Consider the following 72,089-nt stretch of genomic DNA (forward strand, 5'->3'; position numbering starts at 1 on the left):
AATCGTGAACGTCGAAAATCATAATGATCAACGGCTGAGGAAATGGATGTACACTTGTACATTGGACGCATACATGCTGGATTATACTAAAAAATCAATCTGCAACACTCTAAATATTTCAACAATTTTTTTTTCATTTTTAAAACCACAATAAACATAATTTCACATTTCCCAAAACTAAAGTACAAGTTGTTCAAAACACAGGACAACAAAATGTTTGACAATATCCTAAAATTCTCAAAATATAATCTCAAAATGGTGTGTACAATCAAGCCGACGCCTTACCGTGATCTTGAGAGGTACCTGAAACACATCACACACAAGACTGTAAGTACGAAGCTTAGTGAGTTCCTCAAAATACCACACACACATATAATTAGCCTCTCATGGCTATAACTTGGTAAAGACCCTCTGGTCATGTTTTTCAATGAAGACCCTCTGATCCTACAGCTCGGTTTGGACCCTCTGGTTTTAACTCAATAAATCAAAGAATAATACATAACATAAATCAAAAGACAAAATGCATGATATCACATAACTTAGTATAAGCACATTAGACCCTCTGGTCAATAACTCCATTAAGACCCTCTGGTCTCGCAATATTACCACTCATGTATGTATAGTGAAAAGACTCACATCGTAGGTAGAACAAGAAAGTATTTTACTCAACGGTAAGTCTAGACTCCACCTACATATATGTCACACCCCCAAACTAGAACAACAGAAACGTTCGGGGGCGGATGACGTCATGTACAGTATCATAACAATTGAGTAATAGTAAAGAAAGCAAACACAACCATCATAAATATAATTTAAAAAGTTACATTGTTGCATGTGTTATATGTTTCAAAATAAATTACAATATGATGACAAAATGAATTTTGAACCGGAAGAATAGGCTCTGGTACTAATGACTTAACTATTGATGGAAGGAACTCCACTCAAAGCTGGGGAAGGAAAGGAAGGGTCAATTTCGTAGATAAGAAGGGCGTCGTTAGCAGGATAAGGGCTAGACAGATATTTCATTAAGAAAGAGACAATTCACCGAGGAACTCTAACTAGATCTAGCCTTAGCGTCCCATCCTCAAAGCTGGTGGTTACCTATATTATTGATTCCCTGAGAATACAAGTAGTTTTGAAAGAGTGTCAACAATTAAGTTGGTGAGTTCATAAGAATTTGTATGAAAAAAAGTATGCATTTCCGTGTAAAGTAATCGTGTTTATTTTCCAGAAAATCCGATATTTTCCATAAAATGAGTGGTAGTTTTAAAAGCTCTAAAACTGAAATGTATAAGTATTTTTTTTCATATCTAAAATAATGTTCGTAGATTTATACGTATATAAAATCATTTAAGCGTTTGTTAGCTCCGTAAACCAAAATGTATTATTAATACTCCATGTGAGTTTTTATAACCATGCTAGCGACCCAGTCGGCCTGTAACGATGTTCTTCAGGCGTCAGAATGTTATGAAATCCGTCACCCCAGACCCGCCGATCTAACTGTAGCTAATAGTTTAGGTGCGGGATTGTCAGTCCCGTATAGTGTTGGATCTGTATGCCCAAGAATTATTATGGAGTGATATTGATAATAATATATGATCTTATAGTGTCACACCTTTATCAAGTTGGCACATTTTGTATATTTATTATTAATATGATTATTAATAAATAATATCAATTCTTGTATTTTAATTAGGGAATTATTATTGTTTTATGAAAATAATAATTATAAGAGAGTATTACTAGTTATTATTTCATATGGTATGAATTAATAAGTCATGCACAATATTTTGGACTACTTGGATTCTTTTGTCTTTTACATAAAGATAAAGTTTATATTTTATAAACTTGGAGTTTATAAAAAATAAAGAATCTTTACTTTTTAAAAGGTATGAACTAAAATATTAAAATATAGAGGTTGTTTTTCAACCTCCATGCTTTGTCTCCATGCTTCTAAATGCTAGCAATTACTATAGAGTATTTTAATGGTTAGGCCTTACTTTTCATGGGCTATATAAAAGATGTATGAGACTTGAATTTTTGCAAGAGTGAAACTCTTCTTTTTCCTTCTTTTTCTCTCCAAAACCGTGAATATGAAGACCTTTCTTCTTATGAAGTTTGGTGCTTTACTTTGGTGATCAGAAACCCTCTTGAGTTGGATCCTTTAGTGCTTATCAGATTTAAGCACTTAAAGGCTTAAGACACTTAAGAATATAAGAATGAACTAGCATTCCAAGTGCTTTACTCTTGATGGTGGATACTTGTAGAGAAGATCATATACTTTGATCTTTTGTTATCTTCATCAACACCCCAAAACCAAGTGGGTTCAAAGGCTTCAAAGGTTATCTCTAAAACATCCTATGGTTGGTTTTATTTCATTCTATGATCTATAAATGGATCCATGATGGTGTGGTTTTGTTATGAACTAAAAATAAATTTGTTATTTTTTAAAAGTCTTCCGTTGCCGTTTTTGTGAAAAACAAACTTTTATTTCATATCAAAACTCAACAGCGGTATCAGAGTCATCTTTTATATGTTAGAATGATTTTTTAGGTTTGATAATCTTTTGTTTTTTGGAAAACAAGCACAAATTTCTTTTGGTTAAGAAAAATCCATATTTGTCTTCTTTGACAACTTCTTGGTTAAAATTGTTCATATATAACCATTTTTCATGCATTTATGTTATATAAAAGTTGCCTTAGAAAAAACAAAGAGTTGTTTGTTATAATATTTGATATGTTGTTGTGTATAAACAAGTCATTTGGACCTTTGTGTTGTGTTTGGTTGATATTTACTAGACATGGCTTGGTTTATACACATTATAATGCATGTTTGTGATGTTTATTTTATGTTAAATGTATGTTATGTTTTATGTATGAAAATAGTTTTTACACGTCAAATAACATTTTTTCATAAGATAATATCACTTGGAGTTTGAGTAAAAAAATATTTAAAAGATAACATAAGATCTTTATAAATGAATATTTATAAGAACGTTTTACCGGTTACCGGTTAAAACTCAATTTTGTTGAAAATAGTTTTATTGTAAAACTTAAAAATACCCAACTTTAAAATGTTTGAAATGGTTTAAAAGATGTTTAAACTTTATATAAACTCCACGTCATTATAATAAATAAGGAGTTTTTATTAAAAAGACTAAAATCGGTTTATAGCGTTTATAACGGCAAATAATAAAACTAGTGATTATTTTTTACGTCGAAACTTAATATATGGTATTGGTGTTTTAAACATAACGCAACATGTTGATTTGATTTTTTATGCATGCTTAATGAGATTTAAAACATAAGTATCATTACCTAAGTTTTGGTTTATCAAAATATGACTTTTATCATAAGATACATAAAATTGAGCTTATAAAATAAAATGAGTTTATTCTATAAATTCATGAAGTCATAAGTTTTTGATTGTTAAAAGGAGATTTAAAATAGTGATTTTATAACTCATCCAAAACTCCAAGTCTTAAGCATAGAATAAAGTTTTATCAAGACTATTATCAGTTCTTAAAACCGATCTACGACTAAACTTCAAAATACCAAATTTTAGTTTATAATTAATCGCGGTTAATGGAAAATAAAATGAAGTTTTATTTGGCACCAAAAGAACCTCATAACAAGTGATATGAATTTTACAAAAATGTACATGAATTGTTGGATGCATGCAATATTAATGAGACCATGTTTTTATAAACTATAATTGTAAAACATATATAAATCATTATTTACAAAACTTCAAATCTATGCAATCCATTTAAAATTCATTTGGGATTTTTGTGCAGTTCATATGGATTTTTGGGTCACCATATTCATTTGGGTTGTCAAAAATAATCAAGGTGTTTTCGTATTTGCTTGTGGGAAAAAGGCCACCTAACCATTTGTGGAATAGAACTCATATGTTTTTTAAATGGATGATTTGATCAATTTCTAATGTGATAAAGGTTTCCTAAGCATAAGAGTTTTGAGGCATAGATGAGATAAACATGCCAAGCTAAACAATAGTTATTTAGGATCCCATAATCTGGGAGTTATATATCGTATGCAATTGGTAATCGCTACCTACCGAGTTTGATTAAGTTTATGGGATAAAGGTCGCGTAACCATTTATTTGTTTCATTACTTGGATCATAGACTTTAACAAATTAATTTTTTAAGAAACAATATAAGGTATTAGTTTTTAAAGACTAAATATTGAAAATACTAAATGAAACTTTGTTAAATTCTGTTGATAACTGTTAATAATTTTATGCCTTGCAAAATCTCTCTCTTGTTAAATTTCAAGAGACAATAACATTTGACCGTTATAATTTCTATAATCGGTATAATATCTTGAGGTTCTACCTTTAAGATAAATAGAAATTATATATACTGAAAGATCCCATACATGAATAACCTTTACAACCAGTTAGTCTGATCATGACACTTTGATAGAAGTATTATTGTGATGATGTTGATGTGTTTCACATCATACTGGAGTGATTAACCATGACTTGCTGAAAGTCTTGGATAATTATGAAACTTATCAGATGTCTCATCAAGTAAATCAAATATTCAATCAGAACACTAGAAATGGTTTCAAGTCTATTCAAGCATTGAATAAAAGGAAGTCTAAGAGATTGTGCACTCATATAGACTTATAGTTCAGTTAAGGGAAATTCAACATAAACCCATAAATCAAGAAAGGACCAAATGATTAGTGTTGTTTCTCTTGTGGAAGAAACTGGACACTAAAAGAGGAATTGCTCCTTTAATCTCATCGAGTTGAAGAAGTCTGACTTGGATAAGACTTCAGATATCTATATGATAGAACTATTTATTTTTCCATCATTCACTTAAGTATGTACTACTTCATGTGACACTAATAATTGATATTATGTGCTGATGATCGGAAGAAATAATCAACTGATTACAAACGAATGGTATTTCATGTTAAAGATATAACAAGTGTTGTTATAGTCTTTATTTAAACAATAGATGTATATTACCTATCCTTATAGAGACATGTAACACTTGTAATCTATGAATAAATTTAGATTTACTTATCGTTTAATGGATGTTCACATTCATGTTCTGAAACAATGTATTATGTGTTAAAGAATATTTTCTCATAATTTAATTTATGATGTAAATCTATAACCCTTCATTAAATTAATAGTTCTAATCATAACACCTATATAATGAAATGATATATGATTGGAACTTATCTATTTCATAATCATCATGACAATATAAATAAGAAATACATATACCAACTTCAAAAGGATGGAATTTTTGAAGGCAAATGAGCTTGATTCATTTGATATATGTGAATCCTATTTATATGGGAAGATGATTCACAAGTGTCTTTGTCTATTAGTAGTTAAAGAACAAAAGGCTTGACAAAGAGTTATACATAAGTGATGTATGTAATCTTTTTCAATCCATGAAAATATTTGGTGATAGATGTTTTGTGACAACCCAAAAATTTCCATTCGGTAAAACCATCCACTACAATTGAAGTCAAATCTATATCAACTAACTATCAAACTTTTGGAATAAGTTTGAGTGTTTTAAGGTTAGTGTTCCAAAGGATATCAGGAGAGAGGGTACACTAGGGTTTAATATGTTGCAATAAGTGCCCAAACCTTCAAGAATTTGGAATATTACAGTCCAAAAATGGTATTCGAACCAAAAACCCTCAAGGCTATATAAAGAAAATTTAGCCATTTTGGATTCATTTGTTACATTTCTAGCTAGAGAAAAGTCGATTTTCTCTCTCAAGGATCTTCACTCGATCACCCCCAACTGTGAGTACTTCAACCTAGAGTGTATATAAGTGTGTTATATGCCTTCATAACATGAAAATCAAGTCAAAACAACAAGATTTGGGAGTTTACCGCCCAAGAACAGCTTGGAGAGTAAACTCCTCTACAAGGGCCAAAGTGTGCCCAATGTCCCTGCAAGCCTTGGGACTAAACCTAGGGACTACCATTACTTGTTTTAGATCCCCAAAACATTAAAAATCAAGGATCAAAAGTGAGTTCACGGCCAAGGAAGTTCTTGGGCCGTGAACTCCATTTTAGGGTGCCAAAATGCCCTAAATGCCTTCCATAAGCCAAGAGACAAGCATAGCCCTTTACCATGATGTGTCTAGAACCCAAAAAAATTAAAATATCATTACCCACAAGTGTTTACGGCCGCAAACACATGAACAAATGGTCTATGGGCCGAAAACTCAAGTTAGGGGTGTTTTGATGCCACAAACACTTCCAAGGGCTTAGGCATGAATTTAGATTGCTTCTTTATGACCTTTAGGACCCTCATAAGAATATTTGGCCATGAGTTTACGGTAGTAAACTCATTTGGGCCGTGAACACCCAAAAGTGCCAAAAGAAGTGGTCTTTCTCATACTAGGTTAAAGCTAATGTCCCTAAATCACCCCTAGACTTCAAACTTTTACTAACCCATGAGTAACCATGAGTTTACGGCCGTAAACTCCCTTGGGCCGTGAACTCATGGTAGTAAACTCATTTAAGTGCCTTTATACCTTTCTATGTTAAATCACATGTGATTCCAACACTTGGTTAAGGTGTTTCCTCGTCCCGGAAGGTGTTTCCTTTCATATAGTTGTTGTAAACACTATATTTATGTCAATATGTATCCTTATATGTCATTTAGGACTTATTGTGTCTCGGGACTTCATTCGTGGAACTTCTCATCCTTACACGCATACCCGTTTGAATCACCCACATCAGGTGAGTTCATACCCCATAATGAATCTTTTAACTATTTTAATTGTTTTAAGGGGGGGAATACAAGTTGAACACAATGATAATTGTGTAAATGTTTGTTATAAACATCTTTCAAAATGTTACTTATGTTATTTATAAGTTGTTAAAACATTTCAAAACTCTTTTAAAGGTTATGTTACTTTATAGTTATACAAAACTCCATTTTTAAAGTATAAGCATAACTTTGTAGATAAATGAGTCTTTTTCAGTATCAGTCCGGTTAGAACATTTGTAAACTATTATAGGTATGGTTTAGAAGAATGCTATTCATTACTTCTAGTACAATGAAGCACACACACAGAACATAACAGAACAAACAGTGAAGAGAATCCAACAATACCAGAACAGAACATAACAAACAAGTAATTTTCTATATCATGATAACACGCAGACAGGATCCATATTTGATGTGAAATACACGGCTTGCATGAATTTGCCCGGGTCGCGTATGGTTCCCTCAATCTCCATACATGAGAGCGGGTTAGTAGGGGTTCTAGCTTTCACATTATGACCTTAATAAAACACATATGTTTTTAGGTTGCTAGTACCTCCGTATGTCATTATAAACGACATCAGGGTACTCATTTCTCCCATTACTTTCATAAAGTGTCAGTAACACTTGAAGGTTGATCTATTCTCTAATCGAGATGGGTTATAAACTAGGGAGAATGTACTTTTCAGTTGACAAAGGAACAGTAGAGTCTTGGTAGAAGACTACTTTCATAACAGTAGAGTCTTGGTAGAAGGCTGCTTACATAACACTAGAGTCTTGGTAGAAGACGACTTTCAAACAATCGAGTCTTGGTAGAAGGCTACTTTTAAAGGTTAGGACCATAATGCTAATCTTATGATTCCTTAATGTATACACTATAGGATACATATATGCTAATAGATTCCGATAGCTAATAGGATGTGTGTTCTCCGCCTCATTGCCTGTTCTCGTTGGATTAGGGTCTTGAACTGAGTTCCCACAATCTGTTATCTACCCGAATATATATATATATATATATATATATATATATATATTTATGCTTAGTATACATTAAGTCATCATAAGGGTACCAAGTATGGATCAGGTTATAACACAGAGTCAAAGCACAGTTTTTCTAGTACATAACTTACTTATCAAAGTTAGTGTTTCAGATAGACAAAAATAGAGATTTCCCAGAAAGGGCTTAATCCATTTTATTAAGCAGTACAGTTTTAAAAGGGCTTTAAGTGAGTTAACTCTATAATACCTTAGTTTATACACCATGTTTATATATATAACTAATATCCGACAGCTAGTTAAATGTGTGTTTTCCCCCGACATCCTGTTCTCGTTGGATTGTGGGCTTAGGGCAGATTCCCCAATTAACTATCTACCCGATATCAGATTATATATAGCAGTATAAACAAAGCTATTATAAAAGTAATCACCGTAGTCATTATTTTACTATAAGAAATATAGGTTTTCTTAAAAGAACTCTTCATTAGATATAAAGGAACCATTACAAATAACTCCATGAGTAACAAGTGAATACACCAAGGTTATACATGACAACGATCTAACAACGAATGGAATGTATGCTATCCGCCTTACTTACTGTTCCCTGTTGGGTTGTGAGTTTAGGGTAGATGCGCACAATCGATTGTTTTTTTACTCTAAGTATATATATATATATATATATATATATATATATATATATATATATATAACTTGTACCCACTTTGTATGCATAAAAAGGATTGTAGTGTCATTTTACTTAACTTCCATTAAAGAAGGAAATATAGGATTTCTAGAGGAACAGGCAGACTTTTCAAAACAAAACTTACAGCTTACATCACTTTTACATATACATTTTCAAACAACACTTTACAGTTTACTCACATCACTAAAATCTTATGAACTCACCAGCTTAATTGCTGATCATTTCTTTCAAATAACTTGTATTCTCAGGAGGCTATTAGATAGGTGCTCGTGCTGGGGATTTAGAAGATGGAGCATTATAGCTTCAAGTCTTGTTTTGTTATTTGTTTATGGCTTCTATGTTTTGTGAACACATACATTGTAAACACTTTCTTTCTAAATGAAATGGTTGTTCATTACTTGCTTACCATATACATATCTCGTGATACTTGACATGACGTCCTCCACCCCCGAACGTTTCCGCTGTTCCGATATTGGGGTGTGACATGTTTAATCAATTTCACTGACAACTTTTATTCGTTATTGTTGAAACTTTTTATTAGCTCAAATTGCTTTTATAGTGAATATTGAAATACAACTTAATGAGATCATCATTAAACTTTCGATGTGATAAAGCGAATGAGTTTTTTTTTAACCAAGTTTTCTTGGAACATCTTAGGAATTGTGGAATTGATTCACGACTCATTCCGAAAAAAACACTCACTTGTCAATAGTATGTTTCTTGTGGCACAGGATCACCTGGTCATTTGAATCTATCTTTTGATATTCGAGGTAGCCTTCAAATTCTCTAGTAGGATAGGGTCACCTAGCCACTAGCTGAATGTCGATAGTAAAAGTTTTTTGAAGAGGATAAAAATAGACCTTGCAGTCTATTATATGATGTTTTAAAGGAACTATTTATTTTATAAAATTTTGGAATTATGTTCACTGCAACAAATATATATTAAATATATATTTCCAACCAAACAAGTGGATTAATTATATTAGGCTAATGATGAAATGGTTTATCCTCATCTAAAAGGTGTGGTGTCATTCAGCTCATGTTGGACAATAAGCTTAACCACTCTAGTATCTACTAATTACATTTATGTAGACTATCCTAAATGATTGTTTAGGATGAAGTTTCTACTAATCCCACTAATTGTCATTCCTAAGATAGGTGATTAGAAAGTGATTTTTCTAAGTGGGACTTATATGGAACTTTAAGAGCTAAAAAACCATTAATTAAATGCATCATAGTTTGGAACTAGCAAGTTTTCAACTGTTGTTGAATATGGTCAAAGGTTGATCAGAAACTAATAGAACACATAGAGATGCATTCATGTACGATTATCAAGTATGGGCTTGATTAATCCTCGATATACTTTCACTATAAAGAGTAAGTGAGTTTTCAAGGTAGAAACCATACATGATTGAAAATATTCTCAGATTTAAGCTAACATCTCAAAGTAAAAATATTCTTTCTTATAAGATAATTACATGGTGTAATTTAATTATAAATCAATATGACCCTTGTGTTTTTCTACAAAGCTAGTGGGAGCGCAATAACATTCCCAATCTTATATGTAGTCGACATACTAACTCATGGAATAAGAATCTATATGGATAGATCATGGCAACTTAAAGGATTAAGTAAAATTGCATTAATTGCCAAGGATCTTAAATAGCTTAAGATGAAGGACTATGAGAGAGTTATCTTGTCAAAAACCACATGACATGATTTTGAGCAAAATCCTGGTGAAAATGTTTTTAAACTAGATAATATGATTATATTCCGTATGCTGATGCAATTGATTAATCATATATGTCATGATTATGCATAAAGGCCAAATGAGTTGTATGCTTAGAGCATGTCGAATGATACCAGTATAATCCGAGAACAAGTCATTGTGTGACTTATAGGAATATTCTAAAGTACTTGCGAGAACTAGAGAAGTATTCCTAATATATGGAGTATTTGAAAGAAAGCTATATTTAAAGTTGTTACACATGTGCTAAATTTTCAAATAGATTGAGACGACTCTCAATCACAATCGGGCATGTCCTCATTATCAATGAAGAGATAATTACATGGATAGTGGTTCCATGTAGCTTTTAAGTACAGTTACACATCAGAGCTAGAGTGACTCATGGTTTGGAGAACCACGTACAAAGATGCTTAATGTATAGTTCATTATGACTATTAGTAATCCCATTACGAAAGTATTGGTATCTAAGTCATATTCAAGCATCTAATTCATTCTCAATAGTTTTTCTTTTTATATGAGTCATATATAAGACTAAAAATGATTGTATTCACAAGGTTTACACAAATCAAGTTTGTCAAATCTACTTAACAAAGCTGCTTCATTAGCTAAAGCATGAAAGTCAAGCTGGTGCTATAGAGCATTGTTGATACAAGTAGATGTATTTGATTGAAATTTAGTATTTGGATATTGGAACAATAAAGCAACATATATTATAATGAATGATATATTGGATATGAGTCTTACAATAAATAATTGTTGTGTTCTATATTAGCATGTTTAATCCTTGAATAACTAGGTTATTCTAAATGTCCATAGTCGTTCATAGTTGTGGGAGCATCTATGAAGTAAGACTAATATGAGTGAATTGGTGGATTCTCATGGATATGAGAATGGCAAAGAGCTGCTACCAACTTCATAAGTACTTGATTGGGAGAATAAGTATTGGACTTGACCTGCATCAAAACCTCTTTATGGATCGTAGTCAAGAGTGATGTTTTTGATCAAGGTTGTATCTTTTTAATCTTAGACCTAATATACATATTTGGGACTTGAGATGTAGGGATAGTTGTGCTTAGACATGGTTCACCGTTGTTTCGTAAAGGGGCAGTCATAAGGGCCATAGTTGGGTATGACATGAACTGCATTGATAGGCGTATGTAGTCAAGATGATATTTGTATTCTTAGACCTGAGATACATATTTGGGACTTGAAATGTAGGAATTGTTTTTCTTTGACATGGTTTACCGCTGTTTCATAAAGGGGCAGTCATAAGGGCCATCGTTGGGTATGACATGAACTACATTGATGGGTGTATGTAGTCAAGATGGCATTTGTCCCTCTTATTCGTTGAGAGCATGACATCTAAGGCCTTAGTTAAAGTTGAACAATAAATGAGATTGATCGCGATCCATATCTCATGTTCGACATGATATCTGAGACAAAAGAATAATTGATACCAGACCTTTAGTAACAATTGCAGCTTAGAGCTTCTGGAATTGGCTGTTGATGAGATGACACCCTTCATATGTTGTTAGGGGCATTTGCCCGTTGCTAGACATCTACTACTGTCTATGTTAGTCTATAATGAATCTTGTGCAAGTGTGAGATTGTTGGATCTATATGCCCAAGAATCATTGTGGAGTGATATTGCTAATAATATATGATCTTGTAGGGTCACACCTTTATCAAGTTGGCATATTTTGTATATTTATTATTAATATGATTATTAATAAATAATATCAATTCTTGTATTTTAATTAGGGAATAATTATTATTTTATGAAAATAATAATTATAAGAGAGTATTACTAGTTATTATTTCATATGATATGAATTAATAAGTCATGCATAACATTTTGGACTAGTTGGATTCTTTTGTCTTTTACCTAAAGACAGTTTATATTTTATAAACTTGGAGTTTATAAAAAATAAAGAATCTTTACCTTTTAAAAGGTAAGGCCTAAAATATTAAAATATGGAGGTTTCTTTTCCATGCTTTATCTCCCATGCTTCTAAAGGCTAGCCATTACTTTAGAGTATTTTAATGGTTAGGCCTTACTTTTCATGGGCTATATAAGAGATGTATTAGGCTAGAATTTTTGCAAGAGTGAAACTCTTCTTCTTCCTTCTTTTTCTCTCCAAAACCGTGTATAAGAAGACCTTTATTCTTATGAAATTTGGTGCTTTACTTTGGTGATTAGAAGCCCTCTTGAGTTGTCTCCTTTAGTGCTTATCAAATTTAAGCACTTAAAGGCTTAATACACTCAAGAATACAAGAAGGAACTAGCATTCCAAGTGCCTTACTCTTGATGGTGGATACTTGTAGAGAAGATCATACTCTTTGATCTTTTGTTATCTTCATCAACACCCCAAAACCAAGTGGGTTCAAAGGCTTCAAAGGTTATCTCTAAAACATCCTATGGTTGGTTTTATTTCATTCTAACATCTATAAATGGATCCATGATGGTGTGGTTTTGTTATGAACTAAAAATAATCTTGTTATTTTTTAAAAGTCTTCCTTTGTCGGTTTTTGTGAAAAAAAACTTTTATAATTAACGTGTTGAATAAACAATAGATAAAATGAAAAGAACTTTCAAAATTTCTTAAGGAAATGGCTTGAAGAACAAAGCTCCAGGAAATGTTTGATCTTTGATTTTTGGAAGGAAATGAAAGAGCAAGTGTTTGGTGTGTAGAGAGAATTGGTGGTTCAACTGTTGGTGTAAATGATGTTGGTCCTAATTTCGTGTATATAAATGAAGGAAAGATGGGATGAGAAAATGAGAAGTGACACTTACCTAGGTATGTGTAATATCACTTTGGGAAGGTAAGTTTTAACCAATCAAGTGACATCACAAGTGGGCAAGTGGGTGATTAAAATAATATAACTTTAGGAATTATTTTATGAAAATGTGATTTAAAGCTTCAAATTTGGCATAAAATAGGAGTTTAAAGGGTTTAATTTATGAAGAATATGAGTTTGAGGAAATTTCTGGCGTGAAAATCTCATAAAATTACAAAAAGGTCCGAAATGGTAAAAAATACGGAGTGGGGTTCGGATATGCGAGGGGTCCGGAGTGGTCAGGAGGTTCCGGAGTGAATTCAAGGGGTTCCAGAGTCGATCAGCAGCTTCCGAAGTGGCATTGGTTCTGGAGGGCATCATCTTCCGAGAATGCGAGACTGTCAGGTGAAAAAAGCTCCGAAGCGTGCAAGGCTTCCGGAACATGCGAGATTACCCAGTTGAGAGGGTTCTGAAGCCAAAACTAGATAGTTCCGAATCAGAAGGCTCCCGGAGCGAAATTGTCCGGATGGGAGGGTATTCCAGAGCGAGATTGTCCATTTCTTGAGAAGGTGTTCCGGACTAAGAGGGTTTCGAACTGAGCGAAGAGGCTCCGGAAATCAATAGTGTATTCGGAAATGGGCATGTCCTTTTGAGTTTTCTCCTTCCGTTTTGAGCTGTTTTCAACAAAGGAAGGGATTGTGATGGTACAAATGTTTATAAAAAGTTGAGAGGGAAATGGGAGATATTTGGGAGAGATTTGGGATATAGAGAGAGATTTGAGATACAAAGAGATATTTGAGAGAGATTTAAGATACAAAGAGATATTTGGGAGAGATTTGAGATAGAGAGGGTTTAGAGAGAAAGAGGTTGAGAGAGATTTTTATTTATAGCCTTTGTTATGGTTTTTCCTCGTAGTGTTAGGATTGTAAACTCCACTACACCTTGTTTATGAGTATTATACATCCCAAAGGATACATAATTGAGTATTATCGAGTTACTACATCACTCACCCTATTTAGGGTTTAGATTGTTGAATATATAAAACTCCTGAGTGATATTTTTTATTAAGATAGAAAATTGTACATTAGAAAATGTAGAGTGAGCCCTAACATATGAGTGTTAGCTAAGTTGACCGTGTTGACTTGCTGACTTATCTTGACCAAAATTGACGGTTGTGACAATATACATAACCACCTCTAATTAACAATCATAATAACAACCTCAAGATGTTAAGTTAACTCTTTTTTCTTGGAGAGGGTGAAAGACCATTTTACCCCTCCATGATCTCAATAATCCATGACTTGACCAAACCCTAAAAGTTAACGGAAGTCAACACTCGAGTCAACATACCAGGTTGACCCAATTCATCGAGTGCATCTATGCAACTCGTCGAGTTCCTTCGTTTCTCTGAAATATCGGGAAAATCAAACTCAACTCGCCGAGTGTAAGGTCCTAAATATGAGGATCCAAACCAGTGATCAAACAAATAGCAATCAAACAAAGTAAGACTGAGTAGAAGAAGGATAAAACCAAGCATGCATACATTTATATCACAAAAACGTCTAGTACACCATGGATACACACACATGACCGTAAACAGACTGAGATATGTCACCCTCTGACAGAAAACTGACGCATACTATATATAGGAACAACTGGTCGTAAACTAGTTTACGGCCGTACACACGTTTACGACTGTAAACTAGTTCACGGCCGTGAACACCAATCTAGTCATAAACACATACAAACTACCAACTATTACATCAAATAAGAACAAGACACTACCAAGACCTATATAGATGAATGCCTAGCCCAAACCACTAGACAGTGACCTATCAATCTCCCCCTTGGTTTGTGGCTAGCATAAGCTTGGTCTTCTCTTCTCAAGGATTCTGCAACAGCCTTACATCTGTTATCTCCAAATCCCCCATCCAAAGCCTGTTTTCAATGATCCTTGCGACCATCCCCGTGTACTCTTTAGCAGCTGCCTCCATGATCTCTGATTTACAGATAATTTGATGCTGTGCTAAAGTGTGAATATCTCTCTCCCTGAACCTTAGAAGATCCTTAGCTTCGAAAAGTCGATAAACAGTGTCACTGTCTATAAACTTGATAATAGCAGTGGTTGTAACCTCGTCAAAAACCTAGAATTCCATGTTATCCAGAAATCCATCCCGATAATGTTGAGGAATGGGAATTTCTTTCAATTGATTAATAGCGGGCCACAACACAATCTTCATTGGCTCATTGGTTCTGGGGTCGATCACCTCCGTGTCTCTTCTGATAAGGGAATTTGTTGTTTTCATTCTAGTAAACGTTTATTGTACTTGTTTTTCCAGGAAGAGCTTGAAATTTGTCGCCTGAGGATCGTTGGAGAGATTGTAAAATGGAGCATTTGAAAGCTCTGTAAGATCGAATTTTGTCTAAGAGAAAAAGTTGTGAGTACTCTTGTAATATTCAGGAGCGCCAGATTTCCTTTTCGCCAACCACAATTTCAAATCAGCATGATATCCCCACATTTTAATTCCCGATCTATTTCCAAACTTGTCTCCAAATCTCCGTTTTTCAAGATCAGTTAATGTGAATCGATGCTGGTCTCCACTTCGATTCACATCAGAGTTTTTCCTAAGCAACCATCCTTCTTTCTTTTTAGCAATAACTTTTCTTTTGGCCTTTTTGATAGTGATTCGAGTATTGGCATTGACAGGCTCAGAATCAAATCGATTGACAATTTGTGTGGTTCTTGGAGGTGGTCGGTCCACATGGTTGTCGTTTTGAGGAGGATGGATAGGGTCACGGGAAGGACCTTCAGTAAAGGCTGGCTGATAACTAGGGGTCTTGAATCTATCAAAAAATTCTTGAAAGATCTTGTTCTTTAAATCAAAGTAGCATGCAGTTAAGGATCCAAGATGAGTTTGGAGATCAGTTATTTGCTTTGTTTTGGCTCTATTGTCAGCTTCAACTTCAGAAAGATGAATGTCATGTTGATCTATCAAGACATCTTTCTCAATGATTATCTGATTCAGCCTCCCAATCTCAATCTTGAGCTTTACGTTGGAAGGTTCAGCTCCCCTTGATCTGCCTTCCTCAATAGATATGCCTTTTCCATGATGAGGATAGATTGAAGCTTCTTGTGCTGCCAAGACCTGAGCAAGTCTCTCAGAAGCGAGATCATGATCCGGACGTGGTAGGGAGGAACCTCCAGGAGCTGAAGAACTCCCTGCTTCAAAAGTTGATCTTGATCTTTCATTGATTGGAACTGATGGAACCGTTGGAATTGTTGTAGTAGTGGTAGATGTAGTGATTGCAGGCTGAACTGGCGACGTCTGTTCTCTAACAAGTACTCCCGGCCTTGGATTGAGTCTTCTCCTTTTAACTGGAGGCTGGGAGGTCAGAGTCGTCTGAGTATCACTCACCACTGGCATAGAAGTAGGAACATCAACATTTAGGGGAGGAATCCTTGATGTTATGTCCATAACAGTAGTAGCACTGGCCATTGGATTGGAGACAAGAGGCATCACTTCTTGAACATTTTCTACGTCCCTGGTCTCTGTTGCTGGATGAGCAACTTCATCGATGTTGTCAAAGAACGAGTCGAGCTCCTCGTTTGAAGGACAATAATTATTCCCAAACTCAAATTTCATATCAAGATCATGTGGTTCAGGCAAGTTAAAATTTCCTGATCCAGACAAACCACCACCAAAGATTGAGTAATCACCTTCAAAACCATCTTCTTCACCATCATTTTAACCATCACCACCTGTATTCACACTCTCTTGAAAGTCACTTTGTACTTCCATGTTTGTAAAGTTGTCATGTTCCTTTGCTACAATTGCAACAGGAGGAACTCTTTCATCTTCATGCTCAGACACTGTTATCGCATCGTCTTCAGATTCTAAGTGATCAGAAGATTCTTCAGTTTCGGATGAATCACTTAGCTATGAAAATGCCCCAACTTCACTAATGGATACATTCCTTGAAACATGAATTTACCCTTCTAATTTTGTTTGATTAAGCCAATTGTGTTCGACCCAAGGGACTTCACATCAAGAGTTTCTCTGGGTTTTTCAATCTGTGGGTGTTGCTCATTGATGATCACTTGGAGAAACCTTGGATATGTGAGGAATTTGCCCCTTTTCTTTCCCTTAAGGTTCTCCACAAGTTCATCCAAAATACACTTGGAGAAGTTGAATTCAAGTCCTGCAGCCAGAGCAGTGATGGCACCAATATTCCGTAGAGAGATCTCATCTGCCCCAGATCTTCTCCCTGAAATGCAGCTCACAAAAACATGAGCTAGAAACCTCCAGTATGGAGGTAATAGCTTCTTGATAGTAGGAGGGAATTCTCCTTCATATCCCATCTGGTCTATAATTTCTTGAGCTGAATCCATTGTGATCTCAGTGGGAAGACCTGGTTGATCTTCAATTCTTAGCATCTCCTGAATGATCTGCTCCATGACTACGACTTTGCATCCTTTGACATTGGCTTCAACGGATTTTGAACCATCTTCCTCCTGATTAATTGTTGCAGTGTTCCTGAATTCTCTGATGTGGCTTTGGAATATCACTGGATTGAGAGTCAACGCAGGAGCCAAACAACAATTCTTCAACCCACGGATCATTGGCTTGAAGTCACCATGTGCTGCTGGAGGGTGAACGAGAAAGATGGCCATGTTGTGACTGTCAGCAAATTTTAGTTCAGCCATTTCGATCCGCACTTAACCAAGCCAAGTAAGAAAACAAATTATTTGAACAACAAAGAATAATTTTTACTCTATAAACAATTTAATTAAGCTTTAATTTTTGATTAAGTGTTAAAATTAATTTTTATTAAAAAATTGAGTTTACGGTCAGGTTTAGAGTTTACGGCCGTAAACCCTTCAATGACCATAAACCCTTCATCGGGCCGTAAACGACGATTTGTGCAGTTTCTTCAAAAATCTTTCGATTCAGGGTCATTTTCGAGTTAGAATAGCTTCTTGGTGGTCAGAATGTTCATACCTACAATAGTAAACACTCAATTTTCGAGAATCAAACACAAGTAGGATGGATCGATGAACAGTAAATCAGAGAATTCGGGTGAGTTTACGGCCGTAATCAAGAAGAATGAACTGGAAGTGTTTACAGCCATACAAACGGGTTATATACCCGAACCCAAGTACTCGCTCCAAAAACCATGGGCTGCAACCCAAAATGCCTTAAAATAAAGTTAAATACCCAAAAAAATTTAAAAAATAATACATTTTAAGGACTTAGAAAATAAAATGAGATAAAATAAAAATAAAAAATGAAAATAAAATAAAATAAACTTCTAACATTAAACTAAAATTAATTGATTAATTTTTAATTTTGATTTTAGTAAAAATAAAAAATAAAAATAAAAATAAAAATAAGAAATAAAAATTAAATAAAAATGAATTAACACTAATATCATTTTCACTAATGCTAATAAATTTTTTGTGATTATGGGATTAAAGTTATTGGACAACCTGAATCTGTTTATCAGTCCCTCAACCTTCATGTCTAGATCTGGTCGATCGCCGGTATTGTGGTCCACTTAAACACAAAAGACTGTAACAGATTTAGGATATACTACCAGTGACAAGACTTGTGACCCTATGTTCCTAGATAATATTCCTAAGGGACCATTCACCTGACGACGACCATGGATATTGTTGTCCACCTAAATCAAGCAGCGATATCTACAGACAACATTTTAGTTGTTCAATTTTAGTTGTACTACACTATGTTTCCCACTTCCTGATATACCCCAATAATCAAGGACTTCCAGAATACTCCTTACTTTAGATGAGCAGAAAATTATTATGGGAGAAGTCAGATTTAGAATGCATATGTTGTACACCCAGGTCGGATCTCTTCCAATCACACAGAGGGATTAACATACGACTAACCAAATTTAGTGGGATTGAGAAGTAGAATGGTGCATATGTTGTGTACCAGGTCGAATCCTTCGATCACGCAAAGGAGACAACATATGCCTAACAGATAGGAAGAATTTCATAGATAGAGGATGCAGAGAGATAGAGTTGCATATGCTGCAGTCCAGGTTGGATCTTTCGATCACACAAAGGAGGCAACATATGACTAACAGAAAGAAAGCAAGAAAATAACCTTCTACAGACCTAATTTATCAGAATTCCCCAGTCGCCCCATCAATACCGGAATTAAGGACAGAGTCCGTACATCGAGGAAAAAAGTTAAACCACGGTTCTAGATACAGATTATTTAGTGTAATCCGCAGATTCCCATGTATATCTCCCTACTCAACCTACCCGAGCGTCGTATTGTCAGGCTAAATGGAACTATCTAGGTTAAGATTTGTCAAGTCTCTAGATTCCCTAAGTTCATTTGTACCTAGTCAAGTCCATTTAAATTTCGTGCCTACCATCACATCAAACACCGAGCCTAGACGATTCAATCTTCGTACATTACACAAGTTCAAATTGTCTGTTATCACCAGAACATATCACTTCCGATCACAACACTTACATAGATACGCTACTGAAAGAACACTATTTTTAAATTTTTTAATTTTTGTTTGGATTTTTTTGTTTACTTCTCCCTCTAAATTTGTGCATGGGTGAAAATGAAAAGTAAATGCAGAAATTTAAACTAACCTAGAATTAAAAATTAGTCCTCAAAGCGTATCATTTTTAAAAATCCCATAAGCACATCGAATGAAGCTTTGTTAAACGGTTTTGTGAACAGATCAGCCACAATATTAGTAATGGGAACGTGTTCCAACCGAATGAGCGAATGCTAATAGCAATCTCTGATAAAATGCACTTTGATGTCGATGTGCTTGGTTTTCGAGTGTTGGATTGGATTTTTGGCAATTTGAATTGCAACTTTGATGTGTGCAAACTCACTTAGTTTTAAACCTACTTTTAATTATCAAATAACACACAAAAGGCAGTGAACCTATCAATTGTGGTATAGCTAAATAAGCAGGGTATCGATCACAGGGAACGGTAAATTATAATTAAAAACTAATTTTATCTAAGTTAATTAATAAGTAGGGGTTTTCTCTAGCTTTACAAGACTAGAAACTTACTAACTATTACTAATTTAAGAACTAGAAAATAAAGACTTAACTAGATTCAATAATTGGAAAGGAACTTCTGTTTAGTTCAACTTGGTTGATTCTATGGTTGATTTGAAGGTAATGGTGCAATGGATTAATTCTTTCGTTGGTTACCGATTCAAGTGATTAGATTCGTATTCACTACCCTAATCCTTAGCAAATAAACTAACTTAAACAGTGGCCAATTGTCTAATTTAATTAAATTCACTAGATTAATTATTCGGGTTAAGTTAGACTTGCAATAGTTAACTAATTTATTCTTTTAATTAACTTCTTGTTTGATGGTCATCTTACAAGCTTGCACATGGATTTACTCAATTTTCTTATTAATTCTAGTTTCATATTCATTAATCCTAGACATATGGTATAGTGATCACATAGCATATGAGGTTAATAATTAATAGATGTTCATGCTAATCAATTATCTTCCTATTAACAGAAAATTAATTATTATTCGCACACAAGGTTCTTTAGCAAGCTAAAATAACAAAAATTCACCAACTTAGAATTAATCCTACCAATCAATCAAACCATATTGTCAACTTTGTATCCCTAAACAGAAGTCTAAAGGTTTTAGCTCATAATTGAAGTAAATAACAGCAAACAAACAAAGTCAAATTGCTTAAACATAATGATAAAACAAAAGAATAAGTGGAATGATGAAATTTTGCCTCAATTACTCTCCGGGATTGAATTCTAGCTTCTTTCGTCGTCTTCTAGGGTTTTTCTGCCTTCTCAATCGCAGCTAAACTCTCCTGAATCGTTCCAGAACTCCCCCTATCGTTCTGAGGAATTATCTTTATATATACGAATTGACTCGTCGAGTCCCTCTCACATTCCCCGTATTGTGATAACTCTCTGGGATCCCGATTCATTATCTTCTCGATTCTTCGATTGGACTCGCCGAGTCAGTGCCATTTTTAGTTTTTTTCTTCTTTATTTCATCCTCGATCTTCTAACTGTTTCTCCCGCTTCCTTTCGCTTCCGAGCTTCATCTTTGGACTAAAAAACATAATTTAAACACTTTTAGGTACCTTTTGTCCATAATATGCAATAATTTAGCTAATAAATGAATAACAATGTATACTTAATATGAACCAATTATGCACATATCAAAATACCCCACACTTTTCTTTTGCTTGCCCCCAAGCAAAACTAAATTTTAAACATATTAGAATCACATATGACAACTCCAATCTAACCCAGCCATTATGCCAAGACCGCAACGCATGCATTTGTGTCTAAAATTTTCCTAAAGACCTCCCATACTCCAAATACTCACAATCCTCATAAACACTTGCCCACTCATCCCGAACTATGCTCATTTTATGCAACCCTCCAAATCCATCCTCAGAAAACCTCTTACCCTCAAGGTGTTTTTAATTGAGCAACCCAAGCATACATAATCTAGAATTACAACTTTTCGATACCACTATGGATCTCTTTTGAATTCTTCACTTCCTTTGGTAATCTGATATTTGATCTCTTTGAAGTCACCACCTTTATTGTTTGATTTTTGGTATCTCTAACTTTTGAATCTTTGGAATTTTGATCTTCTAATTTCATACTTAACTTTGATGCTCCAAAAATTCCTCAACTTTTCTTGTAATTATTTTTTTTAACATGTAACTCACTTTTTTCACTCAAAATCCTACATGCTTAAGCAGGGGCACTCAATCTCAACCTTTATTGGCTAACGATAACAATCTTCCTGGATACATTTCAGGTTTAGGCTGCTAAACATATTGCATCCCTCGGGCCGAGCAGGGTCGTGTTTTTGTCCCATGATTTCACTAGAATAAGGAAGACACAAATGCATTATAACGTGTTTAGGCTCAAATAACATTTGGGTCTTCATGCAATTATCAACACAACTCTAACATGGGATCCTAATTTCACTTTTACCAAAATTTTCTAAATTAAATCCTAAGTAATACTTTTGGTATGCAAAAAATTTAAAATTAACCTAAATTAAGACTCTAAATTTTCTAATATGTAACCAACCCCCTACCCCACACTTATTTTATGCAATGCCCTCATTGCATATTATGATAAAAACATAAAAAGAGAATAAAAAGGGAATTGGAACAAACTCCCCTGGGATAGTAGTGGATAGGTTGGTCACTTGCATTTTAGCTCCAACTTCAATTGACTTTAGACATGGTAACATCTCATCCATGCCTTGGGTGTCAAATCTCGTGTGGGTCGCTCCAAATACGCAGAAAAACAGTGTAAGATCTTCAGGAATCAATATAGAAAGAATAGATAGTCAAGTGGTACTCTAATCAACATCAAAGTAGCAGCCCCTTCGACATGAAACCAAACGACTCGTCGAGTATTTACCAGACTCGTCGAGTTACTTCGGGAAATATTCGGATTTTTGAGAATTAAGGGCGACTCGTCGAGTCAGCTTAATGCACTCGACGAGTTGGTCACTGAATAAAAATAATAGCATTCTGCATCTGATCCAGCTTCCAATAAACTCGCTATACTTTCTATTCACTTCTAGACTCCCTTGCCAACATCTCTAAGGACCGGACTCAATACTTTAACTCTAATGCTCCTCTTTCTTGACTCTCTTTCTCACTTTGATTCTATGATTCTAAACCCTTTTGAAGCTAGCACTCCTAATTAAATTCTGAAAAATTGTCAAAGCATCAAACATCAAATAAAACAGTAAAAAGCAAGTTTTAAAAACAAACCAAATAAAAACAAACACAAAAATAAAAAGATTGTTTTTTTTTAAAAAAAAATCGCAATGAAACTAATCCTCATCATCATCATGATCATCTAGCCCTGCTCCACTTCCTCCCGCACCACTTCTTCTTGCACTTATCACCTCTTCCCATGATGGAATATATGGAAAGTAACCCTAGAAATTTACTACTTTTCAAAAACGGGTTTTTTCATGCAATTTCTATCATAGATAGCCTTATAATCATGTTCTTAACAGAAAACAAGAAGAAATTCATTACCTTTTGAGATGGTACTTGAAAGATTCGAAGAATAATTGAAGGAAAAAGATGAATGCTTGAGAAATTGGAGAGAAAAGGAGGCACGACGAGTGTGTGTGAAAGAAAACTGATAACTTTAGGGTGAAAACCCTAATTACCGATTGTAAAAGTTAATATATTTTTTTTTCTGTGAATAAGACCGACTCGTCGATTCAGGGTCAGACTCGGCGAGTCTGGTCGCGATGATACTTCCTTCTGAATTCTAAATGGACTCGTCGAGTCATGGTCAGACTCGGCGAGTGTCTTGCAAACCATTAAATTTTTTTTTTAAAATTTTATCATTTGTTTAGAAAAGAATCTTCATTTCACCCCACACTTAGTCCATGCATATTCTCAAGCAGACATGTTTGATGATTCAGAAAAAATAATCAAACAAAACCAAAAAATCAAAAGTAAAAGAAAGCAAACTCTAAACAACGGGTTGCCTCCCGTCAAGCGCTTCTTTTTAAGGAGTCAGTAGCTAGACTTCTTCCCATCTACGTTTCGTCATCTTCGAGCATCGGGAACGCACACCTAACTTTTTGTGGTTTGTACTTGGTCTTGTAAGCGTGAATCTTCTTCTTGTAAGCCCTTTTCAATGCATCTCTTTTCTTTTTCACAGCATCATCCTCAGTTGCTTGGGCTTCCCTTTTCCTCTTTTTCTTCTTTACCCCATTCTTTTTCACCTTCTCTTGCACCTCCTTCTCTTTAAATTTAATTACTTCATATTTCGTGATGGTTCGTGCTTTAGGTTTGGTAGTGAATGGTTGATCAACTTCCACCCTCCTTTCCTTTGTCTCTTCATCCTTTCCCGTGCTCAACCCATCTTCAAACGAAATCGTATCAAGACATGCTACATCGGCGTATTGAACTTTCATTCCCATTCCTCCTTCTGCTGTTTTTTCTTCTAAAGAATCATGAATAATATCTAAATCCAAGGTATGTGAAGAACTAGTAACAAACAGACCTAAGTCGGCCAAGTCTCTGTCAAATTCGACTGGACTCGTCGAGTCCATTAAAGTGACTCGGCGAGTCTGATCGGGTTCCATCAATTCTTGGGTGTTTTCTGAGTTGGCTCCTTCCAGTAGCTTTCTAACTCCTCCAAGTCCTTGTTAACATCTCCATCTTCTTCAGAGTGTATCAAAAACTTGCTTGGATTTTCTTTTAGCAAAAGTGCAAGCTCTTTTTGTAATATCTCATCATCCAATTGGATAAATGAGATTTCTTCATTCTTTTCTTCTTCTTGCTTGGCTTCTGGAATAGCTTTAAACATTACAGACTCATCACCCACCCTTAATGTCAATGTAGACTCACATATATCAATTAAAGCACACGCGGTGTTCAAGAATGATCTCCCCAAAATAATTGGAATCTCGGGGTCTTCTTCCATATCAACTACCACGAAGTCTACTGGAAAAATAAACTTGTCAACTTTTATAAGGAGATCCTCACAAACGCCTTGTGGATGAATTATCGTCTTGTCCGCCAAATGGATCTTCATATTCACCGGCCTTGGTTCTGGTAAATTCAACTTCTTAAAAAACGAAAAAGGCATCAGATTGATGCTTGCCCCCGAATCAGCTAATGCTCGGGTGAAAACTTCATTACCAAATTGGCACGGAATCATAATATTTCCCGTATCACCCTTTTTTTCAGGTAGCTCACTCATCAATATTTCCGCGACTTCAGCCAAATCTTTCCTAGCAGCAAAAAGGCCCTTAAGCAAGTTGAAGTACTTAGGTGTTTGGAGCATTGTTTCCACAAATGGCACATTAACTTGTAAAGCTTTAACATGCTTCATGAAGGTTCTGTATGCTTCTACTTTTTCTGCAGGCATGGCTTTGATTGGGTATGGCAGAGGAGGATTATAAGGCTTCAAAGAACTGATAGTTTTATCATTTACGCATGGACTCGTCGAGTCCAACGGAGTGACTCGGCGAGTCGGATCGGGTTTTGCTGGGTCTGATTCTTCTACCTTTTCTGCCTTCTTCTTGGAGATTCTCAGTGCTTCTATAAATGTTTCTTCACTGCTGGAGGTTATTACACTTACATTCTCCATTCTTGGATTGGGTTCGGTGTTACTTGGAAGTTGACCCGGTCTTCGATCATTCACTTGATGCGCAAGCTGCCCCAGCTGTTTCTCAATGTTGAGAATTGATGCTTGCTGATTCCTTAGCATGTTTCTGGTCTCGTGTATGGCAGCATCGTGATCATTGTGTCTTTTTTCGGACGCGGCTATGAATGTAGTGAATAACTCTTCTAAATCGGCTTTCTTTTCTACCGGTTCTTCCTTTTGGTATAGTCCCCTCTCCTTCTGCTTGTATTTCTCCTCCTTTGCCTTCTTATACTCTTCGTATGGTAGCCATTCCTTCTTAGGTTTCCGCCAATTTTCATCATATCGATCGCCACTTGAATAGAAGACTTGAGCTTTCTTATTTCCATTCTCATCCAAATCACAATCCTTTGTGAGATGGGGCCCTCTACAATTTTCGCATCCTAATAGCATAGATTGTTTGATCCATTTTTGTCATTCTTCGATCTAGACTATCAAGCTTAGCTATCACCGCCGCCATGCTATCATTTGCCGCGTTCACTACCCCCCGACTTACTTCGTTTCTCGGATTGTGGTATTCTCTAGAGTGCTTAGAGAATTCTTCAACTAATTCTTTAATTACCGGGGGCGCCTTCTTTGTGAGCGGGCCTTGAGAACCAAGCAATTGCCTTGTGGTGACATTAACTCCATCATAGAAGATGGAGACCTCTTATTGGCTATTAAGGTCATGGTGTGGGCAATTTCTAAGTAAGCTCTTGTACCTTTCCCAAGCTTCATAAAGAGATTCTCCGGGTTGTTGCTCGAAGTTGGCAATGGCTTTCTTTAGCTTGGCTATCTTGGAGGGCGGGCAGAAATGGTCTATGAACTCTTCTTTCGTCTTGGCCCATGTGGTGACCGATTCGGGAGGAAGTGACTTTAACCAATCTTTTGCAGCTCCTTTAAATGTGACAGGAAGCATGCGAAGAAGCTGGGTCTTGCGTGGAACATTCGGTATGTTGAAGTAATCGGCCACATCATTCACTTCGTCCAAGTGCTTGTAAGCGTCTTCGTGATCCTTCCCGTAAAAAGGAATCTCCTTGAGTTGGGCGAGAATATGGCCTTTTAGTTCGAAAGTAGCGGTCGCGGGAATTGCGGGTTGCACAAGTCCCGACCCAGTGTCATCACGCATCCTTTTCTTCCATTCCCCCATGGGGACTTCATCAATGTTAGCCATTGTGATAGCTAACTCTTCTTCGGAATCGGTTTCGTGCTCGTAAGTATGCTCTTCTTCTTCCTCGGTCTCGTACTCGATATCTTCTGGAATTGGTTCTTCAACTGTCAACGAGGCACTGGATGCTCCAGATTTGCTACTCTTCTTCTTGCTAAAAACGGACTTTAAGTTTTTAAGTGGCGAGTTCTTTGACGAAGCGGATTCTCCAACGGCTTTGCCCTTGCTCTTCCTTAGCGCGGATTCCGGGTCTTCAAGAGGGGGGACCAGAGGTGTATTAGATCCTCGGGTCATGAAACAACTCTAAACAAACAAAACAAAAGAAACAAAACATGTAAAAAGAACAAAAATGAAATAAAAAATTAAAACTGAAACAACGATGTACTCGCCGAGTCTGCTCGAATGCACTCGGCGAGTTCAAGGCAAAAACTAAAAAACATTTCTAGTTATCCTAAAAACAGAATTTTATTGAAACTAATTCTACTTACTGAATTACTTTGTAAGTAACTTTGTGTAAGATAAATCCCACACAAAGGATCGATTAAACTAGAATTTAATATTAGTTTTAGAACCGTTCCCCGGCAACGGCGCCAAAAACTTGATGTGTGCAAACTCACTTAGTTTTAAACCTACTTTTAATTATCTAATAACGCACAAAAGGCAGTGAACCTATCAATTGTGGTATAGCTAAATAAGCAGGGTATCGATCACAGGGAACGGTAAATTATAATTAAAAACTAATTTTATCTAAGTTAATTAATAAGTAAGGGTTTTCTCTAGTTTTACAAGACTAGAAACTTACTAACTATTACTAATTTAAGAACTAGAAAATAAAGACTTAACTAGATTCAATAATTAAAAAGGAACTTCTGTTTAGTTCAACTTGGTTGATTCTATGGTTGATTTGAAGGTAATGGTGCAATGGATTAATTCTTTCGTTGGTTACCGATTCAAGTGATTAGATTCGTATTCACTACCCTAATCCTTAGCAAATAAGCTAACTTAAACAGTGGCCAATTGTCTAATTTAATTAAATTCACTAGATTAATTATTCGGGTTAAGTTAGACTTGCAATAGTTAACTAATTTATTCTTTTAATTAAATTCTTATTTGATGGTCATCTTACAAGCTTGCACATGGATTTACTCAATTTTCTTATTAATTCTAGTTTCATATTCATTAATCCTAGACATATGGTATAGTGATCACATAGCATATGAGGTTAATAATTAATAGATGTTCATGCTAATCAATTATCTTCCTATTAACAGAAAATTAATTATTATTCACACACAAGGTTCTTTAGCAAGCTAAAATAACAAAAATTCACCAACTTAGAATTAATCCTACCAATCAATCAAACCATATTGTCAACTTTGTATCCCCAAACAAAAGTCTAAAGGTTTTAGCTCATAATTGAAGTAAATAACAGCAAACAAACAAAGTTAAATTGCTTAACCATAATGATAAAACAAAAGAATAAGTGGAATGATGAAATTTTGCCTCAATTACTCTCCGGGATTGAATTCTAGCTTTTTTCGTCGTCTTCTAGGGTTTTTCTGCCTTCTCAATCGCAACTAAACTCTCCTGAATCGTTCCAAAACTCCCCCTATCGTTCTGAGGAATTATCTTTATATATACAAATCGACTCGTTGAGTCAGGTGGTGACTCGTTGAGTCCCTCTCACATTCCCCGTATTGTGATAACTCTCTGGGATCCTGAGTCATTATCTTTTCGATTCTTCGATTGGACTCGCCGAGTAGTCGATCTAACTCGCCGAGTCATTGCCATTTTTAGTGTTTTTCTTCTTTATTTCATCCTCGATCTTCTAACTGTTTCTCCCGCTTCATTTCGCTTCCGAGCTTCATCTTTGGATTGAAAAACATAATTTAAACACTTTTAGGTACCTTTTGTCCATAATATGCAATAATTTAGCTAATAAATGAATAATAATGTATACTTAATATGAACCAATTATGCACATATCAAACTTCATTCTCACAGAAGATAGGGGTTTCTAGAAAATTCAAACCATAATCCATGAGCTGATGTTGTATCCAGATAACGTGAGAACAACAGGAAAAAGCAGCTACGTATTCCGCTTCTGCTGTTGAGGTTGAGACGGTGTGTTGTTTCTTGCACTGCCATGACACCAGCCGGTCTCTAAGAAATTGACACCCACCAGAAGTTGATTACTTGTTAAGCTCACAACCCCTATAATTATTGACAACAAAAGCATATAGATCAAATTCAGAATTTTTCGGATACCAAAGACCCAGTTTTGGGCTGCCTTTGAGATACCGAAAAATTCTTTTGACAGAAATAAGATGTCAAAGTTTAGGATTAGCCTTATATCGTGCGCATTGAAAACGGAAAACATGATATCTGGCCTGCTTGCAGTTAGATACATCAACAATCCGATCATCGATCTGTGGTCAGTCTGATCTACGGATTCGCCTTCAATATCTGGAGTCAACAGGGGTCTTTCAGCCATCGGTGTCAGTGCAGGTTTTGCGTCTCGAAACCTGAACTTCTCCAGCATATCTTCAACATAATTGGCTTGATGAAGCAGGATACCGGTTTATTCTTGTTTGACCTGAAGCTCCAAAAACATGGTCATCTCCCCCAGTGAACTCATCTCGAATCTCTTCTTCATCACATTTTCGAATTCCTTGCATAACTATGGACTTGTTGACCCGAAAATGATGTCATCGACATAAATTTGAACCAAAATCTGATCGGCACGAACATGCTTGATGAATAGAGTTTGATCAATTGTTCCACGTGAATAGTCGTGCTCGAGCAAGTGATTCGTTAGAGTTGCATACCACGCCCGTGAAGCTTGATGTAACCCATATAAAGCCTTGTCCAACTTGTAGACGTGATTCGGAAACTTCGAATTGACAAACCCAAGAGGTTGATCAACATAGATTTCTTCCTTCACAACGCCGTACAAGAAGGCAGTCTTGACATCCATCTGGTAAACCGTGAAGTTCATTTAGGAAGCGTATGCAAGGAAAATACGAATAGCTTCCAAGCGAGCCACCGGAGCATAAACTTCGGTGTAGTCAAGACCCTTAATTTGACGAAATCCACGGACAACCAATCGAGCCTTATTCCACACAATGACCCTGATTCATCTTGCTTGTTCTGATAGACCCAGCGCATGTCGAGTGACTTCTTGCCCTCAGGTAATTCCACCAATTTCCATACCCTAAGCTTTTCAAATTGATTCAACTCCTCTTGCATAGCATCCACCCAGCTGGGCTCATTCAAATCCATTTCAACATTCTTTGGCTCTATTTGAGATATGAAGCAAGAGGAGAGACATGTGTTAACATCCCCACTATGACTCCGCGTTCGAACACCGTCGCCCATCTGACCAATGATGTTTTCGATCGGGTGATCGCGTTGAATTCGAGAAGGTATCTCCTGGCTGATGTCATTGATCAAAACAGGAAGATTGTGAATATTGACAGACCCATCATCTGCTGAATGAATCACCTCAGATGGTCTAGAATCATGATAGGGGCTTTCCATGAGCTCTTTAGCAATAGGTTCGGGAAAGAGAAGTTCCATAAATGTTTGAGTGACAGCGAAAGCATCTCTGGACATGAACTCTCTTTCATCAGGAGTAAGAGGAGTGGCATCAGCAGCTGGATTGTTTTCTTGACATGGAGAATTGGACAAATTCCTTGGAACAGATATATCCACTGTAGGAGTCATAGCAGGCACCTCCGGTGGTCTGTTAACAACTTCTTCATCTTCATCTTAAATCATAGTCTTCGAACCAGAACTAGAACCAGATGAATCATTTGAGAACCCGTTGAATAATTTGAATAGAGATGTGTAGTCAAATAACCAATTTGGACTAACTCTAGCGTCCGTTGCGTTCTCCTCCAACCAGCGCACATCGAAGGATTCTACAATTTGCTTTGTCTTCTTGTTGTAGACCCTATACGCCATGTGAGCAACATACCCCACAAAGTAATAATCATCGGCTTTGGCATTGAATTTAGGGTTGGACTCCAGATGAAGGAGGGTGTAAGGATAGCCAAAAATATGGAAATAACTAACAGATGGCTTGTGACCATAAAGAATTTCGTATGGAGTCTTCATCTGAGCTTTCTTGATCAGAACACAATTTTGAACATAACACGCCGTGTTGATCACCTTGGTCCAAAAGAAAACTGGAAGCTTGGAGTCACATAATATTGTCCTTGCATCGTCTTGTAATGTCCGATTCCTCTGTTTAACAACACCATTTTGTTGCGGCGTCCGAACGGAATTGTATTGACGCATGATCCCTTTTTCCACACAGAAATGATCGAGAACAAATTCTTAAATTCTGTCCCGTTGTCAGTTTTGAGCGCCTTCACCCGGTGGTTGGTCTGGTTCTCAATCATGACAAAAAACTTCTTAATCAAGTCAACAACCCCAGATTTGTTGGACAAGAAGAAAACCCGCATGAACCACGAGAAATCATCGATCACAACCAGACAATGTGAATTTTTGTTGATGCTAAGGATGTTAACCGGACCGAATAAGTCCATATGCAACAATTGATGCACTTGGTTGATTGAATTAACCTGTTTTGGCAGGTGTGGCTTTCTGTGATGCTTTGCTTGGGTGCACGACACACACCTTTCGAACGTGATAAAGTCTCTGCTAGGAAGTCCACACACCAAGTCATTTTTGCAAGTTGATTAAGGTTCTTGGCGTTAGCATGTCTGAGTCTTCGGTGCCACAACATAGCATTGTGCTCGGAAACTTTTGAGAAGAGGCAAGTGACTTGTTCAGGAAGATTTTTGTTCATGTCAATGATATATTCAGTGTCGTTCTGTTTTGATTTCACAAGAATCCATTCATCCGGGATGACAATGCCTGGTTTCAAAATCAGACATTCTTTATCAGTGAAATGAGTCGAATAACGCTTGTCACAAATTTGAAAGACACTCAACAAGCTATGCTTCAACTCGGGAGCATAATTGACATTCTCGAAACTTAGCACTCCATTTGTGACTGTTCCTCTTTGAGTGATCTCTTCGCCTTCACCTCCCGAAAAGGAAACGTATCCCCCATTAAAGGTTTGAATGTCGCTCAGCTGGGAGATGTCTCCAGATTTGCAGTTTGATTATTAGCAGCAACTTCCCTGTGGCTTCCGACCGGCACCATGGTCTTTTCATTGTTTTCCCTCCTGTAGGGCTTTAGACAGTCTCTTGCAAAGTGACCAGGTTCACGGCAGTTAAAACATCTTAATTTTCCCTTGTTGAAGCCAACCTTCTTCTCTGCGTTCATTCCCCAGTTGTTCTTTCCTATTTTCTTTGCGAATTGCTTGGCCTTGAACATGGCCATGACAATCTGCCAGGTAATGTCCATCTCCTCGACATCCTCTGGGTGTATTTGATCTAAATCAACAAAGAAATCTATGGAGGTAGTTCTCCAACCACGAAGGCATTGTAACAGTTCACCAACCCAGAAGCTAGAGCCATGTTCTCTTCGGCTTCTTTGGGAGCAGAGGTAGCAGCAGGGATTGGAACATGGGCTTTTGAGGAAGAGGCTGCATATGAATAATTCATGGATGGTGGAACAACCTGCGATGGTGTTGGTGGAACAACAAAGGCTTGATTTTTTGAAACAAGTGCAGTAAAGGATGTAAAAGCATTGTTTGAAGAAATCCCAAGGTTTGCAGTTGAATAAAAATTCACATGGTTGATTTCTCTCTGTTTGTCATCAAGATCGCATGCTTTGATGATGGCTATGGTTTCAGCCAGACTAAGTCGGCGAAGATCTTTTGTTTTCTTGATGACTGCAACATTCATATCCCACGCCTTTGGGAGAGAGTTAAGTAAATTCTTGTTGATTTCTGATCTTGGCATTGAGATATTGGCTGAAATCATCTCAGTGGTAAGTGTGATAAAACGTTGTAGTTGTGCTTCCAAATGTTCTCCAAGAATGTGATTGAACATATTAAACTTCTGTCGCAGCATATCCTGACGGCTTTGCTTCATATCCTCATTTCCTTCATACACTTTGATTAAAGCTTCCCACAAAGCTTTTGCTTAGTCATAGTCACGGAAACCTTGAGCAATCTCCGGAGATAATTCCATCGTAAGTGTTGCAAGAGCCCTTTCTTGTTCTTCAATTTTCTCGAAATCCGCGTTTGTGTAATTTGCAAAATCATTGTTGATAACGGTTCCATTTGGAAGAGTGGTAGTGATTCTAAGTGGACCTTTTAGAATACTGCGCCAAACTTTGAAATCCTTCATCTTGATGTATTTTTCCACCCGATATTTCCTTTCCAGGAAGCCTTCAGCTGATAACAAATGAGGAATACGTGTGGTTGTTCCCATTATGGAGTCTAGTTCTTGGTAAGAGTTTTGTGAATCCATTTTTTGTTTTGTTTTTTTGTTTTTTTTTGTTTTTAAACTGCTTAAACAAACAAAGAAAATGCTCAAATAACAACTAAGAGGATTCACGACCGTAAAAGGTTCACGGTTGCAAACGAGTTCATGGTCCTTCACAACAGTTTACGACCGTACACAGTCAAAGTTAAAGCTTTCACGGTCAATGAAGAGATTATGGTCGGAACGTAGTTCACGGTCAATAAGCTTTGAATGGTTTACGGCCGTACACTTGATCACGGCCGTACAAGCTTCAACAAGGTTTAACCGTAAAGAAAAAAAACAGCAGTTTTTCAAGCAAATTCTGATCCAAAGGCCTTGTATGTTGATTAAAAGCAGATATCCAACAAGTAGACTTGAATTAACCATGAAAATGATGGAGAACTTGTAGCCGTAAACACTAGAATTAAGTTTGACACTAGAAAGGCTCTGATACCAATTTTAAGGTCCTAAATCTGAGGATCCAAACTAGTGATCAAACAAATAGCAACCAAAAAAAGTAAGAATTGAGTAGAAGAAGGATAAAACCAAGCATGCACATGTTTATATCACAAAAGCGTCTAGTACACTATGGATACACACACATGACCGTAAACAGACTGAGATACGTCACCCTCTGACAGATAACTGACACATACTATATATAGGAACAACTGGCCGTAAACTAGTTTACGGCCGTACATACGGTCGTACACACGTTTACGGCCGTGAACACCAATTCATGACCTTTTTCAACTCAACTTTATCCCCTTCATTGTTCTTCTTACAACATGGTATCAGAAATTTTGCAGCATATTCTCGAAAAGCACATACTTTGTTATACTTAACACATGAACAATCTTCACAAGCGACCACACCTCCACCTGATCCTTTTCCAACATAGCATGAAATCTCAGCTTCATATGAACAAAGTCATATTTATCCTTGAATTGATTAGCAATCTTTTACTGAGTTGTGAGAAACATCATTTCATTGACAGGAAAATCAAGTCGATTCATGTCAGAGTTCTCAATAGCATAACTTTTCCTTGGCTTCTTCTCGAACTCATACATCTCATTGTAAGCAACTTTGGCTTCGCTATTTTCATAACTATGCAACTTTCTTGGATCTCCTTTGTTCAAAGTAGGAGGATCATTTTGACGAAGCCTCAAAATACTTTGAACTTGACATTGTTTCTCTATTTCTGCATCTATCTCAGCCTTTATTTCTTCCTTTGACTTCTCAACTACAATATTTTTCCCTCTCTCGATTAGTTGTAGTTTCCTTGGGTTTCGAAGCACTCCCTTTACCAGTTGATCCAATTATAATGCCTTTTGCAATTGGCCTTGTAGTTGTGACAGTTGACATTACTTGAACAGCCTTCGAAATTATCGGTTTTGAAGTAAGAACATTAGTTTTAAACACTTTACCAACAAATTTTACTTCTTCATTCGAAATCCCAGAAGCACCTTCTCCTTTACCAACATTTTTCTTTTCTCCCCCTTGCACCCCTGTGACAACAGGTGGGGCATTTGTTGGTAAGAGATTGATTAGATGAGAAAATGGGGCTAACTCCTTCTGAATTGTAGCTTAAAAAAAAACGAAACTTTTGAGTTAAGAACTCAGGAGTTAAAAGAGATGATGATCCAGACTTCGAAACAAGCTCCTTCAATTCAATAAGCATGGCATCGAGTTTACCAAAACATGTAACATCAGCAATTGCTTTTTCTTCAAAATTGGGAACAATAGATTGATGTGTCTGCACAAACTTAGTGACTCCAGCAGCAATAATATCAACTTTATCAAGTACATAAGAATACTTTGTATTCAACTCATTGATCTCTGTAGACACATCGACCTTCATCTCTTCAAGCTTCCGATTCACATTTTCCCGAACTTTTTACATCTTGCAAAAAAAGAACATGATGTTCCTTGGCAACATGTTTCAAATCCCTAAGCTCCTCATTAAAAGTCGAAGACTTAGAATTCAATCTTAATTCATTATTTTTATCCATAACATCAAGCTTGTCTTGAATTCGAGATTATGCATCTTGTATCAACATATTCATTTTATTTTGAAGGTGAAGCTCTTGTGCTTTGATCATCACATCTACAATTCCACAAACAAAATTCCTACCCCCTGCATCAGCTTGATTGACGAATGGAATTAAGTTTCTTTTTCAGAATCTTGAACTGTTTCCCAGACATAAGCATGTGATCTTGAATATCTTCTTCTTCTGGATCAAATTCGAGATCAGCAAATGAACCTCCAAATCCTCCATCATCAGTGTCATCATCATTGATAGGTTTAGGTGGATCAGTGGATTGAGACGGGAAAAGAGAAGTGATGGGTTGATTTATCACTTGATCAAAAGTTCGTGAATGTGTGGTTTTAGAAACAGTGGTGACAAACGGTGGTAAAGAAGTATCAGTAGTGATGGTAAAAGTTGCGAAAATACCTTGAGTAGACTCTGGGGTTTCTTTATTCGAAACTCCTTCAACCATGTTGACATTTACGTCCGTATCAGATATGTGTGTAGAAATGCTTGAGGTTCGAACCTCCTCATGAGATGAATTGGTTTTCAAAACCTTGGGTGGTATGACCGTAGTCTACTGTAGAAGTTTTCACAGAGCTACTGGAAATGCCTTTCGCTTCGAAATTCTTTTTTTTCTGTCTTCTTCAATGAAATATCACCCTTTGGAGTTTCAGGATCTTCTTCTTCCTCTGTAGAGTCTTCCTAAAGAATTAATTTTCTCTTCTTAATCTTCTTTGAGATATCCTTTGCAACATCCTCAGCCCTTTGTTTCTTTGAGGATGGAGAAACGGGTACATGAACTTCTTGATTAACAAGACCTTTCCTGGTAACATGTGGCTTTCGTACCATTGAAGGAGAAAAACTAGAAGACCTTTGTAATAACCCGAAATTTCCGTACCACTTCTTGTACTTCAACTTGTAATCCAATTCGATCAACCAAACGCCGTTTCCAAATCCGATTCCGATTTCGTCCTTTAATTAAGTCATTTATTTGTATGGATCTAAAATGACTTAATGGGTGTCTTAATACATTTAGAAATCATTCTAACACCCCATAATAGTTATCGGAACATTTCTAGAATCGACCATATCGGGTTACGGCAACTTGGTCGGGTGCAACCAAAAGCCCCGTCTAACGCCGGTATCGGGTAGAATTCTGCCGTGTCCAATTCCCGAGCACTATATAAAGGACTAAAAGCATCCATTTGAAGCTTTTGGCCATCTTTCCTTAATCACTCTCCAACCTCTCTCCTCATCCAAATCAAAGGTCCAAAAACAAAGATTTAAGGCTCCAAATCAAAGAGGTAACATCCTTAACCTGTTATCTAACCTCTTTAGCCTTCAAATTGATGTTTAAACAAAGATTTAGGACCTGGAACAAGTGTTTACGGCCAAGGCACATGCTTGGGCCGTAAACACCTAAAAATGGGGTTTTAGAGCCATTTAACCCTTCCAAATCATTGTTGGGACTTAGATACGACTTTGAGACTTACAAATCGGGACTTGAAACGTTTAAAACATGAATTTTAAGGGATGATGAGGAGTTTACGGCCAAGGCTCATTCTTGGGCCGTAAACCCCTCAATCATGGGGAGTAAACACCTTTTTACATGTTAGAATGCCTTGAAACTTAACCAATAGCCTTGTGGTAAATCCTAGAACCATCTAAAAATAGTTTGGGGGTCTTAAACATAACAAAACACCACATATAAGAGTTTACGGCCATAACACATACTCATGGGCCATAAACTCCTAATTAGGTGTTATTTGATGCCTTGAAGTGATACCAAGCCTTGGAAAAATTACTAGAATCACATGTGAATGCTTTAAGTGCCTCAAAATAATTATTCTTGACCATAGGAGAGTTTACGGCCGTAAACTCCAAGTTTACAGCCGTGAACTCCCTTTTAAATGGTATAAATCCCTTTAAATCATTCCAAGGCATTTTAGAAGTCCATTCCAAAAATCCCCAAGTCCAAACGAGCCATTAAACACTCAAAATCACACCAACATGAGTTCACGGCTGTGAACTCATGTATGTGTGTGTTATGTGGCTGTAAACTCTTTTAAATGTTTACTCTTGGGGAGTAAACTCAAATCCCGAGTCGCTAGTACCATTTTACGTCCGTAGATGTCACCCGGGTCACTCCAAACGCTCGTTTTGAGGTGTTTAACCTCATTGGAGTGTAATGTTCCATATAATTAGTAATTATAAATCTAATTGGATATATATGGACATTATTTCATTTTACATAGGGACATCGCGAGTAATCAAGCCCCGAACCAACGTCTAGTGTCCGAAACCGTCGCATTCCCGAGTCTGGTGAGTTCATACCCCTACCATTTTTCACTGTTTTTAACTATTTTCAGGGGGGAACACAAGCAAAGTACAAGGGTTTCTTGTACTCAAAACTTATTTTCATGTGTGTGTTTCACATTTCATATGCTTTTAACACTGATATACACAACTGATAACCATATGAACATGCAGATCACGTAACATATTATTTGTGAAATGGGTTTTATAAACTGTTATGTTTTATATATTTCACAAATGGTTTTCCACATTTTATCAGTTAAAAGCATGACATTAGAACATTTGAATATATAAATTGTACACTGTTTGTCCTCAGTAACACTTCACAGAGATGCGCGAGTGGAGGATTATCATATTATTACTAGTAAATTTGTTATTCCTGTATAATTGGAGACACGTCCTCGGCGAACACTCCATAGAGATATGCGAGTGGAGGACTACACCCATAATCAGAATCTCTGGGATTTAGAGAGCGTGACTTGAGTGTATAGATCTATACGGGGCTGACTACCCCACACCTGGCTGCTAGCTACAGCCGAACCGGAATGGTTCAAGGGTGATGAAAGTCATAAGGATGTGGACTACTTATTGCCACAGGTTTAGTCTATCGTTTGGTTATGGAACTCGCAATTAGGATAACAGAGATTTACTTATAGTAATAATGAACAACTTTATACACCTCACAAGATAACCAGGTTTTGGTATACATCTTTCACATTGGAAAACAGACAATCAGGAAAGTATGGGACATTCCTGGGGAAAACATTGAACATAACCACGTTTTATAGAATACATCTTTTACATTGATAACCAACATTCAGGAAAGCATGGGGCTTTCCTGGGGAACATTGAACATAACTAGAAAAGTGTAACAAATCGGATAACTTTACATCTTTTACAATTGGTAACACACAATCAGGAAAGTATGGGACTTTCCTGGGAATACATTGGTACATAACCAGAATAGTATAACGAACCAGATAACCTAACTGTACATTTTCACATGAATAAACGTGTTTCAGTGTATAACTACACCTTACTTTACATGTTGAGGAACAATAACCACCCTTTTTAAGAAAATATGGGATTTTCTTGGTGTGTGTAATATTTTCAGAAACACAAAGGAAACTTGAACATTTCACAAAACAAAAACCGCTTATGAACTCACCAGCATTATGCTGATTTTCAAACCGCTTGTGTTTTCAGGTCATCGTTAGAACAGGTACCCGAAGATCATTTTGTTCCAGGTTGGAGTACACGGAAGACCAGTTCGTTTTGTTATTATATATATACTATGTATCACAACTGTATAACTTTACTTTTGAAACAAAATGTAAAACTTTTCAATATGTAATGTAATGGTTGTTTTGCTTTACTTACTATGTGCATTGGATTTGATACTGAACGTGGAGTCAACCCCAGAAATGTTTCCGCCTTTGGTTTTCGGGGTGTGACAGATTGGTATCAGAGCCCTTGTTTATAGTGAATAAAGTATACCAAAACTTACATGGTATAAAGCTATAAACACTAAAGGGCCTAAGAGCTCTGAATTAAAAGTATCTTCAAACTATAAGTATTTTCAAAAGTATACAAGTATACCGAACCGTCGAGATCCGTAATTACAAGTAGAACAGAACATAAGTAAATGGGTGTTGTGTGCTGCGGTTAAACCTAGGCAGTTATGTAGTCGTGTCTAGGATCAATATAGCCTGGCCAACTATATTCATTCGAGACACGGCCAACATGTGCTTGGGAGTGACTGTGGTATGCGACATGCCTAAAACTTACCCTAATACCACAAACATCGAACCAGTGTCTTAGCGAATCATGAAATACTATGGGAGTATTTTTGGAATCAATCCTTTGTAGAAATCCTCGTTCATGCATTTTCCCTCGATCATTCCGTTAGCGATAATTTATCTGTTTTGATAACTCCTTCCTGTTTTATCGCTTACTCGGAATGTTTGTATATCTGTGATATCTCTTGATTCGATTCAGAGGACTTACCATCCTCTCTCTCTTGATCTTATTAGATCAAGATGCCTCCCCGAAGAAGACCCAACTCCAACAACCCTCCGCCACCACGTCCTCCTGAAATAGATCCCGTGGTATTCCAAGCAGCTATTACCGCCGCGGTGGCAGCTGCTATGTCTCAACTAAACACCGATGGTTCCGGTGGTTTACGAGGTGGTACTCAAACTCAAGACCAAGGAAGTAACCAGGAACACCGAAAGGAGGGTTCCTATAAGGACTTTATGAATGCGAAACCAACATCTTTCGATGACACTGGAGGTGTCATTTCCTTATCCCGATGGTTCGAGAAAATCGAATCCATCTTCGAAATCTGTGCCTGTGCTGTGTCCGACAAGGTTAAATTCACAGCCTGTACCTTCCTCGATAAAGCCTTGACTTGGTGGAACGGCTGAGTGAAATCCCTGACCCTATCTGTAGCCAACGCCATGGACTGGGAAGCCATGAAAGAACTTCTGATAGCCGAATATTGTCCCCATGGTGAAATGCAGAAGCTAGAGCACGAGCTTTGGAACCTGAAGATGAAAGGTTCCAACATTGGTGCATACACTTCCCGATTCGATGATCTCGCACTTATCTGCCCTATATTAGTCACTCCTAAAAGTAAAAAGATCGAAAGGTTCATTTGGGGGTTAACCCATCCGACAAAGGGTCATGTTTTGGCTGCTCGTCCGGATACATATGATAGTGCTAAGACCTTAGCCCAAACCCTAATTGATCTAAGTGACGATGTCGAAGAAACCACTATCGCTGCTGAGTCGACCAAGAGGACTGGTGAGAAAAGAAAGTTCTAGAAGAAGAAGAAGGGTCAATCTTCTTAAGGATCCTCCAAGAGACAGCAAACTGTAGCAGTCCATGCTGCTACTACCCCTGTTGCTGCTGCTTCTGTTGTGGGATCCACAGCTCCAACTCCTACCAGCAGATATGTTGGTAACCTTCCCCTGTGTGACAAGTGCAAATATCACCACAACCCCGGCCCCTGTCGAGAACTATCCTGCACCAATTATGGTAAGAAGGGGCACACGGTCCGATTTTGCAAAGCTCCAGCCCAATCGGCCAACCAATCATCCGGAGCAGGCGTGGGTCAAGCCTACTACAACTGTGGTGAAGTTGGACACTTTAAACGGAACTGCCCCAAGAATTCTACAGCAGATAACACCGGAAGAGTCCTAGCCATAGGACGGGAGGAAGCGGTCGCTGATCCCACTATTGTCTCAGGTACGTTCCTTCTCGACAACTCATATGCTAGTATTCTTTTCGATTCAGGTGCTGAAAGGAGTTTCGTTAGTCATGCATTCAAACATAACCTAAAACATTATCCCCAACCTTTAACTGAAACGTTTATCGTCGAGATGGCTAACGGTGAGAAAGAAAGCGCTAACGAGATATTTGTAGGTTGTATCCTTACCCTGAACGACCATTCGTTTCCAATCGATCTCATGCCAGTTTCCATAAAGAGTTTTGATGTCATCGTTGGCATGGATTGGTTGAGTCCCAATCACGCGGATATCCTTTGTTTCGAGAAAGCCATTCGTCTCAACCTTCCTTCGGGTCAAACTCTCGTAATTTATGGCGATAAACTCAGTTCCAACCTTCGTATCATTTCCTGCATCAAAGCTCAAAAGCTCCTGCGAAAGGAGTGCATTGCATTCTTAGCCCATGAAATCAACGAGAAACAGGAAGTTAAAGACCTCACGAGCATCCCCGAAGTCTGTAACTTTCCTGATGTGTTTCCCAAAGAACTTCCAGGAATTCCTCCCGAGCGTCAGGTCGAGTTCCGTATTGACCTAATTCCTGGAGCTACTCCCGTAGCAAAGTCTCTATATCGCTTAGCTCCAGCATAAATGCAGGAGTTATCCAGTCAACTCAACGAGTTGCTCAGTAAAGGATTCATTAGACCGAGTTCCTCACCCTGGGGAGCTCCGGTATTGTTTGTCAAGAAGAAAGATAGATCCTTTCGGATGTGTATCGATTATCGTGAGCTGAACAAGTTGACTGTTAAAAACCGATATCCTCTTCCGCGAATAGATGACCTCTTCGATCAACTCCAGGGAGCCAGTTACTTATCCAAGATAGACCTTCGATCAGGTTACCATCAGCTACGAGTTCAAGAGAGTGATGTTTCCAAAACAGCTTTCAGGACTCGATATGGACACTACGAGTTCGTAGTGATGCCCTTCGGTCTAACCAACGCACCGGTGGTGTTCATGGACCTGATGAACCGGGTGTGTCGTCCCTATCTGGATAAGTTTGTCATTATGTTCATTGATGACATACTTTTCTACTCCAGAAGCGAAGAAGACCACAAACAACACTTGAGGCTAGTGTTGGAAACCCTTCGATCCGAGAAGTTGTACGCAAAATTTTCCAAGTGTGAGTTCTGGATACGGAAGGTAACTTTCCTCGGTCACGTGGTAAGCGAGGAGGGAATTCACGTAGATCCTTCCAAGATAAAAGCGATAGAGAATTGGTCGGTACCAAAGACACCCACAAAAATCTGACAATTCTTGGGTCTCGCCGGCTATTATCGGAGATTCATCGAGAACTTTTCCAGAATCGCCAAACCTCTAACCATTCTAACACAGAAAGGTGTATCCTTTTGTTGGAGTGATAAACAAGAAACCACATTCTAGACGCTGAAGAAAGCCTTGTGCAGCGCGCCTGTTCTGTCCCTACCCGAAGGGACAGAGGACTTCGTTATCTACTGCGATGCGTCTACTCAAGGCTTAGGCTGTGTGCTTATGAAAAGAGGAAAGGTGATTGCTTATGCCTCTAGACAGCTGAAAGCACACGAGGTCAACTATACCACACACGACTTGGAGCTTGGAGCCATAGTATTTGCATTGAAGATTTGGAGACATTATCTCTACGGAACCAAGTGCACGATCTTCACTGACCATAAGAGCCTACAACACATCTTTGACCAGAAAGACTTGAACATGAGGAAACGGCGATGGGTAGAACTACTCAGTGATTATGAGTGTGAAATCCGTTACCATCCCGACAAGGCCAATGTGGTAGCAGATGCCCTTAGCCGAAAGGAGAGTGCAGGCCGCAAAGTGAAGATCCAGTCGATGACCATCCATTCCAACCTACCCATCCAAATCCAAGAAGCCCAGTTAGAAGCCCTCAAACCCGAGAACGAGTCGACCAATGCCTTGAGAGGAATGGAAAAGAAACTTGAGATCAGAGGTGACGGAGTCTACTGTTTCATGGATCGGATCTGGATTCCAAAGTCCGGAGGATTCAGGGAGATCGTCATGGAGGAAGCGCACAAAACCAAATACTCTGTTCACCCGGGCTATGACAAGATGTACCTGGATCTCAAGAGACAATACTAGTGGCCAAACATGAAAGCTGAGATAGCTACATTCATGGGCAAGTGTCTAACTTGCGCCAAGGTTAAAGTTGAGCACCAGAAACCCTCGGGTCTACTCCAGCAACCCGAGATACCCGAATGGAAATGGGAGATGATTACCATGGATTTCATCACCAAACTACCCAGGTGTCCGAGTGGGTACGATACCATTTGGGTAATTGTCGACTGTCTAACAAAGTCCGCTCATTTCATTCCGATCAAAGAATCATACATGATGGAAAGACTCACATGGATTTACATCCAAGAAGTAGTACGACTGCGCGGTGTACCTGCGTCCATTATCTCTGATCGAGATAGCAGGTTTACCTCCAGATTCTGGCAGTCTCTCCAGAAAGCTCTTGGAACCAAACTAGACATGAGCACGGCGTATCATCCTCAGACCGATGGACAAAGTGAGAGAACAATCCAAACCCTAGAGGACATGCTTAGGGCATGTGTCATTGACTTTGGAAAGTCGTGGGACACACATCTACCTTTGATCGAGTTCTCGTACAACAACAATTACCACTCCAGCATTAGGGCTGCTCCGTTTGAAGCCCTATACGGTCGCAAGTGCAGATCCCCTCTGTGCTGGGCCGAGGTGGGGGATACACAGTTAGCCAAGAGTCGAGTCCCCGACAGTGCTCTCATTGGTCCAGAAATCATCCGTGAAACCACCGAGAAAATTATCCAAATCCGAGAACGACTGAAAACTTCACGTGATCGCCAAAAGAGTTATGCTGATAACCGTCGGAAACCACTGGAATTCCAGGCTGGAGATCGTGTCCTGTTGAAGGTGTCACCCTGGAAAGGCAGTGTATGCTTTGGTAAGTGTGGGAAACTTAACCCGAGGTACATTGGACCCTTTGAGATCCTCGCTAGGGTCGGTCCGGTAGCCTATAAGCTTCGTTTACCTCGCGAGCTCAGTAACATCCATCCCGTCTTCCATGTTTCAAATTTCAAGAAGTGCCTATCCGATGAAACCCTAGTGATTCCTTTAGACGAGATCAAGATCGATGAAAACCTCAACTTCGTGGAGGAACCAATCGAAATCATGGATCGAGAAGTCAAACGTACGAAACAAAGTCACATCCCGTTAGTGAAGGTTCGCTGGAATGCCAAGCGGGGATCGGAGTTCACTTGGGAGCGGGAAGACTCAATGAAACAGAAGTACCCGCAACTCTTTCCAGATCCATGATTTGTATTATGTCTTGTACCTTGTCTTGAATTTCGGGACGAAATTCCCTCTAACGGGGGGATAATGTAACAACCTGAAATTTCCGTACCACTTCTTGTACTTCAACTTGTAATCCAATTCGATCAACCAAACGCCGTTTCCAAATCCGATTCCGATTTCGTCCTTTAATTAAGTCATTTATTCGTATGGATCTAAAATGACTTAATGGGTGTCTTTATACATTTAGAAATCATTATAACACCCCATAATAGTTATCGGAACATTTCTAGAATCAACCATATCGGGTTACGGCAACTTGGTCGGGTGCGACCAAAAGACCCGTCTAACGCCGGTATCGGGTAGAATTCCGCCGTGTCCAATTCCCGAGCACTATATAAAGGACTCAAAGCTTCCATTTGAAGCTTTTGTCCATCTTTCCTTAATCACTCTCCAACCTCTCTCCTCATCCAAATCAAAGGTCCAAAAACAAAGATTTCAGGCTCCAAATCAAAGAGGTAACATCCTTAACTTGTTATCTAACCTCTTTAGCCTTCAAATTGATGTTTACACAAAGATTTAGGACCTGGAACAAGTGTTTACAGCCAAGGCACATGCTTGGGCCGTAAACACCTAAAAATGGGGTTTTAGAGCCATTTAACCCTTCCAAATCATTGTTGGGACTTAGATACGACTTTCAGACTTACAAATCGGGACTTGAAACGTTTAAAACTTGAATTTTAAGGGATGATTAGGAGTTTACGGCCAAGGCTCATTCTTGGGCCGTAAACCCCTCAATCATGGGGAGTAAACACCTTTTTACATGTTAGAATGCCTTGAAACTTAACCAATAGCCTTGTGGTAAATCCTAGAACCATCTAAAAATAGTTTGGGGGTCTTAAACATAACAAAACACCACATATAAGAGTTTACGGCCATAACACATACTCATGGGCCATAAACTCCTAATTAGGTGTTATTTGATGCCTTGAAGTGATACCAAGCCTTGGAAAAATTACTAGAATCACATGTGAATGCTTTAAGTGCCTCAAAATAATTATTCTTGACCATTGGAGAGTTTACGGCCGTAAACTCCAAGTTTACAGCCGTGAACTCCCTTTTAAATGGTATAAATCCCATTAAATCATTCCAAGGCATTTTAGAAGTCCATTCCAAAAATCCCCAAGTCCAAACGAGCCATTAAACACTCAAAATCACACCAACATGAGTTCATGGCCGTGAACTCATGTATGTGTGTGTTATGTGGCTGTAAACTCTTTTAAATGTTTACTCTTGGGGAGTAAACTCAAATCCCGGGTCCCAAGTACCATTTCACGTCCGTAGATGTCACCCGGGTCACTCGAAAAGCTCGTTTTGAGGTGTTTAACCTCGTTAGAGTGTAATGTTCCATATAATTAGTAATTATAAATCTAATTGGATATATATGGACATTATTTCATTTTACATAGGGACATCGCGAGTAATCAAGCCTCGAACCAACGTCTAGTGTCCGAAACCGTCGCATTCCCGAGTCTGGTGAGTTCATACCCCTACATTTTTCACTGTTTTTAACTGATCAGGGGGAAACACAAGAAAAGTACAAGGGTTTTTTGTACTCAAAACTTATTTTCATGTGTGTGTTTCACATTTCATATGCTTTTAACACTGATATACACAACTGATAACCGTATGAACATGCAGATCACGTAACATATTATTTGTGAAATGGGTTTTATAAACTGTTATGTTTTATATATTTCACAAATGGTTTTCCACATTTTATCAGTTAAAAGCATGACATTAGAACATTTGAATATATAAATTGTACACTATTTGTCCTCGGTAACACTTCACAGAGATACGCGAGTGGAGGATTATCATATTATTACTAGTAAATTTGTTATTCCTGTATAATTGGAGACACGTCCTCGGCGAACACTCCATAGAGATATGCGAGTGGAGGACTACACCCATAATCAGAATCTCTGGGATTTAGAGAGCGTGACTTGAGTGTATAGATCTATACGGGGCTGACTACCCCACACCTGGCTGCTAGCTACAGCCGAACCGGAATGGTTCAAGGGTGATGAAAGTCATAAGGATGTGGACTACTTATTGCCACAGGTTTAGTCTATCGTTTGGTTATGGAACTCGCAATTAGGATAACAGAGATTTACTTATAGTAATAATGAACAACTTTATACACCTCACAAGATAACCAGGTTTTGGTATACATCTTTCACATTGGAAAACACACAATCAGGAAAGTATGGGACATTCCTGGGGAAAACATTGAACATAACCACGTTTTATAGAATACATCTTTTACATTGATAACCAACTTTCAGGAAAGCATGGGGCTTTCCTGGGGAACATTGAACATAACTAGAAAAGTGTAACAAATCGGATAACTTTACATCTTTTACAATTGGTAACACACAATCAGGAAAGTATGAGACTTTCCTGGGAATACATTGGTAGATAACCAGAATAGTATAACGAACCAGATAACCTAACTGTACATTTTCACATGAATAAACGTGTTTCAGTGTATAACTACACCTTAGTTTACATGTTGAGGAACAGTAACCAACCTTTTTAAGAAAATATGGGATTTTCTTGGTGTGTGTAATATTTTCAGAAAAACAAAGGAAACTTGAACATTTCACAAAACAAAAACCGCTAATGAACTCACCAACATTATGCTGATTTTCAAACCGCTTGTGTTTTCAGGTCATCGTTAGAACAGGTACCCGAAGATCATTTTGTTCCAGGTTGGAGTACGCGGAAGACCAGTTCGTTTTGTTATTATATATATACTATGTATCACAACTGTATAACTTTACTTTTGAAACAAAATGTAAAACTTTTCAATATGTAATGTAATGGTTGTTTTACTTTACTTACTATGTGCATTGGATTTGATACTCAACGTGGAGTCAACCCCGGAAATGTTTCCGCCTTTGGTTTTCGGGGTGTGAGAACCTTTCAGGAGAGTTTCGTTACTTATGAGATTTTTTTTGAGATGCTTGAAAACTCCTAATTTCGAAAAAACAATTTCCTTAGTAGGCTCAATAAAATCAGGCTCAACAGGCTTATCAAATTTCTTTGAAATAATAACTTCTTTAGTAGTTTTCTTCTTTGGAGACTTAACATGTTTCTTCTCTTGAACAGGATTTGAAGGAATCACTTCAACTTTCTTAGACCTTCAAGATCTTTTTGAAGAACCCTCATCAGATCGTGTGATCAAAACTCCAGTAACAATTGACGGATTAATGGTTTGCAAATAAGCCACGAACACTGGATTCGAAGGATCAACCTTTTTGAGCACTGCATCTAGAATCCTTGCAATGTTAGGAAACTCCTCCACATGATCTTCAACTGTTTTTGGATAATTATACTTAAGAAATTTAGCCTTTAGTTCGTCAGCAGACACCAAAATACCTTCCTTCTCATAAGTATATCAAAGAATCAAACACCAATACATTGCAAAAGAAATTCCATCAACCACATTGGTGTTTTCAACACACTTTAAGAACTCCTTCCACATTTGCGTAGCATAATCCACTGCAATATCATAATAGATTCCGGCTACCATAGCATACACCTCCATTCTTCCTTTATCCAAACCAACACTTCAACCAGTGAGGCATCGAAGGTAAATCCCAAATAGAAAACTCCAGATACATGGTAAGCTAGACTTCTTGAACTCGCTTATCATTGTGAGAGTACATTCATAACCCATCTCATTAAACATATGTAACACCTGGTCATTAGTTACCTTATAGAAAGGTGGAGAATTAGGAATTTCAAGAATGTGACAAAACAACCTCTTGGAGACACGGATTTCTTGTCATTCACCAGGTTGAAAGTAATGACTTCCATGGGTTTGCTGTAAGAGGCAGTAGAACCTGCAAGCGAGAGCCATGACATTGGGACTGCAAACAAATTAAAAACGACAATTTTTAGAACAGAGTGGTGCAATGGGACGATCAACATCTTTAATTCGTCTGGATAAACTGAAATATCACCATCAACTTGATAATTTGTGCTTTGGATATTCATGAGTGGTTGGGAATACACGTCTTCAGTGGTGTTGGATTGATGAGTAGCCTTTGTTAGGGTTTTTGAAGAATAGAGGAAAACTAGGGCACAAATCGTCTTGGAGAATTTTTGGTACGCATAAAATTGGAATGAAGAGCCAATTCATCCTTTTATTTGCATCCCATAATTTGAATCACAAACGATTACCATTTATTGACCTTACAAATGCCCTTGAAAGTTGCACCACTATCCATTAAAGACGTCATGTCAGATAAAGTGGGTAGCACGATATCCGATAACTGCGCATAGTTACCAAACTGTCGCATCAAATGTCACTTCGAGAACACGAACCAAAACCATCAGCATGGAGGTTGGGCTCTTTTGCTTTTGGGTTTTAAAGTGAATTCATATGCCAGACTTTTGAAATCATCAGCCTGAGTTGGTAATACTCAGAACCTCAAGGATTTCGTGAGTGTTGTGTGTCAAGGAAAAAGATAAGAAGCAAGAAAATAAAACTTTGGTTGTGTGATGTCGAAAATTATTTCGACATAAAGGCAGATAAATCCCGAGAAAAGATTACTTCGTTATTCATCAAGAGGTATGACTAATATCTTGTGTGGTTTCCTGTGAATTACAATCGAATACTTGTAAAGAAGTATCGAAGGTCTTCTTATTAATAAGCTTCTTGTGAGTTCTGGATACGGAAGGTAACTTTCCTCGGTCACGTGGTAAGCGAGGAGGGAATTCACGTAGATCCTTCCAAGATAAAAGCGATAGAGAATTGGTCGGTACCAAAGACACCCACAGAAATCTGACAATTCTTGGGTCTCGCCGGCTATTATCGGAGATTCATCGAGAACTTTTCCAGAATCGCCAAACCTCTATCCATTCTAACAAAGAAAGGTGTATCCTTTTGATGGAGTGATAAACAAGAAACCACATTCTAGACACTGAAGAAAGCCTTGTGCAACGCGCCTGTTCTGTCCCTACCCGAAGGGACAGAGGACTTCGTTGTCTACTGCGATGTGTCTACTCAAGGCTTAGGCTGTGTGCTTATGAAAAGAGGAAAGGTGATTGCTTATGCCTCTAGACAGCTGAAAGCACACGAGGTCAACTATACCACACACGACTTGGAGCTTGGAGCCATAGTATTTGCATTGAAGATTTGGAGACATTATCTCTACGGAACCAAGTGCACGATCTTCACTGACCATAAGAGCCTACAACACATCTTTGACCAGAAAGACTTGAACATGAGGCAACGGCGATGGGTAGAACTACTCAGTGATTATGAGTGTGAAATCCGTTACCATCCCGGCAAGGCCAATGTGGTAGCAGATGCCCTTAGCCGAAAGGAGAGTGCAGGCCGAAAAGTGAAGATCCAGTCGATGACCATCCATTCCAACCTACCCATGCAAATCCAAGAAGCCCAGTTAGAAGCCCTCAAACCCGAGAACGTGTTGACCGAAGCCTTGAGAGGAATGGAAAAGAAACTTGAGATCAGAGGTGACGGAGTCTACTGTTTCATGGATCGGATCTGGATTCCAAAGTCCGGAGGATTCAGGGAGATCGTCATGGAGGAAGCGCACAAAACCAAATACTCTGTTCACCCGGGCTCTGACAAGATGTACCTGGATCTCAAGAGACAATACTGGTGGCCAAACATGAAAGCTGAGATAGCTACATTCATGGGCAAGTGTCTAACTTGCACCAAGGTTAAAGTTGAGCACCAGAAACCCTCGGGTCTACTCCAGCAACCCGAGATACCAGAATGGAAATGGGAGATGATTACCATGGATTTCATCACCAAACTACCCAGGTGTCCGAGTGGGTACGATACCATTTGGGTAATTGTCGACTGTCTAACAAAGTCCGCTCATTTCATTCCGATCAAAGAATCATACAAGATGGAAAGACTCACACGGATTTACATCCAAGAAGTAGTACGACTGCACGATGTACCTGCTTCCATTATCTCTGATCGAGATAGCAGGTTTACCTCCAGATTCTGGCAGTCTCTCCAGAAAGCTCTTGGAACCAAACTAGACATGAGCACGGCGTATCATCCTCAGACCGATGGACAAAGTGAGAGAACAATCCAAACCCTAGAGGACATGCTTAGGGCATGTGTCATTGACTTTGGAAAGTCGTGGGACGCACATCTACCTTTGATTGAGTTCTTGTACAACAACAGTTACCACCCCAGCATTAGGGCTGCTCCGTTTGAAGCCCTATACGGTCGCAAGTGCAGATCCCCTCTGTGCTGGGCCGAGGTGGGGGATACACAGTTAGCCAAGAGTCGAGTCCCCGACAGTGCTCTCACTGGTCCAGAAATCATCCGTGAAACCACCGAGAAAATTATCCAAATCCGAGAACGACTGAAAGCTTCACGTGATCGCCAAAAGAGTTATGCTGATAACCGTCGGAAACCACTGGAATTCCAGGTTGGAGATCGTGTCCTGTTGAAGGTGTCACCCTGGAAAGGCACTGTATGCTTTGGTAAGTGTGGGAAACTTAATCCGAGGTACATTGGACCCTTTGAGATCCTCGCTAGGGTCGGTCCGGTAGCCTATAAGCTTCCTTTACCTCGCGAGCTCAGTAACATCCATGCCGTCTTCCATGTTTCAAATTTCAAGAAGTGCCTATCCGATGAAACCCTAGTGATTCCTTTAGACGAGATCGAGATCGATGAAAACCTCAACTTCGTGGAGGAACCAATCGAAATCATGGATCGAGAAGTCAAACGTACGAAACAAAGTCACATCCCGTTAGTGAAGGTTCGCTGGAATGCCAAGCGGGGACCGGAGTTCACTTGGGAGCAGGAAGACTCAATGAAACAGAAGTATCCGCAACTCTTTCCAGATCCATGATTTGTATTATGTCTTGTATCTTGTCTTGAATTTCGGGACGAAATTCCCTCTAACGGGGGGATAATGTAACAACCTGAAATTTCCGTACCACTTCTTGTACTTCAACTTGTAATCCAATTCGATCAACCAAACGCCGTTTCCAAATCCGATTCCGATTTCGTCCTTTAATTAAGTCATTTATTCGTATGGATCTAAAATGACTTAATGGGTGTCTTTATACATTTAGAAATCATTATAACACCCCATAATAGTTATCGGAACATTTCTAGAATCAACCATATCGGGTTACGGCAACTTGGTCGGGTGCGACCAAAAGACCCGTCTAACGCCGGTATCGGGTAGAATTCCGCCGTGTCCAATTCCCGAGCACTATATAAAGGACTCAAAGCTTCCATTTGAAGCTTTTGTCCATCTTTCCTTAATCACTCTCCAACCTCTCTCCTCATCCAAATCAAAGGTCCAAAAACAAAGATTTCAGGCTCCAAATCAAAGAGGTAACATCCTTAACTTGTTATCTAACCTCTTTAGCCTTCAAATTGATGTTTACACAAAGATTTAGGACCTGGAACAAGTGTTTACAGCCAAGGCACATGATTGGGCTGTAAACACCTAAAAATGGGGTTTTAGAGCCATTTAACCCTTCCAAATCATTGTTGGGACTTAGATACGACTTTGAGACTTACAAATCGGGACTTGAAACGTTTAAAACTTGAATTTTAAGGGATGATTAGGAGTTTACGGCCAAGGCTCATTCTTGGGCCGTAAACCCCTCAATCATGGGGAGTAAACACCTTTTTACATGTTAGAATGCCTTGAAACTTAACCAATAGCCTTGTGGTAAATCCTAGAACCATCTAAAAATAGTTTGGGGGTCTTAAACATAACAAAACACCACATATAAGAGTTTACGGCCATAACACATACTCATGGGCCGTAAACTCCTAATTAGGTGTTATTTGATGCCTTGAAGTGATACCAAGCCTTGGAAAAATTACTAGAATCACATGTGAATGCTTTAAGTGCCTCAAAATAATTATTCTTGACCATAGGAGAGTTTACGGCCGTAAACTCCAAGTTTACAGCCGTGAACTCCCTTTTAAATGGTATAAATCCCTTTAAATCATTCCAAGGCATATGGCCGATCCCTTTCCATTGGGAAGAGAGAGCTTTATTGGATATCCAATGTCATCATTGTCAATGTCCATAAAGTTTTAGGAAGTTGATCTTAGCAAATGGATAAGATCATTAAGGGTCTTGTCTTAGTCTGTTTCATAGGAGTCCCAAAGGAGCTCACTATATAACTTAGAAAGTGATTGAACCGCCAACTTTCTCAAGACTTTGACACCTAACTCTCCCGGCTTGTCAATATGTGACTACATCTCCAAGATGTGATCACACCTAGACCTTTCCTTGCCAATAGGGCTTGAGTGACCTTGAACTTGTGGGTTAGGGAGAATAATTGGAGGAGGTGAAAGAAGTATGATTTCCAAGGGACATCATCTTCATTTAGGAAACCTTGTTTCAAGAGATTTGGGAAGATCATAGATGTCTAAACCAGACATCTTTTGGGAGATATTCAAGATAGTTGATCTAAAGTCCTTAATAAGACACGTAATATGAAATATTTAGGCTAGGACCCAACAAACTATTTTATAACTTAGAAGAAGGATGCCGTAATCCAAGCTATAAAATATTTGAAGGTAGGTGAATGCCGATTCACCAATTTCCACCAAGATAAACGAAATGTATTATTAGGTTTTTAATTGGTTTTGAAACTCCTAAATCTTTGAGATTCATTGAACTGCTCAATGGCATGTTTCAATCTCGAGTGTGCCCTTCAGGTTTTGTGACTGGGATGCCGAGGATCACAAAACAAGGTGTGAAGTAACCATGCAAATTACTTGGTACCCTTAAGTGTTTACCCCTCAATCGATGTGTCGGTTAACCACACACGCTCCATCGATACTATGATAAACATTAAGTTACCCTTTGCCTACCTTGTTAAATACGTGTTAGTGTGCCGGTTAACCACACACGCTCCACTAACCGACTTAAACAAAGTGCAAAGTGTAATTTCATGGATTAGCAACTTATTCACATTTTCCTAAGTAACTAAGATTGGGTATAAATAAAAGGTTTAGTTACTTAGTATTTATCATTAATACTTTTAATGAAGGGAGAATTCTAGTCCTTGTCCTACCTGTTCGGCTAACGACCCTCCACCGGTTAAGGAAGCGGTGGGTGAGAGTGGACACCCATTAAACTGCCATTTTATAGGCAGTAACCTTATACCCCCTTATAGACCGGCTTCGTGAATGAGGCATACTAACGTTAAGACTGACTTTACTCTTATACATATATATATATATATATATATATATATATATATACATATATATATATATACATATATATATATATATATATATATATATATATATAGTAACTTATAATATTATAAAGTATAAGGGTTGAATTTTAACTTTTAAAATTCTAAGGGCTAACTTGGAAATAAAGTATTCATAAGTGAAAACTTTTCAAATTCCAAAACTTGAGGGCACGTTTTGAAACTATTCAAAACTAATTAATTCCATAACTTATGTGTTTAAAGTAGTTTTAATCCAAAAACTCTTCAAGTTCCATAACTTGAGGACAAGTTATGGAAGACTTTAAACCAATAAAAGAATTAACTTTTCTTTATTTTATAACTTTTGGAATTAATTAAGGTCACATTTTTTTATTTATTAATGAAGAGACTCTTGGTCGTCCATAACTTGAGGACAAGTTATGGAGTCATAAAACCATTTAATTAGAACTAGACTCTTCATTTTGTAACCTTTGCCAACTTTTATGAGTTTTATGAAACTTAAATGTGACTTTTCATATAACTTGAGGACAAGTTACAAAAACACATTTTAGAATCAACTCTTAGATTAATTTGGATTGAAAACAACTATTTCACTCAACTTTTCTATTAATCTAAGCAACTCATAAGAACAAGATAATTCAAATCAAACTTTTTCATGTAATCAGTCTAAACCTTAAACTAATACAAAACATGAATCTATTGACAATTATCTTTGAAATTGGACTAGCATGAACATTACCACATCAAAAACAAGTTTATAAGTCCAAAAACATCTTAGGGTAATGTTCCTAGTCCAATTCCAGCCAAAAAAGTCGAATTTATGCTGTCTGGGGGTTCAACTCGTCGACTGCACGAACCAAATTGGCGAGTTGCATGCTTTTTGCCTTGGATTCGGCGAGTCGATTCATGGACTCGACGAGTCTGCTGGGCAGACAACATCAAAACTCGATTTTTCAACTCCTTTTGCAAGTACAACAAGAAAACAAGCCTAGGCTCTGATACCACTGTTGGGTTTTGAGCATTCTAACACTCCTAAGTGTACATGCAACCCTAAATACCTTGGATCTATGTTTTCTCTATTATACATGCAAATATGAACATCCAAGGTATTATCCTATTCTAGCATATAAAATAACGGATATAACAAGATAGAATACATACCTCTTAGATGTAGAATTTCTTCATGAAGCTTGAGTGCCTAGTGCCCCAAGTGTGACACCTCAAATGGTTCACACAACACCAAATACACTTGGAATAACTTGAGAGAATTCTACACTTCATGAAAATCGGCTAGCCCTTCTATTACACACACTAATGGCCGATTTTGGTCAAGAATAAGATGCATATATAGTTAGGGTTACACCATGTAAACCCTAATTGACATGGCCTTTCATTTCCATGATCCATGGGTAGAAAAACACCATGGAGCATTATATAGGTTTTAGCCCAACTAGATAATCCATGGAGCATTAGCCCACTATATAAGTATGGATGATTTGCACAATCAACCCATATATTTAATTAGTCTTCTTTTGATCACTTAATTAACCCTAGATTAATTCTTGATCAATACTAATTAAATAATCTTATTATTCTTATTATTAATATACTAGAACTTATAATATATTAAGAACCATAATTGTCTTATTTTTCTCATTATAGTCTATCCAAGTGCATGATGCCATGCAACCCAAATGGACCATGTCGGTTCGGGTCAAGTCTTACCAATTAAAGTTATGGACTTAGACATTAATCCAACAATAATGACTTAATATGGCCGCTCCACCACGTTAGGGCTTTAGTTTCGAAGGTGCAAGCAGCAAACTTTACCTTGCTCTCCTCGGAACAAGAGCAGATTTCGAAACCGATTTGGTTTTCTCGAACCATTGCGAGATGGCAATGACTCCGCCAGTCCCCTTGAGGACAATGGCTTGCAGTTCGTGAAATCCTTATAGGAGCACTCTCTCGAGCGCATAGGAGCTTCAACCTGAATAGACTAAACAAGGGTTCCTCCTTCAGTGGAACCTGGTGAATGGTATTGAGCCATGGATGTAGCCACAGCTGCAGCTACATCAACATTTAAGGCTGTTGTGTCGAATTGAGGAGTAGGTGGTTGGGGAGGCGGAGGAGGTGGTGATTCGTTATTGAGGTTTCTCCTTGGATTTCTGCAAGGCGGCATCGTTGATCTAAAAGTTTATGAAGATGAAAACATTGATAAGAATTTAATGGAAGAATTGACGAAAATGACTCATGGACTAACTCATCATAGCCCAACAATACGATTGAATGTAGATCTGGAACTAATAGATGATCACATTTGGATAATAATTCCCATAAGGTTCGGTACCTGTCAATATTACTGGAATTATAGATGTAACAAGTTTCTTGAAAAAACGGCCAACAGAAAGAGACCTTACATCAACCAAAATGGGAAAATTTTGACAGTACTAAAACCTAACCAAGACCTAACATGCCTAAGATTTACAACGATAGGTAATTAGACTAGAGTTTTTACATAACTAGGTTATATCCAAAAGAGAGAAGTTGATGAGAATCTATCGGCAACGAGAACTACTAGAGTGAGTTCTTGATCCCGACAGAAGACGTTCTATGTCCCTCATACGCCTATCATCCCTTGCTTGCTGAGCTCGAAGTTCTCTGACTTCAGCTCGCGTTGGAGTGAGTTCCCTCTGAAGAGTCGCATTGTGAACCAGAGCCCTTTCATGAGCAGACTCTAGTTGGCGAATGCGGATAGTGTTAACACCAGTGTTGGCGTCAATCTCCAAGAATCGATTGATAGATGATTGACCCAGTATCGTGTTCCGAGAAATCCTACGAACCATGATAAGTAGGACTCTGTCAACAGAACCTCCATCAGTGAGGTTGTAGAAACTTCTGTCTCCATTGTAGGGAATGGGTTGACCCTGTTCATGGCTCCATGTATTCAAGTTTGTTGCCCACAGAGGTGTGGGTCCTTGAAATGTTGGACGAGGATCAGGGTTTTGATTAGCTGGGGGCAGGTTGTTGACTTCTGGCTCTGAGTCAGAACCATCAGAAAAGCCTTCAGCTTCATGATCATCCAAAGGAATTGGATGATTGTCTTCTGGTTCATCTTCTAGCCATCCTGCATTGCCGTGTTTGGGATAGTACGGGTCTCCGGGAAGGTGGAATCCAGCCATTAAATCTACGCGAGAAAAGAGGTATAAGAATCTAGTATATAAGTAACTTATAGTAATGCAAAATACTCCTATAGTATTTTAAGTTTAAGTTCTATTGTTCTCATTGTGGTATTGTTGGTAAGATTTTAGACTTGTTGAAACCTCACAACTGTTGGATAAGGTGTCTAAGTCCATAACTTATTTGGTATATACTTGACCCGACCCGGCATGGTCCATTTGGGTTGCACTTCACCCGAACTATTTATGGATAATTTTATGAGAGTTATACACACATGTTTATTAATATATTGTAAGTTATAATATATTAATATGAAGTTATGTTATTTAATTAGTCTTAGTCTTAAATTAATTATGAATTAATTTAGAGATTAAAAGGAAGACTAATTAAATTGTGGGCTATTATATTTTATATGGTGTGGGCTAACACTCATTTTTTAATGGGCTAGGCTTATATGGAAGTCCATGGATGATCCATGGAGCTTTTAACCCATGGAGCCTTGGAAAAGGAAATGTCATGGGTTATTAGGGTTTCACCCTAACCATGTACACTATATAAGCATGCTTATGTTGCATGAAATAGCCACTAGTGTGTGTGTTTGTGTGTGGCCGAATTTCTAAGTGTGTATACACTCTCTCAAAGTTTTCCAACTGTTTGTGGTGATTTGTGATTTCCATTTGAGGCATTCACACTATTGGTGCTTGGCTCTCAAACTCCAAGGAATCAAACTCATCAAAAGGTATGTAATCTCATCTAATTCTTTTATGTTTTAGAGTACCCCATGCCATGCTAGATAGGTTATGAACCTTGGAAAATTATTATTTTGCATGTATTTAGACAAACATAGATCCAAGGTTTATTAGGGTTGCATGCACACTTAGGAAGTGTTAGATTGCTCAAAACCCAACAGTAGTATCAGAGACTAGGTTTGCTTGTTTGATACTTGATGCAAAATAGTGGAAAAAGGTCGAAATTTTTGCTGTCTGCATGATGGACTCACCGAGTCTATGGGGGGACTCGTCGAGTTCAAGGCAAAATTCATCCTACTCGCCGAGTAGGTTCGTGCATTCGGCGAGTAGAAGGTTCAGAATGCAGATTTTCAACTTTTGCTGCTGGAAATGGACTAGAAACATTACCCTAAACTGTTTTGATGTTTTAAAACTTGTTTTAGTTGGTGTAATGGTTGTTCTAATCCATTTACAATGGCTTATATCAAAATTTCATGTCGTATATGTGTTCATGTTTTCTTGAAATTTTGATGATCATGTTCATGTTCTTATGAATTTAGAAGATGATAGGAATTATTTGCTGAATTGTTTAGAATTAATTCTCAATCATTTATGTGTTTTAATGGAGTCCATAATTTGTCCTCAAGTTATGGATATCCAAAGGTCACTTTTCATTAACACACATTAAAAACACATAAGTTACATAAAAATGAAGAGTCTTCATTTTTATGAACCTTTAATTCATAAGTTATTAAATGAAAAGTTTTGAAGAGTTACAAAACTTGCCCTCAAGTTTTGGAATTCGGAAAAGTTTCACACATTTTAATAAATTTTAATTCCAACACTTAGAGTTTTAAAAGTTAAAATTCAACACTTATACTATTTATAACATTAATGGTTAATTATTATATATATGTATAAGAACAAGTCGTTTTACTGTTAGTAGACCTCATTCACGAAGCCGGTCTATAAGGTGGGTATAAGGTTGTTGCCTATAAAATGGCAACTTAATGGGTGTCCACTCTCACCCACCGCTTGCTTGACTGGTGGAGGGTCGTTAGCTGAATGGGTAAGACAAGAACTTATAAATTATCTTTAAGTATGATGAATATTATAAAGTAACTAAATGTTTTATTTAATTCCCAATCTGAGTTACTTTAGGAAAAATGTGAATTTGGTGCTAGCCCATGGAATTCACACTTTGTAACTTACCAAGTCGTTGGTGGAGCGTGTGTGGTTTACCGGCACACTAACTTGGACTAGTAAGGATCAAGAAGAGTGACTTAATTTTATCATAGATCGGTGGAGTGCGTGTGGTTTACCGTCACATTGATTAGGTGATAATATTAAGGGTACCATGTGAATTGGTATGGTTATTCACACCTTGTTTTGTGATCCTCGGCATACCAGTCACAAAACATGAAGGGCACAATCGAGATTGAAACATGCCATTGAAAAGTTCAATGTATCTCAAAAGAATCTAGGAATTTCAAATCCAATTAAAACCTAATAAATCATTTCATTTTTCGTGGTGGAAATTGGTGAATCGTCATTCACCTACCTTTCAAATATATTATCACTTAGATTACGACATACCTCTTCTAAGTATAATATATTATGATTGGATCCTAGCCTTAATATTATATTTGGGTGTCTTATTAAGGACTCTATATATCTAATCTAAACTTGTTCTCTTCTTTTCAGATGTCTTCCAACAACAATGCTTCGGGCTCCAACCCAACTGGTACTTACTCTCTCATGAATCTTTGTGGGAGAGTCATCTTTGATGGTTCCAACTTCATGGATTGGATAAGGAACATCAGGATGGTGACTCGTTATGAGGACAAGGAATATGTCCTAGATAAGGAGTTAAAAGAGCTTGATAAGTCCACTGCTACTCCTGAGGAGATCGCTGAATTCAGGACACATGAGAGAGATGCTACTAAGGTGGCATGCATCATGATGGCCACAATGACAGCTGAACTCCAAAAGTCCTATGAGGACTTCTACCCTTTTGAGATGCACCAAGACCTGATGGAAAGGTACCATCAGAGTGCTCGTCAGGAGCGGTATGAAATAATCTCCTCCATGATAACAACCCGCATAAAGGACGGTGAATCTGTCACATGCCACATGCAAAAGATGCAAAGGTATGTGGACCGTTTGCTCAAGCTAAACGTGAACTTCCATGAGGAGTTGGCAATTGACATCATTTTGCACTCCTTACCTTCTTTCTATGACCAATTTCGTATGACATATCATATGAACAAGGAGGAAGTCACTCTTAGGAAAACTTCAAGGACTCTTGAAGACCGCTGAAACCGATCTTAAGGGTAAATCGGTTGTTACCTCTACTACTCCTACTCCAACAACTACCCCTGTTTTGGCTATTGGGCAGGGCAAAGGGAAAAAAGGAAGACCCCTTCGAAGGGTACCAAGGGAAAGTCTCTTGAAGGTTCCTCATCAAGGACCAAGACTGGTTCTGTCACTCCTTCTACCATTCCCAAGGATGCTGATTGCTACTACTGCCAGGACAAGGGGCACTGGAAGCGAAACTGCACTAAGTACTTGCAGGATCTTAAGGATGGGAAAGTGAAACCCACCCATGTAGGTATTTACACAATATTGTCTAATAACTCACCATATTCTAACTCTTGGGTGCTTGATACCGGATGTGGCATTCACATATGTTCAAATTTGCAGGGCCTAAGAAGAAGTGAGGATGTGGAGCACGGGAAGATAAACTTGATCATGGGGAATAGGAAGGCTTCTCCTGTTTCCAAGATTGGAGTTTATACTTTGTTGCTGAATAATGGGTTAAATTAGATTTGAATAAATGTGTGTACTCGCCAGAAATGGCAAGAAATATTATTTCTTTTCATGGTTTGTACAAACAAGGTTTTACATTTTCATTTGATAATGAATGTGGTGGTATTGATTCTTTCTTTAATAATGTGTTTTATTTTAAAGCATTACCTTGTGATGGTGTGTATGAAACTGTGTCAGTTGTAGATAACCTAGGAAATAATGTGTTGTATATTGATTCTTCTACTAGCTTAGATAAAGCATCATTATGGCATTGCCGTCTTGGACATGTAAACAAGAAACGCATAGGCCAACTCCAAAAGGATGGAGTCCTGGAATCATTCGACCTAAAATCGGATGATAGTTGTGAATCTTGTCTACTTGGAAAGATGACAAAATCACCCTTCACTGGTACTTGTGAAAGGGGTGAAGATTTGTTGGACCTAATACATACCGATGTATGTAGACCATTCAAAACCGCCACAAGGGATGCTAATCGGTATTATGTGACTTTTATTGATGATTTTAGTAGATATGGTTATGTCTACTTAATCAAACATAAGTCAGAAACCTTTGAAAGGTTTAAAGAATTTAAGCAGGAAGTAGAAAATCAATTGGGCAGGAACGTTAAGGTACTTCGATCCGATCAAGGTGGTGAGTACCTTAGCACCGAGTTCCTTGACTATCTTAATGAGTGTGGGATTGTCTCACAATTGACGCCTCCCGGGACACCACAGCTGAATGGTGTAGCTGAGAGGCGTAATCGGACCTTGTTAGACATGGTTCTCTCTATGATGAGTCGAGCTTCACTACCAATCTCTTTTTGGGGGTATGCCTTAGAGACTGCCGCCCATATCCTTAATCTAGTCCCTACATAGAAGGTTACCAAAACACCTCATGAGATGTGGACTGGGAAGGCTCCAAAATTAGACCACATCAAGATTTGGGGTTGCGAGGCTTTTGTGAGGCACGAGACTCATGATAAACTCGAACCCCGAAGCGAAAGGTGTATTTTCATCGGCTACCCACATAAATCCTTTGGTTATCTGTTTTACAGACCCAGTGAGAATGTGGTCTTTGTTGCGACAAGAGCGGTATTTCGTGAGAGAGAATTTATAAGTCAGGGAGACAGTGGGAGGCATATTGACCTTGAAGAAATTCAAGAATCTATTGGTGAAGGAACCTCATACACTAGCAATCAACCTGAGGAGGAAACTCCTGTTGAGCTGGCTGACACACCTGTACCTCCGAGGTGTTCCACTCGGGCTAGGAACACACCTGAGTTTTATTATGCTTTTCATATTACTACGGAAGGTGATACATTTATCAGTGACAGTACACTGGTAAATTTGGATGAACCAAGCAGTGTTAAGGAAGCCATGGCAGGCCCGGAGTCTGCTAAATGGAAGGAGACTATGGACAGCGAGATACAGTCCATGTATGACAATCAAGTGTGGAACTTGGTTGACAATGTGCCGGGCCGTAAGACAGCCAGGTGCAAATGGATCTTCAAGAAGAAGACCGACATGGAAGGTAAAGTGCACACTTATAAGGCTCGACTGGTTGCAAAGGTTTTACTCAGACTCAGGGTATTGATAATGATGCCATTGCTGCATTTCATGATTATGAAATATGGAAAATGGATGTCAAAACCGCTTTTCATAATGGGAAGTTGGCTGAGGAAGTGTACATGAATCAACCACCGGGTTTTGTCAGTGCGGAATATCCTAATAGAGTGTGCAAGCTTGAGAAATCTATTTATGGATTGAAACAAGCATCTCGTAGCTGGAATCTTTGTTTCGATGAGAAGGTCAAAGAGTTTGGGTTCTCGAGAAGCGAAGATGAGTCCTGCGTGTATGTTAGAGCTAGTGGGAGTATAGTTAGCTTTTTGGTACTGTATGTGGATGACATACTGCTTATAGGAAATGACATCCCAACTTTGCAGGAGGTTAAGTCCTGGTTTGGGAAGTGCTTTGCTATGAAGGACCTAGGGGAAGCTGCTTATATCCTAGGGATAAGGATATTAAGAGAAAGGAGTAAAAGACTAATTGGACTTAGTCAGAGTACCTATTTGGATAAAGTGTTGAAAAGATTCAACATGCAGAATTCCAAGAAAGGAGATTTACCGATCCAAAGCAATGCCAAGCTGAGTAAGACTCGGAGTCCGAGTACAGAGGCAGAGATAGCTGAGATGAGCCAATTACCGTTTGCTTCTGTTGTTAGCTTGATCATGTATGCTATGACTTGTACCCGACCTGATGTGGCCTTTGCTTTGAGCATGGTCAGCAGATATCAGGGGAACCCTGGAAAGGCTCATTGGACCGCGGTAAAGAATATTCTCAAGTACCTGCGAAGGACTAAGGATTGGATCCTTACCCTTGGTGGGAGTGATGACTTGAGAGTATTGGGGTATAGTGATGCTAGTTTTCAGACTGATAGGGATAACTTCCGCTCTCAGTTCGGCTGGGTCTTTACCCTAAATGGAGGGGCAATATCTTGGAAGAGTTCCAAGCAGGAGACGGTGGCTGATTCGACTTGTGAATCAGAGTACATAGCAGTGAGTGAAGCAGCGAAGGGGGCAATATGGCTGAAGAACTTCATCGGAGACCTTGGAGTTGTAGCAGCTATTAAAGAGCCTATGGAAATTTTCTGTGACAAGAATAGTGCGGTTGCTTTAGCTAAAGAACCGAGAGATCATGGGAGATACCGACACATTGACAGAAAATATCACTTCATAAGAAAAAAGATAGAAGAAGGACTCCTCGTGGCAAAGAGGATATCGTCAGATGAGAACCCTGCGAATCCCCTTACGAAGGGACTGACGAGGGTTAAGCATTTTCAGCATGCGAGGCGCATCGGGCTGAGGGACGATATTAGTTTTACAGATTAGATAGTTTTTCAGAAACTTGTAAAATGTAATCGACATTTGCTGATGAATAAAATTGTGATTTATTTATGAGTAAGGTGTTGCTATCATTGTCAATTACTTACTATTGTTTCAGCTTTGCATGTTTTGACTACCCGAATAATTAATTAATTCAAACCTCCACAATCGGTCATACGTCGGAAGTAGGTATGAATCAAGATTGTCATGAATTGGGTTTGTAGATTGCTAAAAGTGTTTAGACATAGAAATGGTTGCTACAACATTCATGAGTGCTCATAAGTTATGAGTATTGAAATAAACCCACGCTCACTTGTATCACTTCATGGAATTTATCTCGAGTGATCGTGAGACGATAATATCGTATAAGTCTTCAAACCTAGAGATATAAGTTGTTACCTATGAGTTGGTTGTGCATTGATTGCACGTAAACGCATCAGTAACTTGATGTTATAAAACGTGCCTTTGTGTATAATTTAACAAGTAGTAGGACAAGCATATGACTCGAAGTTTATCTGTTCCTTCTAGAAATAGAAGCGATATTTGGGCCCCTCGATGATTTTGTGTTGACCCATGTACCGGGCCCGGTCAGAACTAAATTGATGTGTTCGACTAAGTTCTTTGTCAAACAAATCGGAAATCGGGAAACAACTGCCAGACAATAAGCAAGACATAGTTCCATGTGTTTGTCCGGCTGATATCATAAGAACAGAGGATTATATGATCACTTATCTAAAATGGCACTTCATAGTTCAACAGAGTTTTCGAGAGCTACGATTGCCGGTTGGTTCCTGAAGTAATATAGGCAAATACAGTTATTAGACTTATCCAAGTGGGAGTCTGTTGGATATGGTGTCTAAGTCCATAACTTATTTGGTATATACTTGACCCGACCCAGCATGGTCCATTTGGGTTGCACTTCACCCGAACTATTTATGGATAATTTTATGAGAGTTATACATATATGTTTATTAATATATTGTAAGTTATAATATATTAATATGAATTTATTTTAATTAATTAGTCTTAGTCTTAAATTAATTATGAATTAATTTAGAGATTAAAAGGAAGACTAATTAAATTGTAGGCTATTGTATTTTATATGGTGAGGGCTAATACTCATTTGTTAATGGGCTAGGCTTATATTGAAGTCCATGGATGATCCATGGAGATTTTAACCCATGGAGCCATGGAAAAGGAAAGGTCATGGGTTAATAGGGTTTCACCTTAACCATGTATACACTCTCTCAAAGTTTTCCAAGTGTTTGTGGTGATTTCTAAGTGTGTATACACTCTCTCAAAGTTTTCCAAGTGTTTGTGGTGATTTGTGATTTCCATTTGAGGTATTCACACTATTGGTGCTTGGCTCTCAAACTCCAAGGAATCAAACTCATCAAAAGGTATGTAATCTCATCTAATTCTTTTATGTTTAAAAGTACCCCATGCCATGCTAGATAGGTTTTGAACCTTGGAAAATTATTATTTTGCATGTATTTAGACAAACATAGATCCAAGGTTTATTAGGGTTGTATGCACACTTAGGAAGTGTTAGATTGCTTAAAACCAAACAACAACTACACTGAGGCACATGCTAGTCAACCCTCGGATAATATAATTGATCAGGCTATATCTTCCCAGTTTTGACTATATATCTCTAAGTCTACTTGTGATGTCCAACAATCGTAATTCTTTTGTACTGTCCTAGTGACACTGATTTTAGTATGAATGCAGGCACGTATACTTAATTAAATATTTTAATATTTAAAGTATAAACTCTTGGTCAGAGTATTTTAATCCCATTGTATTTATAGTTAGTATATCTTTTATGGGTTGATATACTCAATTCACTATAAACAATGCTCTGATACCAATCTGTCGCACCCCAAAACCATGAATGGCGGAAACATTCTGGGGCGAGGGACGTCATGTACAGTATCACAACAATGAATAATAGTAAACAAACAACAACATCATCCATTGCATTAATAATATAATTTCATACATGTGTGTTCTGTTAAACTTATAGACACCAAAATATACATATCAAAATAAAAGAAGAGTCTTGAACGAACTCCATCTTCTCAAAATCCTGGCACCTGTACCTGTCTATTGGTGACCTGAGAATACAAGTTATTTTGAAAGCGAGTATCAGCTTAAAGCTGGTGAGATCATAAGTATATTAATGTCTGTGCTTCTATGAAAGCATTTGTAAGATGTTCCGTAAGATGTTTTGTACAATGTTTTGTAAAATGTATGAACTCTCCTAGAAAACCCTATGTTTCCTACTAACTGTATCCTTCTACCAAGGTATCTAGTGTATGTGTGTGTGTGTCTTGTTAGAGTGTGTGTATTTTTCCAATTCTGACTATCATTAACCAAAAATATAGTTTCTACATTTCTGTGCATCGTGAGAATATTCACGAAGTGAATGTAATGCGAAAATATTATAGTACCGTTATATTTGTAATAAGTTACTACCGTTGTACTAACTACCTTAAAACAAAAGGTGTTCAAAGTAACATGTGATCGACCTATATCGTGCTACCGACTCTAGTAAAACGAAGATGAAAGACGCCGTAAGAAATGACATTTGGCACCCGTAGACTTACAAGTCCCACTGTAGCGAACAACAAGGTGTAGGATATTCAATCCAATATAGATCTATGCGCAAACTCATACGCTCCCCAATTAAGGAGATTCCGGATACAAAAACGGTGATGGCAGGAAGTGCCATGACCCGTCTAATGGTTCACATAACTGCATGAATGGATATGTAATGAATGTGCTAACTGAAAGTCTACTCTTTCTTTGTCTAGCCTGTATGTATTGTAATGTTCTGCATGTGCTAGTTGCAATGTATGTTCTCTCTCTATCTAGGATGTATAGTAATGTATTGTGTGTACTACTCGTATTGACTCATGAATGAACTGACTCATTGTATGTTTCATTGTTCTAGTAATAGTATTAGTATCTTCCTGTGCTACCACTATGGTAACTTACTAGTGATGTAACTAGTATGTATGAACATGGAAGTATACCCTTGCTACCCAAGGGTATTGAACTGACTCGAAGAACCTTTATGACTATATATGTACACATGATATATAACTAATATTTAAACGACCTTCGGACGGATACCCGATACCTTACCAGACCACATCCCAATGGGGAAAAGGAAATAAAGCGAGTAGGCCTTCCTAAGCTTTTTAAACATTTCTTATATAACTATACATACATAGGCATGCATTTGATAATAAGTATAACAGAGCTTAAGTAAACGTATTTGATAAGTAAAACAGTTTGAAGCAAAATAGTTTGAATAATAGTTTGAAAAGTAAGAAAAACCACTGGATTTGTAGTTATTAATCACATGTGATTGATGTAATAACTATAAGTATTTAAATTGTATTCCCTGCATAAAACATTTAAAAACCTTTAAATCATTGATTATGGGGTATGAACTCACCTATAGTGAGTGGTACGGATGAACTGAAGATGTAGGATTGCTAGGTGTCAAGTGAAGTCTTGAACACACTCTATAATCCTAGTTAACATATAATTTCACATATATGTATCCAATTATTGATTAAACAACTAATAAACAAATTCAAGACACCGTGGGACATGCTAAACACCTTATACAAGTGTTATAAGTCCCAAGGATTGCATCTAAGTGTTCAAGGAAAACTCCATTTGGGAGTTTACGGTTTTGTGGTCACTAGCAAAAGGGTTTACAGTCGTAAACCCTTGTGTTTATGGTCGTAAACTCACCCTCTTTTTGACCATTTGTTCTTTGAAGACTTCTAAGCCAATCCAAGCATTCCTACTTCATGTTTAAGCCTTAGGAAGTGTTGTGTGGCATCAATACACTCCTAAATGGAGTTTACGGTCCATGGACCATTTCACCATGAGTTTACTACCGTAAACTCCTATGGAACATGGTTTTATGATGTTTTCAAGTGCCAAACACCTCAAGGTAATAGCCCAGGTTAGATTCTAGGCAAAAGGAAAGAGTATGGGCCATTTATACACCTTTTAGGATGTTTACGGTATTGGGAGATCCCCAAACCGTAAACACATAAAAATGAGTGTTTTCTTGTGCTTTTTATGTGACAAACACTTCAAGGAAGGATCTAGACTTGTTACAAAGGTTTGTGATGGACTAAAGCACCCTAAGGCACCTTAACTTAGTGTTTACAGTTCAAGAATTTCTTGAACCGTGAACACTTAGTTCTTGGTGTTCTTGGGTGATTTCCTTGATGTAAAGATGCATAGCAAGCTTTAAACGACTCTAGGATAGAAGTACTTACTTTGTGGAAGCTTGAAATGAGCTAATAGACCAAGAACACTAGTGTGTGTTCTTGGTGTTCTTGGTGAAAAGGAAGAATCAACCTTTTTGGAATGATTTCACGGTTAGAAGTCTTTTAAAACACTAGATCTAAGCATATAATCACTTAAGGAAGCTAGAAACACTTACTAGATTGAAGATCTTGAAAATCTTTTTGGATGATACTTGAGAGAGAATGGTTTTGGATCTTGAGAAGTTTTGGAAAAAGTGAAAATAATGACTAGATCTTCTATATATATTCTCAGATTTAGGGTTTTTGTCAAAAAATATTTTATTCAAGCAGTAAACTCTAATTTCTTAAAGTTTTGGAATAACTGCATTGCATAATTACCCTAGAGCATCCTCTCTCCTGTTATCACTAAAGTATGAAATCTTGAAATACTCAAACTTATTCTAAAAGGTCTGAAAATTGACAGCAACTGTTCTGACTTCTATTGACTTGATATGTTTGTACAGAATAGAAATTTCGGGTTGTAACACCCTCACTCGTCTTACGAGGAAGGGGGTGGATTTCCAGTGGGGCCCTGAGCAGCAGAGGGCATTTGAGACCCTACGGCAGTGTTTATGTGAGGCGCCGGTGTTGACACTCCCCGAGGGAGTCGAGGATTTTGTAGTATTTTGTGATGCATCCATCTCAGGTTTGGGGGCAGTCCTCATGCAGAGAGGATGAGTGATAGCTTATGCATCGCGACAGCTGAAGCCGCATGAGACCAGATACCCTATGTACGATCTTGAGTTGGGAGCGGTGGTTTTCGCTCTCAAGATTCGGAGGAATTATCTATACGGTGTCTATGGCACTATATATACGGATCACAAGAGTGTGAGACACATAATGGATCAGCCGAACCCGAACATGAGGCAGCACAGATGGCTGGATGTGGTTAAGGACTATGATTGTGAGATCCGTTACCATCCTGGTAAAGCGAATGTGGTTGCGGATGCTTTGAGCCGCAAATCAGCTGGGTCTTCTACCCCAGCAAGGTGTATGAGGATAGTGGTGGATTCCCCACTTCTGAGATTGATTAGGGATGCTCAGGTTGAGGGTATGAGACTGGAGAACTGGAAGTTGGAGATAATTAAGCGCGAGAGAGCCTGGTTTGTTCAGGATAGCCGCGGTTTGTTGACCCGATACGGTCGGGTTTGGGTTCCGATGTCCGGAGGGGTTCGACAGACAGTGATGGAGGAGGCTCATAAGTCTCACTTTTCTATTCATCCGGGGGCCATTAAGATGTATCGTGATTTGAGTTTGAGTTAGTGGTGTCCCGGAATGAAGCGAGAAATCGTTGGGTATGTTGAGAGGTGCTTGACCTGTAGGATGGTCAAGGCCGAGCATCAGAGGCCGCATGGTAAGCTGCAGCCTATGGAGATTCCCATGCGGAAATGGGAGCAGATCACGATGGATTTCCTGACGAAGTTGCCGAGGACGACGAAGGGGTTTGATGCTATATGGGTCATCGTGGATCGGTTGACCAAGAGTGCCCATTTCTTGGCCATATAGGAGAGTTCGTCGGCTAAGAAATTGGCCAACAAATATGTCAGTGAGATTGTCTCTCGCCATGGGGTTCCAGTTTCTATCGTTTCCGATAGGGATCTCAGGTTTACTTCCTATTTTTGGCAGAAGTTCCATGAGGAACTGGGTACGCGACTACATTTTAGTACTACATTCCATCCACAGACCGATGGGCAGAGTGAGCGGACCATCCAGACCCTCAAGGATATGTTGAGGGCGTGTGTCATTGACTATGGTGGGAGTTGGGATTCGCACCTACCACTTGCAGAGTTTGCCTACAACAACAACTATCATTCCAGTATTGGCACCCCGCCTTTCGAGCTGTTGTATGGTCGGAAGTGTAGAAGCCCAGTCTACTGGGGTGAGATTGGGCACAGGGTGATGGGGCGGACAGAGGTAGTTCTGCAAACTACCAAATATATACAGAAGAGTTATGCCGACAGACGCCGATCTGAGTTGGAATTTCAGGTGGGTGACATGGTACTTCTGAAGGTCTCACCTTGGAAGGGTTTTATTCGCTTTAGGAAGAGGGGAAAATTGGGTCCCCGTTATATTGGGCCATTCAGGATCATTGCCAGGGTTGCCAAGGTGTCTTATAGGCTCGAGCTCCCGGAGGAGCTTAGCCGGATCCACAACACGTTCCTTGTTTCGCAGTTGCGAAAGTGCATTATGGATTAGGAGGCAGTAGTATCATTGGACGACATTCAGGTCGATGAGTTCCTGAATTATGTGGACAGGCCGGTGGTCATTTTGGAAAGGAAGAAGAAGATTCTTCTGAACAAGAAAATACCTTTGGTGAAGATGCGGTGGGAACATCAGAGGGGATCCGAGTGGACATGGGAGCCGGAGGTGGAGATGCGCGAGCATTACCCGACATTGTTTATTTCAAGGGACTTCGAGGACAAAGTCTAGTTCAAGTGGGGGAGCATTGTAATGCCCCGATTCTCAGGTATGGATTTAAATAAATGGTTCTTTGGTTTTAAGTCCTACTCGATGAGTTGGTTGCCATACTCGTCGAGTAGCAGCGGGGTGGGATCGCGTGGTTAGTGACCTACTCGCCGAGTCCAGGGAGGGACTCGACGAGTAGGAGCTGGCTGGGGAAACCTTAAATCTCTGGATTTTGCACCCTATTTAAGGAGGCATAAGCCTCCTTTGGCCTCTTTACAGTCTTTGAGAGCTCAGTAAAACCCTAATTTGTGTGGTACTCTTTTTGGTGTGTTTTAAGCCTTGGAAAGAAGGTTGGTAGGAGGGAGAAGCTTGAAGAGCAAAGGATTTGCAGCAAGGAAGGTGTGGGAAACAAAACTTACCTCAGCTAGCATCTTTAGGAGGTATCAAGTTGCAATCTTTACTCCCCTTTTCTTCTAGATCTCTTTGTGGTTGAGTTTTAGGGTTTTATGGATTTTTGGAGTCAATCTGGTGAGCTATGGGATAGATCTAAAGTTGTAACTTCAGATTTGGACCCTTCTCAAGTGCTAGAATCATAAAGTTTCTGTTTTGGTCGTGGATGATGCCCTCCTTGTGCATGAAACCCCATTAAGAGCTTAGATGTGGCATTAAGAGCCTTTTTAGTCATGCATGCACGTAAAGTCTGCAACTTTACATGAAAAGCATGCCCTAAAAGCTTGGATCTACAATTTGGAGCCATTCTATGGCTTAAATGAGTCTGTATGGCTTAAGGACTTTAGGAACTCGGTGAGTCGCAAGGTTGACTCGGCGAGTCATATGAAGATGGCCATGAATTTGATGAGTTAGATAAACAACTCGGCGAGTCCGATGAAAATTTCCATAGACTTGACGAGTTGTATGAATAACTCGGCAAGTCGGATGAGTTTTCCCTAAGTTATGAATGTGTGTGTATCAGTTGTGTTGCAAGAAGGAAACTCGACGGGTGGCCTTAAGGTTTCGATCAAAAATCGTAGGAACTCGACGAGTCACCCCAGTGACTCAGCGAGTGGGAAAGAACTTCAAGGAACTCGGCGAGTAGCCGAGGGTACTCGACGAGTTAAGGTCAACATGGATAATTGACCTTGACTGAGGACTTTGACTTTCAACAGGGGTTGACTAGTTGGTTTATGGAGTACCTTGTGAGGTTGAGGGCTACTGAGTATATTCGTACTATGGTAATAGGTGGTGGAGTCTTTGGCAAGTGATCCAAGAGTTGGGATTTATCTACCGAGTCGACATCTGCGAGGTGAGTTATCCTCACTATATCAAAAGGGTCTAAGGCACGAAGGCCGAACCTTTAGTTGTTATCGTTATGATATATATGGTTATGATCTGATAGATTGGAATCATGATAGACGGTATGTTATGATTCTATGATCCTTAGGGATTAGTATGTTAGTGGCCTGCTAGGTCGACGCTTTAGCTATGAGAGATTGCTATGATTTATGATCACGAGATAGATTTGTTTGATGCTTATGTATGCCAGTATATGTTAATTATGTGCACATGATTAGTTGCTCATTGATGGGGTTGAGGCGGACCTACATTGTGCTGAAGGCCAACATACCCTATAAGCGCTCCGGGGAGACTGTAGGCCCATGTGGCGGTCCCATCATGTCGAAGGCTCGTTATAGATTTAGTTAGATTGTAGGCCCTGTAGGGCGGTCCAGTCAGGCCGATGGCCCAGTATGCATGTTGTTGATTGATTGTTACCGATTTGGTATTTTAGTGTGGTATTCGTATTTTGGGGGTAGCTCACTAAGCCCTTGGGCTTACAGTTTTCAGTTATTGTTTCAGGTACTTCAGGAGATCGTGGCAAGGCGAAGGTGTGACCGTACCGCTCCTCATCCTTATGATCTATTTTTGGGACACTCGGATGAATAATGATTTGAAAACAATTTGTAAACAAACACTATTTGGGTTTTAATTATGATTAGAAAAGTTTAAATTTGGCATAAAATTTATGGATATTACAGGTGGCTAAAAATTGAACTGAGGAAGGTGACACTGACGAGATTTGGTCTTCTGGTTCCTATGATGAGAACATGCATCATCTGATGCATGGAGTTATGTATGTGAAGCACTATGGAGATCATTCTAAGGAGAAGAGCATGTTCGTAGATTTTGAGGAGAAGAGTGAAGAGGAAGAAGTGTTGATTGAAGGAAAATGTTTTTTGTCAACCACTTCGAAGTCACCCATAACTGAGAAGATACGTGATCTTCTTATCTCTCTTAATGTTCCTTTAAATTCTTACAATACTATTTTATCTGATTTTGGTGATACATGTTCTTACTTGAATGATATGTTGATTTCTATGAGTAGTGAATTGGAGAAAAATAAAGCTTTGCTTTATGAAGTCACAAATAATTTGGAAGATACAATGGGTAGGATTGAGAGTATTGATTTGAAAATTACTAATATCATGAATGATTGAGATTCCCTTAGAACAACTAATAGTTTGAGGGTTAAACAGCGAAACATATGTTGTAACACAGCTAAACAATTGGATGGGAAGCTTACTCTTCTTTATCTTTCATCAGATATTTGTAAGGAACAACAATGTAAAATATTTCCATTCATTAAATTTGAACAAGAGTTAGTTTATGTGATTACATATGTTTGTGAGAGTAAGGTTGGTAAGTGAGATCAAGTTCCAAATGCTTCATATGCTTATGTTATTGTTAATATCGATGATTGGTTGGATGTTGAAGATTTGGTTGATATTGTGAATGATACGCTATCTAAAAATGAACA

The 72,089-nt window shown here is 38.2% G+C and overlaps 1 non-coding gene across 1 annotated transcript; it reads left to right on the forward strand.

Moving 5' to 3' along the window:
* The first annotated feature begins 25,872 nt into the window (after positions 1–25,872).
* Positions 25,873–25,979, forward strand: LOC145096443 (small nucleolar RNA R71). Its single transcript, XR_013703852.1, has one exon. It is a non-coding gene; the product is annotated as a small nucleolar RNA R71 (small nucleolar RNA).
* Positions 25,980–72,089: the final 46,110 nt, after the last annotated feature.

This window comes from Lactuca serriola, chromosome 3, assembly GCF_051521515.1.
Source record: "Lactuca serriola cultivar US96UC23 chromosome 3, Lser_US96UC23_V15, whole genome shotgun sequence".
In the NCBI taxonomy this organism is placed as follows: Eukaryota; Viridiplantae; Streptophyta; class Magnoliopsida; order Asterales; family Asteraceae; genus Lactuca; species Lactuca serriola.